The sequence below is a fragment of the Telmatherina bonti genome, assembly GCF_933228915.1.
Source record: "Telmatherina bonti genome assembly, chromosome: 6".
Classification (NCBI taxonomy): domain Eukaryota; kingdom Metazoa; phylum Chordata; class Actinopteri; order Atheriniformes; family Telmatherinidae; genus Telmatherina; species Telmatherina bonti.
Window position 1 is genome coordinate 39,199,016 of NC_136624.1, and position 60,948 is coordinate 39,259,963.

Genomic DNA, 60,948 nt, shown 5'->3' on the forward strand with positions numbered 1-60,948 from the left:
GAGGCGTGTTCCTTCTGCTGTCTCCTCACGCAACAGGCCTTTAAAAGGAGCAAAGAGGGGGAGGAAGTCGAAATCGAGGCATCATTCTCATTAATTAGGGCCATGATTTGCCGCGGCGTCTCTGAAATAAACCAATCTGAATGTGGAATTAGGATTCAGGGGGAGAACAGTTGGGCTGCGCAGCTTCCAGATCTGTGACATTATGCATGAAATGATGGTTCAGAAAGACTCCTTCTCTCAGTCGTGATGCTCGTCATGTGTTTGCTCGGATGTCGGGCCTCCAGCAGGCCACTGAACAGTCCAACATCAGCCGTGTGTTCAACTCTCACACAGCTCATCACACCTGCACCAGGTATTCACAGGATCAGCAAAAGCAGCATAACGTGCTGACATGACACCTGCAGTAGACCGGAGGAGTAACTCAGACTGGAGGAGGCGTGACGGGATGCTGGTCGGGATGGAGCAACCTCACCAGAAACGTCTGGTCGAGCTGTCAATCAGACGTTTCCTCTCAACGAGCATCTTCAGGCTTTCTTTCAGCTCTCAGAAGGGAAGTAAAACGTGTTTCTGCAGCCAAACAAGGGTTAGAAGATGCTGTTGGTTTTACTGCAGAAACAAAAGAGTTTTTGCAGACATAAAAAGCACATTTCCACATCTCTGCATGAGACAGAAATGATGATGCATTTCTGTTTTTCGGTGATAGATGGCAATGTTGCTCTTCCACTGGCAACATTTCCTGCTCTGGCTCTTTTTTTCTCACATATCTGCTTGTTGCAATCATTTTTACTCAGTAATTGTTCAATTTAAGCCAATCAGAAGGCATTTTTTAGCAAATATGCTGTTACTTGAAAGCACAAATGAGGGGAAGACTTGAAGTTATGAAGGCAGGAAATGAGAATTATGAGGAAGTAGGACTTTCAGATCAGGGGAAAAAAGGATCCAATAACTCCCAGTTGCAACCACTGAATGAATGAAACTGTTTGAAGCATAATTACATCACTGAGTTTGTCTTTTTAAAACATTTTTAAAGGTTTTTCTTCTCACACTGTAAGATATTCTGTCATGTCCAATTTAAGTGAAACATGAAGCATTAAAGCTGAAATATTTGCACAGCAGCTGCAGCGACTGGTTGTGGAAACGCTCAGATTCAGCTAAACTGGGCAGAGCGGCTGGAAAATTCCCAGAAAATCGAAGAATGACTTATTGTAAATGGTGAATGTTCCTCTGAAAGGTGAATTAAGAACAAGAGAAGATGCAGATACCTCCTCGAACGGACGCAGAAGATGAAGCAGTGGCTGCAGAAGGAGATTAGCTGCATGGGGGAGTAATTACTCTCCCCCTGATACAAATGAAGGCACGGGGGTTATCTCCCACCTCATGCTTGGCTTTGTTTATAATGGAGAGGCTTCTCATAGCCACGAGCAGCTACATTAATTGCCTAGCAAAGCCAACAGCTTCCTCCTTCATTTAAAGCACGAGGGACAAAAAAGAGAAGATGATAAAGAGGAATCGCTGCCTTTTTAAAAAAAAAATTCTCTCTTCTTTTTTCTCTTTTTTTGGCCTCCTACCTGTGGAGAGCATAAAAGCAAAGGAGGTGGAACAGAATTAAAATGAAGCTGGAAAAGTTGGGGTAAAGGATGTAAGCAGAGGCGGTGGGACACGAGGGCTTAGGGAAACACAATCAGCTCCGAAGTGAAACAAAAGAACCAGAGAGAAGACGATAAGCATGGAACAAGATGATGGAAAACCCTGGGAAGTGCAGAAAAACAGTCATTGTCTCCAGAGGTTGTTTAGATCCTTCTGCTTCTGCTTAGAGCCTCTTCTGGTTGGAGCAGCTAATCACAGAGAAACGACGCTGCTGAAGCCGTCAGGAGCGGAGATTTAACACCAAACATTTCACTGCTGATGATGCATCACACGGTGCAGCTTGCAAAGCGCTAACCGGCCCAGAGGTAATCAGCTCTTACTGGCTGCGCTCAGACCTGCAACTCCTTGGTCTGAGCTTCATGTTGGCACCTCAGGTCAGTAACTTTGACCCGCTAACCTCCCTCATTAGTATTCCAGAAAGCTCCATGGCAGACATCCAGAGTGTGTGTGTGTGTGTGTGTGTGTGTGTGAGTGTCTGTTTTGTAGGGGGTGTTGGCTGCCGGTGCAGTTGTACTAAAGGATCCTGATCCTTCCAAAGTGCTGAGCTATGACTGCTTCTGAGCTGAAGATGGAGGCCAAAAGGCTGTTTTCAGACCTGCAGAACTTCACTTCAGCCCCGTTTCCACTGGGGGGTCTGGACCGGACTGGTTCGGACCGGATTAGTTCGGACCAGACTGGTTTTAGACCAGACTGCTTCTGTTGTTCCACTGGGGGGTCTGGACCGGACTCGTTTGGACCGGACTGGTTCGGACCGGATTAGTTCGGACCAGACTGGTTTTAGACCAGACTGCTTCTGTTGTTCCACTGGGGGGTCTGGACCGGACTCGTTTGGACCGGACTGGTTCGGACCGGATTAGTTCGGACCAGACTGGTTTTAGACCAGACTGCTTCTGTTGTTCCACTGGGGGGTCTGGACCGGACTCGTTTGGACCGGACTGGTTCGGACCGGATTAGTTCGGACCAGACTGGTTTTAGACCAGACTGCTTCTGTTGTTCCACTGGGGGGTCTGGACCGGACTTGTTTGGACCGGACTGGTTCGGACCGGATTAGTTCAGACCAGACTGGTTTTAGACCAGACTGCTTCTGTTGTTCCACTGGGGGGTCTGGACCGGACTTGTTTGGACCGGACTGGTTCGGACCGGATTAGTTCGGACCAGACTGGTTTTAGACCAGACTGCTTCTGTTGTTCCACTGGGGGGTCTGGACCGGACTCGTTTGGACCGGACTGGTTCGGACCGGATTAGTTCGGACCAGACTGGTTTTAGACCAGACTGCTTCTGATGTTTTGTGTGGGACCGCCACTGGGCCGCCACTGGGCATGCAGACCAAATGCCCAACATGGTGTCACAGCAGTCCAAAGATCCATTTTGAGCATCAGTCCAGCAAAATAAAACTCCTTCAGAGCTGCACGTCATCGTAAATTCATCATAAATATCTCCAAGAGTAAATGTGCTGTTTAATATATATATGTTTAATATGTTTCTCCCAGACATGCGGAGCATAGAAGCTGAATGCATCATCTCCAGGTCTCCTTCTGATTCTGGAACTGATGAAAGACCAGATCCAGACCAGACCCAGATGACCTGGAGGGTCTGCGAGGCTCGTACAGAGTCATCTGTCTGAGACCAGAGCAGAAGGAGAGATGCTGTCGGTAATGTTACGACTGCTTATATGAGAACCGTGTGGTGTAGATCGGGCGCCGTTTTAATGCTAACGCCAGTGGTGAAGTCCAGGGTATACGCAGGTATACGGAGTATACCCACTTCTTTTTCAGTCAGCATAGATTATACCCACTTATTTATAAAGAAAACCATCATTACTGATCGAACGGGACTTTCCACAGTCTGACTATCACTTCTAAAACTCCCGAGAGCAGGAAGGCCGCCATTTGGAAGGCGTCGGAAAGTTAAAAAAATAACAACGTGACTTAACGTTAATGCTAGCGACTCTTTTTTATTTTCAATATTTATTCCCAATATAACCAGTTATACATAAATTCCAATAAATAAACGACATTAGAGGGCTGCATTGGTAGGTCAAGCTCCGCTTTGTGGTGTTTAAGCGTCGTGGGAAAGGTGCTGAGGTGTGGACCCAAACGCATTTTATCTGATCAGGAACTTAACACAATGAACCAGCAAACAAAACTGAAACAACAACCTACAAATACTGTGAAACCAAACAAGAAACAGGTGAAGTGGATGAAACTAATGAGACCAGGTGAAAACTATGAACAGAATCAAAAGGCTACACAGAAAACTACAAAATAAAACAGGAACCTGGAGCACAGAAAATCCCACATCAGAACATTAAGCACATTTACAATGTACTGACAAGTTGCCAGGATCATAAAATCAATGTATCTTCACATTCAAAGGAGCTTTATAGGTTTAGTTTGCCAAATAAAATAATACCTGTTTATAGATTAGAGCCCACAAGCGTCTTGCAGTAAAGTGTGACATCATCGACAGGCGCAGCTGGTTTACCTGCACAGGACCTGCAGATGCTAATTAGCTCTTAGCTAACTCCAGAGCAATCATCTGATTGTTTACACACAGTCATATAAACAATAAACAAAAGTAAAGTAAGGAAACGTTTGCTTTTATTGTGGGCGGTGACGCTTTTCTGCCCACCAATCAGTGGACTTTATCATGTGAGTAGCTCCGCCCTAATCGTAAAACTGGGCTGGAGGTATTACAGAGACCGATACTGATATTTACTTTAAACTTTACAATGATTTAATGACTTTTAATTATTGATCATGATTATGATTGTAATGAAACAGCACAAAAAAAAAAATTCAAAACATTTTTATTATCAAAGTTTTTTGTTTATAAACAATATAAAATAACATCAACAATAAAATAAAAAAAAAAACAACTCTTTTTCCTTTCGTTGTTAAAGAAAAATAAAGTCAATAATGTAAATCAGCTAAACAGAAGACAAACCCGTGACTGTTTGGCACTCGTTCTGCAAGGAAAATATCCATCGAATGATGGCGATACCGGCCTTGGTATCGATACTATCGATATTTGGATCTATCATAGCTGAAACGTGCTAACATCAGTCGGTGCAGATTAGAACAGAATACTGCACCTACTGTTAAGTTTTATGTGAACAATAATAGTTATTTTAGATGCCAATAATCACTATATTTGTGGATTACTGGTATTTATTAACGTATCGTCTTAAGAAGTGACATTGTGCTCATTCAAGTTGACAATTTAAGTAAATTAATGCTTATTTATGCATGTCTGATTGTGCCACAGAGAATCTTACTTTATGGGATTTATAATCAATTTCGATGAATATAGATTCATAAAACTTAAGCTGCGACGCCTCGGCAAAGTCAAAGTAGTTTTTTTTTTTGTTTTTTTTAACTTACTTGGTATAAAATCAGCGAGTTAATGGCTGCTGATTAGTCACAACTTTATTTCTGCTGCAAATTTGCAGGAAAAAGACGTTTACCTGCAACAGGAGTCGCCATGCACCTTAAGGTGTTTGCTCTCCTGGTGTCAGCAGTTTTTACACAATTAAACCACAGAGAGGGCGTGTTGATCAAAAGAAGCTTGAATCTGAATGCAAATGAGTTTTTCACAGGAGCACGGTACATCCACAACGCCGTGTTTTTCTGTTCCAGCTTATTGTGATGAATAGTTTTATCTTCTGCACGTTGCTGGGATATGAAACGTGTGTTGAGTTCAGGTGCATGGGAGTGCGAGGAGCGTGAAACTCTTCATGTTTGCAGCTTGTGTTGATGCCCCTGGTGTCGGCCTGAAGCTGCATCTTTACAGGAGTAAAGTATGTCTTAAAATTATCCTTATTTGGCTGAAAAAATTCACATATTTACTTAATTTTATTGGCATAAATCTATAAATTTTTCATCTTTATGTGCTACCTTTTGTTATAAATTACATCTAATGGTTTGAAAAAGAACATTTTTAGTCCTGGAACAAAGGACCTTAATGTAGTAGTAAAGAAACACTTTGCTATGAAAAACAGAAGACGTTTTCAGAGCGCAGCGGAGGAATCAAAAAGAAATGAACAAGGATGAAAGATGAATATTTGCTGAACATCGCAGACAGTATTATGCATTTCTGTTCAGGTCAACAGGATCAGCTTCTGTTCCCAGAACTAAACCTGGCATTTTATCTGCTTCATTTGAGTTATTTTCTCCTTTATTAAATTTTTTTTATCTACATATAAAAATGTGCTTTTTATTCTTCCTGTGATGCTTTTAATATTTATTTTAAAGCACTTTGAACGTCTTCTATAAAAAGTTCTGGACAAACAAACTTGCTTTTGTCTAACTGGAAAATATCCGAAACATTTATGTTTTTAGCTTTTACTGAAATCTTTATAATTTTATTGCATCTTCTGAATTATTGATCAACCTATTTTTTAAGTACTTTTTAAAAAAGTACTTTCCAGAAGTAATTTCATTTATTACTAATCCCCCAAACTAAAAGAGCAAAGTTGCCTTAATAAATTTCTCTTGTCTTTAAACGACACCGACAGCATCACATTTACATGTACTTATCTTATTTATATTAGTATTATTCTATTTATTAGATAATAATATTATCATTATTAATAATTATTCTATGTATTAGATAATAAAAATTTATTATTCAACCTTTTATACTCCAAAGCACAGATGTTTTATTTAAGATGAGTATTAATAGCAACACGTTCAAACAAAGCCACATTCATCTAAATATGTGCTATAAAACTGATGCTTTATTTTACTGTGTGGAATCCATGCAGAAGGATTTTATAAAGACTGTTTAATAAAGATGTTTGGTATTTGTGACTTTTAGAGACTGAAAAGCTTCATGCTTCCTTACTAAGACAGTTTCTTTCAATAGATCCTTTTGGAAAATGCTGCAAATAATTTGTTTTGCTTTGTTAAAGTCAGATTATATGCAAGAGACAGTTTAATTCAAAGCCTTGGCTTCGCTCATCCCTCTCCTATATGCACCTCTATCCCATAAAATAGATGTGCAAAGTCTCTTTTTGATTTATTGGCACATTAAAAATACAGCAATGTGCTTGCAAATAGATGCATTCTTTGCTTTCATTTAGCTCGTAACAGTCGGGAGTAGAAACAGATGTTGAACGACTTGTTTCCTGCAACTAAACAGCAGACGGACCGTAACTGCAATTCATCTTTAATATGAAAATATATGTAGCCCTTTTAAAAGTGTCCAGCGAGAGCCGGCTAACATCTCTGAGCTTATTTATCAAACAAATAGCTTTGGGATAAATGTCCCAGTCGAGCAACCTTCCCGCTGCAGCTCAAGCAGAACTGCTACGCCTTGCTAACTAATTTGGTGACTTGGCCTGGGGTCATGGGATTAAGAGAGATAAGCTCTGGTGAATATTCCACTACTTTTGACAGAGCGCTTCCATTTATCAGCCAGTGAAACCAGTGAATAATACATGAGCTTGTCCAGTCCACACACAGTAAAGCAAGGACACTTGTGGGATGTAAAAAATTAGGGAAAACAGAGGAAAGAGTGTTGCCCTTGTGGAACCGGTTAGGCCTCCCCGAGGCTGACTCCGACAGGTCTATTTGGAACAGTCTTGTTTGACCTCTCCCTGTGTCTTCCCTCGGAGCCATGCATTCAGCCGATCAATCACCTGATAATACACACACCTCCCCCTTCATTCTCGATACATGCACATCAACCTTCTTCCCTCTCTACCTGGCCTTCCTCCGGCCAACACAGCCGGGCTGTGTTCCACCCACTGGCCATCAAATATGAACCCCGTCGCTTTGTCTGGTTTGCATGTAAGTGAATATCAATAAAGACCCTCAACGTTCTGCCTTGGCATGCGTGGTCCTCCTCAGCGGTGCAGCATTGATCACACTAGAATGAGTCTGATTGCAAAGCACTCCTCGGTGAGGAGATGGGATTCATGAATCCAAATGCTCCAGCAGGCGTCGGCGTGTATCATTGCTTCCAGCCGCGGCCTTTTTTTCCGCTTGGCTTGGATTGACATATAAGCACAGGCCTGACTGGCTGTTGTTCAGATGGGAAGGGGAAGAAATGGCAGAGCGAAAGCGCCAAACGGTGGGGGACATGCAAAGAAAAAAAACACCCGGCCACCATCAGGGATCTGGTTTCACATTGTGTGGAAAAGCTCATGGACTGGTGCAGCAGGTACGGCTGAGATGATTAAGTGCTAAAGTTGCATTTTCTCCACTGTGCAGGCAGCCCTGAGGCCAAAAAGGCTGCATGATTGCCTCTGTGTGCTACATCACATTGACATGATGGAGAATACTCTCCTGGGGTCTGAAATAATGTAAAAGGAAAGTGGGCGAGAGGTGGAAAAAAGCCCATCCCAGCCTTTTTCTGCTGGAAATTTTCTCCATGTAGTCGGATTTGCTGATAGATCTCCCCACGCCGCTGCTTCAACACTGATGACAGACAGAGCAGTTGCGCATGGGTGCACAGCAGCACACACCAGGGGAGCATCCTAATCCGATTCTGCTATCAGAGCTCCAAACCTTCCTGCTGGGTGCCCAGAACCTCCAGGCCACTCAGGAAGTGCACGGCGAAGAAGACCACAGGGGGACGGTTCAGGGAAAAAGGAGGCTGGTCAGGCTGGACTAAATGTGAGGAGTGCATGTTTTTCCCTTAACTAATTAGCAGGAGGCTATAAAAAGCCAAATTTTATAAAACCAAATCCATCAGCCGGACAAGTGGAACAAATGAGTCGCCCTCACGGCGGGAGGCGCCACAGCCTTATTTGTTTGCTTTTACAACTTGAAGGGCAGAGAATGAACACAGGAGCAGGATAGTGGGACTGTCCCCAAAGCCGGACCCAAAATATTCCTCTGCAGCACACGGGGCGCCTTTCCAGTTTATTTAGCCGCCACATCGGGGCATATGAGCTTCGATCCAACAATAGCAGATCAGTTGTAGGGATCAGCGATACCAGCGTTTTTACTTTCAGTACAGGACCAGTTTACAAAAACACCGATATCAATACTTCTGGGCTCTTAATGTAAAATCATGATTGTAAAGTTTGCATTACCAGGTTCAGAACAAAAACAATGGAACGAACTGTTACCGTGAAAGGAATAACTTTATAGAATGAGCTTCAAGAAGAATTAGGAACAATCAATGTGTTTAAGAAAAGCATAAAATGAACAATATTAAAGACTTATGAAGAGTTAGAGGCATAATGTGAATTACCTTGAGTAATAATAATGGTGTTACATTTTGAATATCTGTAAATGCTTTCAAAACTATTAAAAGAAAGGAATATAATGGGTAATTAATGCAAATTTGGAACAACTGGATGTTGTATGTGAATATTGTCAAATGAATGATTATGAAATGAATCATAAGATTAAGGGGCAGATATCATAAGAATGCACTTCTTTCTGCTCCTTTTCAGTCAAGCCATATTTAATTGGCAGTCTTATTTTGTATTTATTTTTATGTTGTTTTGAATTAAATAATAAAAATGAAATGAAAAAAATGAAATGAATGAAATATCTTTACTGAAAGGACAATATAGAATATAAATATAACTCAATTACATCAATAAGGTGAAGGAAATGCTTTTGAAAGAACTTTATTGATGAGTAAATGAAACCAAATAATCTGAAATAAATCATTTCAAAGTAATAAAAATATTAGTTTTCTTTTGTTTGAACAAACAGTAGAAGATAAGAAAAGAAAATATATGTAAAAACACACACATATATACATAAGGAAAAAAAAAAAAGATTCATGATATTATTATTAATAATAATAACAATTATGATAATAATGCCTAGTCAATTAATCATTTAAAGAAATTTAAAAAACAAAAAGGAGTTTCAATAAGGAGTGGGAAGAAGTATACACTTATATTAGACTACAGATTAGTATCAAATTATTCACATAGTTTCAATAAAAATCATATTTAACTGTGATATGATAATCATACATTATGCACATGAACCTGCATTAAACCAGTAAAATATCCAAACGTCACCATCATTACCAGTAGCAGCATCATCATGACATCTGATTGGCTGCCATGATCATGTGACAAAGCAGGAAATACTGTCTCTGGGCTTCAGATGCAGTTTTATATCCTAAAAGTCTCACAAATGAATCAGCACAATGGAATCTCGATAAAATAAAAAATATTGAATCCCATATTTTCATCTTGTGATGTTGAAGTATCAACTCCAGAGTATCGATTTCCCCGTCCAACTTTAAGGAAAACATGTTTCTTTTTGGGTGTCATGTCGCCTAAATGACAGGTTTGCTTTTTGACTTAAAGTAATGAAAACATAAACAATTCATATTGCTAAAGACGGACTGGAACACACAACCTTATCTGCTTCCACAACGAAAGAAGCAGCTTTTTTTCCACATAGACTTCTTCAGTTTTTCCCTGAAATCTTTCTCTGGAGATGGAAGAAAAGATCTAGTTTCTATGTGTAAACTATGTGTAAATAATGTTGCTGGACCTCAACTTTACCAACTAAAGCTGTCTGAGACATACTGCAGCACCTCCCATTACAGGTTTCCACATGATGGCCTACCTGCTCACTGGTTGGCCTGGTTTATCCGGTGCTGGTGTTACTGGGATGTGGTCATCACTCCACAACAGGATAAATATGGATTTATAAGACTGGATGACCTTTTCTGTTGCTCCACAGTCTTATGCTTCTTTATGAATGGAAACATTTTCTCCCTACAAAATTATGTTCCCCACTATCCGTCAGGGTTTTAATCATGCACTGGAAACTTTTTCACCCAGTCTGAAGCCTGTTACACACTCTGTTCTTGTTCTTAAGACCGGGATGCCATGCACTGATCACCAAAATCTGGATTTGGCTCAGTAAATTTATGCTACGCGTGAACCTTCCTGGGATTTTTGTGTTTTTACGTGCAATGAACAATAAATGTTTCATAATTCTTACATTGGAAAATATCCGGTTACCTATGCCTGCTCGTGACTGTGTCTGTGTAAATCTCCAGAGAAAGTCGTCTTTTGCTGGAAAATTAAAACAATGCCAGAGACTTGTTGCATATTTAACTGATCCAGTCGAAGACAAATCCTGTGAACGGGGAATAAGTTTTCACCGCTTTCCGAAGAACCACCAGCGAGCCGCCTGAAGTTGTGCGGTTGGAACTGGAATCCGAAGCCATGGCACCAGTTGTGCAGCTCATGTGGTCTATGGTTGGCCGTCTGGACACTCTAAAGACGTCAGAAATTGCCTGTATGTGGACATGAGGCGAAAGAGAGACAGCAGGTAGTACTCCTAGTAGGAGTCTGCAGGAGGCTCGGCATCCATCTTTTGTTCTCCATGTACAGTAAACTTTGTCATGCCACTAATAAACGGTCTTGTGTTGACTCTTGTTTCCTCTCTACCTCTTTCTTTATCTTAATCTTTTCCTCTCCTCCTCCTATAATCTCTTCTTGCATTTCTTTGCTTAATTAGCCACAGTGCACATTCAGTACGGCCGGCGTATCCTTATCAGCGAGCTAGCAGGTGAAGCAAAGCCGCAGAAATGTACGTCATAAATGTAGCTGAACTGTCGAACGAGTGAGAATCGCAGAGTTTTAATGTCAGAGATTACATCATGCATCGTTAAAGCTACGTGTTGGCTAATTCATTCATTCATTTGTGGTACTTCCCTTTGCACTACGCTAAACTCAGTTAAGCTAAGCTAGGCTAATAACTGATGGGGCAGCTTTAACTGTTATCACAAATAAAAATGAATAAACAGGTATGAAGTGGAACCTTTAAAGCCAAACACTTCAACTAGAGTCCTGAAAAACTTCTAAAGCCAGAGCTTTGTTTCTAAACTAGGTCCATTAACAAACAAGCCTGTCAGCGGTTTGAACTGCTGCAGAGGGATTGTTTGGAAATTAAGGCGTTTTTGAGGAACCTCACACCATCTGCTTGACAGCTCCTTAGGTGGGGTTACTGGAAGGGGAAGTCGCAGAAAAAGGGATTTTTTTCTTTTAGTAAACAGAGACAGAGCCACCAGGTTCTGCACCTCCTGCTGCCTGCCACAGCGGTGGTGGTGTGTGGGTGAGGTTGGGGGGAGGGAGTCCATTTCTCACAACATCTGCAGGCATTCTTCCACCTGCCCCAAAAGGCATGTAATAATCCATTACCCCCATCTTTGACAAAAACACACATCTAAACTACAATTATACCCCTGACTTCCATCCAGCCTTATCTTTCTCTTCGCTTATGTAGTCTTGTGGTTGTGAAACTGTCAACAATAAGGAAGACTGTGTTTACTCACATATTACAGAGATCACATGCACAAGCAGACATGTTATTTCACAGATCACATGCACAAACAAGTGTGTTATTAAACAGATCACATGCACAAACAAGTGTGTTATTACACAGATCACATGCACAAACAAGTGTGTTATTAAACAGATCACATGCACAAACAAGTGTGTTATTAAACAGATCACATGCACAAACAAGTGTGTTATTAAACAGATCACATGCACAAACAAGTGTGTTATTAAACAGATCACATGCACAAACAAGTGTGTTATTAAACAGATCACATGCACAAACAAGTGTGTTATTAAACAGATCACATGCACAAACAAGTGTGTTATTACACAGATCACATGCACAAACAAGTGTGTTATTAAACAGATCACATGCACAAACAAGTGTGTTATTACACAGATCACATGCACAAACAAGTGTTATTAAACAGATCACATGCACAAACAAACGTCCTATTACACAGATCACATGCACAAACAAATGTGTTATTACACAGATCACATGCACAGACAAGTGTGTTATTACACAGACCATATGCATAAACAAAGGTGTTATTACACAGATCACATGCACAAACAAATGTGTTATTACACAGATCACATGCACAAACAAATGTGTTATTACACAGATCACATGCACAAACAAATGTGTTATTACACAGACCATATGCATAAACAAAGGTGTTATTACACAGATCACATGCACAAACAAATGTGTTATTACACAGATCACATGCACAAACAAATGTGTTATTACACAGACCATATGCACAAACAGACATCAAAAAATCTTTCAAGATAACATACATAGTGCAGTATGATGTACTGGCGACATGTCCAGGTGTATCTGCCTCTCAGTCAGTCATTCATAGAAATGAATGAATGAATGAATGAATGAATGAATGAATGAATACTACACTCTGAGAAACTATTAATGACCATTAAACAATATTTAGTCAGCATCTATGTAATCTATTTCTATAGTTTGACAGGATGTTAAGCAGATAGAGGGAAATCTGTTTATTGATTTTCAATCTGCAGAACGAAATATTGTGAATACAAACATAAATCTCTCATTTTGGCAAAAGTGGCGATATGAGTTGATCATTTTCATTGTTTCAAAAAGGGGGCATTGAGATGGTGGGGGTTAATCAGAAAGCAGAGCTATCATCGCATAACAGCAACCCCAGGAAGGATTTTTCTCTGATTCAACAGCAGCTAGGCCCAATTTCACAGGCAGTACTGTGGCTGAAAGGAAAGAAATTGGAAAAAAATGTGAAATCGATTGCTGAGATTGCAGTTGTACTTTTATTTGTCTTTTCTTCTGTCATTTTACAGCGTTACACAGCATTAGAGTGCATTTCAAGCCTGCACAGCACTGTTGATGGCACTGCAGTGAAGATGCTGCCTTCAGGTTTGTGCTGAATGTGAAAGCCGTTGCTAGAAATAATCCAGAGAAGAATGCAGAAGTGTTGGTTTTTACTGCGTTATGATGTCAACCGAATAACAAATATATTCTCTTTTAGTTCTGAAGTTTCATGTTTCAGAGGACTTGTGTTGGGTGAACGTTCTGGATATTCGACCAATGCAGGCGGTGTTGTGTTTAAACAATAAGCTCATCAGACAAGCTTGTGCAGTTTTCCAACTAAACCATTAATGAATGAATTCTAATTACAAGAAAAGCGATTAAATGACACTGGGTTGGAACATGGGGATTACATTGTAATCAAAGTGTTCAATAAACAGCAATTAGTTCATTTCTCTTGACAGCGCGAGGCTGCAGGTGCTGCCGGATGAATGTCAAACGACCCACTGCACCAAAGGCCCGAATCCGATTGAAAAGTGACATTGCAGCGATCCATCGGCAAGGGCATGTTTTTGTGACTGTAACATGCAATAAAAAGTGCTTTTAACTTAAAAATGCAGAATTTATATGTAATATTCTACTCTAGCTTTGTTTGAAAGGGGAAATTACTTGTTTTTCTTTTAATTTATCATTTTTTACACATTTAATTTTCCTCTAGTGAAACAGAACTGATGGTACTTCCCTGTTTATTTTGAAACAAAATCATCATTATGAATCCTTTAGTTAGTTTTTGATGAGTTGAGCACAAGTCAGGAATTTAATGACTTAAAATTGAATTACATTAAAAGCAAATGAGGATTCAAATCTTGCTGTGATGTCTAACGTTGCTCAGCTTTATTCTATTTACTGCTGCAATCAAGTCTCATTTGTCCATTTTAACTGTGTGACAAGTGGAAAACACAGTTCAACATTAGTATGATAAGTATTACATATATGCAGGAATATTTGTTTGAGACAATTTCAGTGAAAAATAGCATTTCCATCTTTAATTTGTGTGTTAACAAAGGCCTTGAATGTCCTTTCCTTTCCTTTGGGATAAAAAATAAAGAAAACAACATTTCTGCAGGCAGTTGTTTTCTTATAAAGATTTAGGCTGGATGTACATAAACAAACAATTTATTGCTTTTTTTATTGATCAGACATTGTAGTCTACTCAGCTGTTATAACAAATGCTGTAAAACTTATATAAGTGATCATGTGTGTGTGTGAAATCTTAATGACGCAACGACTGCAGCTAAAAGTTTCCAGTAATTGTTAATCCATCACATGCATGACATCACACGCACAGGGGAGCGAACATTTCTGGGATGTTGGTAAGTTTTGATCACTTGGGTTCACCGTTCGTGTTTTGGTTTTGCTGTGTGACCCAATTCCTAATTAACTGATAAGTAACTTTTATGACTATTGGAAGTAAAAGGATTAAAACCTCACAAACTGTCCAGAACCAGTGTGTGCACACGATTCGGTGCAGTGTGGATGCAGAAACCAGTTGAGCTTAATTCCGTAGTGCTGTTATCTGGAGATCTTGGTAATTATCTTCTTAACTCGACATAGCGCTGTGTGTTTTGCTGTGGTAACAGTTTAATGAAGACGGCTTTTTTGGTTACCAGACTGATCAAAGGTGGAAATGCCAGACAGCTAACTGGGACGACCGGTTACGGTTTGCAGTTCAGCTGTTGCCTGAAACTGACAGATGCCATTTGGCTCCTCAGCAGGGATGCACGTGAAAGCTCCTACATGTTTGCAGAATGGTAGTTAAATGATATTAGCATGTATTTTGTATGTGGATCCCTGCTTATAAGCTACATAAAGCTTCTGGGGAGTTCCGTTTCATAAACAATACTAATGAAATGTAAAAGATATTATTTCTTCTATATGTCGTAGACCGTATATGAAAGGTGGACCGAGCCTCCGGTGGTTAAAAGTAACCTATGTGGAAGTGTATAAAACTGCAGTTCCCCCTTCATCCACTAGGGGCTGCAAAACAGCGCAAAGACTCCCATGTTAAAAAAGACCAACTTCACAGCAGAAATAAACATGTTTACAGCAGAAATGAACATGTTCACAGCAGAAATAAACATGTTTACAGCAGAAATGAACATGTTTACAGCCTGGTTCAAAAAAACATTTTAGGTTTAATAGGTCAGGTTTACCTTCATTACAACTGTGGAGGGAGTGAATTTTTTTCTAACTCGCCCGTTTAAAAGTAATTTAATCACGAAATTCGGCATATTTAGGGGCGTGTCCTTTTGACTGACAGGTACCGGATCTCCCACTTCAAGTAAGAACGTAGAACAACCGCGTTTTTTACCCGGTTAACAATATGACTTAGCTTTAACTCGCTTACTTCCGTGAGCTGGTTAGCTCCGGGTTAGCTCTTAGCTACAGGCAGCTCGGAGTTCGCTCGATGTCAATCATCCACCATGGCACTCACAGCCCCCCTCTCAGCTCCAACTCTTTGCCCATATTTATATTTTCCGTGTGAGACGACACGCATGCCCCTGCCAAGATGGTGATGGTAGGAAACGCCCACCGAGCTTCAATTCAGCTCTTCAGAAACCTATGAGTGACATCATGGAGGCTCCGCCCATCTTTTTACATACAATCTACGACACATCCACTGCATCACCTGGCAGGATCATGTCCCCCATAGTGACATTCTCCAGTGGACTGGCACCATTAGCCTTGAGGTAACTCTGGCACAGAGACAACTCCGGTGGATCGGTCATGTCATCCGGATGCCGACTGCCACACCAGGTGCTGCAGCTCCTGTCAGCTAACAGAAAGCCAGGCGGCTGCGTCATGAAGACCAACTAAAAGGGACTCTGAAGAGATGCGATATCAACCAAAACGGCTTGGAGTCAACTGCAACCACTGTGGCGCTCTCTGCACCATAGCGGGGTTGCACAACTGGAGGAGAAAAGCCATCAACAGCAAACAGTGGGGTGGCCGCAGAGACATCATTTTGCTGTTCTAGCACCACCTCAGCCTCTTGCACCAGGTCTCACATGTTCTACCTGTGGCAGAATAAGTCATGTACAGCAACAACATCGCCAGCGAGATAACTACTGACCGTTCTATGGTCATCTTCAACAACGATGGACCATTGTGCATGAATGAATGAGCACAGTGCAGCAACTTTTGATGGAAACTTCCAGCAGGATGAAGCACCGTGTCACAAAGCTCACATCATCTCCGTCAACAGTCACCAGATCTACATCCAGTAATCATAGATGTGCTGCAAGGTGTGATGCTTTCATATCAATACGTCTCTGAGTCTGAGAAATGCTCTGAAAGCAAAAGTTGTGCAACTCAGTTCTCGCAAGATGTGCCTAATGATAACCTCTAATCGCACAGACCACAACCCGCCTTGTCTGCAACACAGCCGAGATGAATACTCCAAATCTTTTTACAGAAACGTCCCAGATTCAGAAGGAATTTTCAAAAGATTGCTTCAGATTTGCTTTAGTAATTGGTTCTGTCGTTCTTTTGACAAACTTCTACATACTACATCATGCTTAGATAATCCAAAGATTGGTTTATAAAATATCAATGGAGAGTAAATCTATTCTTGCCTGTTTTGCTGACTAGTAGGTTAACAAACGGATTTCTATTTAAAGCTAGTTTTATGCACGGCTATGACAGCTTCAAGGATCACTTTTCTCTCCTCTGTATCAAACATTTTACTTAAAATTCTGACCAAAGGTTTCCTTTACGAAAGCAAAACCCAAAACAAACAAAAACAACAACAAAACACAGAAATTATGCAAGAGACAATCAGAAGGGAAGATGAGGGAGCCCATCAAGTTTTTTGAGCATTAACTTAATTTCTTATAAATGAAATAAATTAATTAAATCCCTTTTTTCTTTTTTTTAACAAAAAAAATAAAAGTTTTTTTGTTTTTTTTTATAAACAAACTGATCACGAAAGCCACTTCTGTGCTTGGAGTAACTCTGGAGCTGATTGTCCAAAGAAGAATGCTGTACAAGCTGATGAAGATGATGGAGGATTCTTCACACCCTCTCCACAACACAGTGATGAAACAACAAAGTGTGTTCAATGAGAGGCTTCTTCAGGTCTGACGTAACACTAAAAGATACAGAAGATCATTCCTGCCAGCAGCCATCAGCCTCCGGAACAAGACCTCCTCTAGTTAATTATTAGGAGTCGGAAAATCGAATCGAAAAATCAGAAATCTGGATTTTTTTTTTCTTCACAATTTTAAAATCAATTTTTTTTTGTTAAAAAATTGTTTTTTCTCCAAATAAATAAAAGGAATGCACTCTAAATTTTTTGTCATTTGGACTGTTTTTATTGAACTTTTTACTTGTCTTCTTGGGCATTATAGCAGCAGAATGATGATCTGATTATTGTGTTGTTTTTTTCCTCGTTGAAATGAAGAAAAACGATGGGCAAAAAAAAATAAATATATATATACTTTTTTTTTTGTTTTTAATCTACAAAAACAAGCAATATTGGAGAATTGTGAGAATTGCAATTTAAATCAAATCGGCACCCAAAAAATGTGAATTGAATCGGGACAAAAGCATATCGTCACAGCCCTATTAATCCTTTTCTACTACAATATTGAATTTCCCCTTGAGGAAAAGTATTTTTCATTTAATTTTTTCCTTTGCAAGATCAGATTGGGTTGTTCTTGGAAGCCACCTGTTTTTCCACTGCTGCAAGTCTGAGGACCCATAAAGCTTTCATGAATGGAAAGAAATTAAATGAAAAATACTTTTCCTCAAGGGGAAATTCAATATTGTAGTAGAAAATGATTAATAGGGCTGTGACGATATGCTGTGACGATTAATCCCGAAAGGGAAATTCAATATTGTAGTATATAATTAACTTGAGGAGGTCTTGTTCTGGAAGCTGATGGCTGCTGGCAGGAATGATCTTCTGTATCTTTTAGTCTTACGTCGGACCTGAAGAAGCCTCTCACTGAACACACTTTGTTGTTTCTGCACTGTGTTGTGGAGAGGGTATGAGGAATCCTCCATCATCTTTATCTGTTTCCTCAAAACTTGGCCAGTCTGAATCCACCTGTGAAACTGCTCCTCCTCTAACTTCTTCAGCAGAGCCTCAACTTCTTCTTACATTTAACTGTTTTTTTTTTTTTTTTTACAAGTAAAGTCTGTTTTACAAGTCTATTTGGTTTTATGTTTATAAATGTTATATTATGTTTATGTTATGTTTACTATATTTATGTTTACAAGTCTGTTTTACATTTAACTTATATAAAATACTTATTGTTATTTAACTTACAATCAACTTCTTGTGTTACTGTGAAGAATTTACTACTCGTATAGCATCAACCCCCCCCCCCCCCATTGGTGTACACAAATACAATCTGATTGGCTAAGAGATTCGTGACTCGCTTGTGATTGGCTGTTCCCTGAAGTGCACTGTGACGTCTCTCGGTCTGCCCCGAGACAGACTGGAGAGAATGGCTGCCAGTGGAGGTTAGCAAAGTCTTCATTGTTTTGTGTACAAAACACACAGAAGTAGCGCCTTTTAAAGTTGTATTTTGTGTGTTTATTGGTAGAGCAAGTGTAGCCTCGGTGAATCGTGACATGTTGCTTTGTCGTTAAAAGAAGTCACGTTCTGAACGACTCTAAATAGTTGCTAGCAGCTAGCCTGCTAACGCTAGCTGTCAGGCTAACTTTCGGCTAGCATGCTACTTACAGCTGATTGTGTAAACACTTGTTTGTGACAGACGTTAAAGAAGTACAACCAACCCTTACGCTCGTCGTTTAATGCAGCTAATAACAAAATAAATACTGTTAAATATCCATAACAGTACTTATATACCCACTAAAGACGTATTTTCTGTTCTTTTATGTCGCAATCTTATGTGAAAGAAGGCTCGCTAACATTAGCATGGTGCTAGCTGTCTGCTAAAAGTTAAGCTTGTCCGTCTCCCAGCAAACCCAACAGCGAATATTTTCCACTTTTCTGATAAACATTCATCAGATAACCTCAGTATAAAGTATCTATTAGTGTCGTTGGTGTTTGTTCACTGCTGAAACAGTTAGAGCAGATGATTGGAGATGTTAAAAAGCTAGCCACCACCTGGCCAGACAGTAGTTTCTATTCATCCACTGCGACTCTTTGTCCTGTCAAGGAGTTGGCTTTGCTCAACACAAGATGTTAGTTGGAAAAGTAATTACCTATGGTGGCAGATGAGGGAGGAAAGCCACAGTGAGATAGTAGAGAAGTTAGAAAGTTGTCATTCCACTCGCCTTTACACGTGTGATAATGACATGTTTACTCTATAGATGGGTTTTTAAATCAGTGCTTTTCAACCTTTTTTGAGCCAAGACACTTTTTTTTTCACTGAAAACTCACAAGGCACACCACAAACCAAATGAAAAAAACCAAACGAAAAAACCCCATATTATTAATATAAAGTCAAAGTGGCCTTGAATAGAAATAAGATAAACACAAGAAAAAGGAATTGTATTATCTTTCACCTGGGCCCTTGATGAACACAAAGCTGCTTTTTAGACCAGTCAGGTGACATTGGATCATTTCTCAGGGCACACCTGATGGTCTCTCGGCACAGTGGTTGAAAAACACTGATTTAGAGCTGTGTTTTTCAACCACTGTGCCGTGGCACACTAGTGTGCCATGAGAGATTATCAGGTGTGCCCTGAGAAATTACCCAATTTTCACCTAATTGGTCTTAAAAGCAGCTCTGGGTTCATCCAAACAGGCCCCTGTGAAAAATAATAAAATTTCTTCTTCTTGTGGTTATCTGAATTCTATTCAAGAGACTTAGACTAGATGGACTTTATATGAATAATATGGACTTTTTTTATTTAAAAAAAAAAAAAAAAAAAGTTTGGTTCGTGGTGTACCTTGTGATTTTTCCATGAAAAAGGTGTGCCTTGGCTCAAAAAAGGTTGAAAAACAGTGTTCTAGAGGAATGTCATTTAATCCATCAAGTGGCCACATGTCCCGATTCAATCAGATGATTCTCGATTTAAAAAGACAAGTAGAAAAGTTGCATTTAACTGTTAAAATATACTAGTTAACTCTTAGCTCACACTTACAGAAAAAAATAATTAAAATGAGCTTTAAAGTTGTGGAGTTCATTTTGATACCAAAGGTTTAATAATTCACATTAATTATGTCTTTTGTTGCTTTTAATGAAAATAAAACTACTTGGGAAAATAAACTGAACCTCCTTTCTGTAAATTTCAAACATAAAAAATAATTCTTGCTTTATCAGATGAAGAGTCTCAGAAATTTTATTTAGAGTTAGTTTTAAGTAATTAATGTTATTTTTTTTACTTGCATTCCACACAATCTTTCCTAGACACAGATTTTATTTGAGTGGGTCTCTTATGGAAATTAAATGCCATTCAAATATATCTGAGCACGCTGTGACGTTGAGTTACTCTTCGTGTCTTACTCTAATGACATGTTTACTCTGGTGATGCTGATTTAAAGGAATGTTCTTTAATCTATCAAGTAGCCACATGTCCCGATTCATTCAGATGATTCTCGATTTAAAAAAGACAAGTAGAAAAGTTGCATTTATTTGTTAAAATATACCAGTTAACTCTTAGCTCACACTTACAGAACAAATCATTAAAATGAGCTTTAAAGTTGTGGAATCCATTTTGATACCAGAGGTCTAATAATTCACATTAATTATAATTTTTTTTGTTGCTTTTAATGAAAATAAAACTACTTGGGGCAAAAATTAACCTCTTTTCTGTAAAATTCAAATGTAAAAAATAATTCTTGCTTTAATAGATGAAGAGTCCCTGGAGTTTATTAAGAGTTAGTTTTAACTAATTAGTGTTAGTATTTACTTGTATTCCACACAATCTTTCCCAGACACAGATTTTACTTGAGCGGTCCTCTTATGGAAATTAATTGCTATTCAAATATATCTGAGCATGCTGTGACGTTGAGTTACTCTTTGTGTCTTACTCTCCTGATTCAGAAGTATTTCAGCGCAGAGCTGCATGCGGTGTAATTGTTCCATGTTTTTCCCTGGCACATATGCAGTGACCCACCCGTCTGAGAGCCCCGGCTCTCCACACACAAACACTGAGAATCAAAACATGTCACCAGCAATGCGATGGATTGTTGCTGGCTTTTCTGGGTGAAAACATTGATGCCAACTTGGCAGCTTCTCAGATCCCTTCAGTGGCTTCACAAATGGCAACCTAGCAACAAATCTGGTGACTTTTCATGTAGGACATGGTAATTTTGGTGTTGTCCTGTAAGGAGTGAGCCTCCCTTTTTCACAGCAGTCACAGGGAAGCAATCACCACAAAGGTCAGAACATGGATCAGAGCAGCTGCTATTATCACGCCGATTGCACCGTGCATGGAAAAGATGTGAATAATTAAACCAAAAACAGATATTTTACTGCTTTAATCTTTTTTTAATTTAATTTAAATTTTATCCAAATTTGAACTCATTTTATCGTCAGATATCCCTCCGGTGGTGTCGGAAACTCTGCTTACACTCTTCACGTCTGATTATTTTGATTTATTTTTTATTTAATGTCTTAATTTTTAGATTGACCTGTTTTAATAATTACACTTAATATAACCAGTAGTTATGTATACTGTTATATTCACAGTGTAGTATTTTGTGTTGTTTTCTGGACTACTTTAAACAGTAAAACATCCCTTTTCTCTCCTTTTGTTGTCTTACACAGAGGTAGGGAAGCTGTTACAAGTTCAGAATGGGACGCCTCCAACCACCAGCTACAACGGGGTAGATGCTGTGCATGCCTGTAACATTCTTCAGCAGCTCAAAGCCTTGTACGATGAAGCTCAGCTCACAGACATCGTTGTAGAAGTGGACCATGGCAAGACTTTCTCATGCCACCGAAATGTTCTTGCAGCAATCAGCCCATATTTTAGGTATGTTTGTGTGTAAATATGCATATAAAGGAAAAGAGAGTGGGTTAATTCCTCTGTAACGTTCATGTCTCCCCACCTGCACCACTAGGTCGATGTTCACCAGTGGCCTTACAGAGAGCAGTCAGCGTGAGGTCCGAATTGTCGGAGTTGAGTCTGAATCCATGCACCTGGTCTTAGACTATGCCTACACCTCCAGAGTCACTCTGTCGGAGTCCAACGTCCAGGCCCTGTTCACTGCAGCCAGCATTTTCCAGATCCCTGCTCTGCAGGATCAGTGTGCCCAGTTCATGATCAGCCGGCTCGACCCTCAGAACTGCATCGGCGTCTTTATGTTTGCTGATGCGTACGGTCATCAGGAACTGAGAGAACGCTCACAGGATTACATTCGCAAAAAGGTCGGTTGAGTGTGAGCTCTGGACTAGTTACTACCAGTTGTTTACACTGTAATTGTTTTCAGTTCAGCTTTATTTGTATAACGCCACCTCACAACAACGTTGTCACAGGACACTTTACATACACATTAGTGCTGCTCGATTATGAGAAAAACTATAATCACGATTATTTTGACTGAAATTGAGATCTTGATTATTTAACACAATTATCAAGTATTTATAAACAACGCTGCGCATCGTGGTGTTCTAGACTCCGTGTCGTGCATTATAACCGTCTAATGAACGGTTCCGATTTGTTTAATCCGCTTTTACCGCTTATATAGGAACTATTTTACGTTGGCCTGGATGTACGTTTTATGCCAAACAACCGCTGTCAGGCTGCAGCGCGTTTCTCTCATTCACCTGTTAAAAGACGGCTGATCTGATTAACGCGTTGCTATGGTAACGCCCTATGTATGGGAAAATAATGCAGCCAGTTGTCACTGACAATGGTATAAACTATGTTGTAGTAAACTTCCACAACCTACTGCAGTTATTCTACATTGACCTGCAGCCGGAGCCGACTGAGACTGGCCGCCTGGGAGTGCTTTAGGACGGGAGAGGCTCCACCAGAAAACACCAGAAAAGTCTCTAATAACTCCAGTAAAAGCTGCTAGATTTGTCGCTTTTAACAAAAAAAGTCTCCAGATTTAGTGAGAAAGTCTCCAAGTTGGCAACAGTGTCTGAATGAAAGCAAAGCGGCTGTGGGAGGAGTTTACAGCACAGCGCTGCAACGCCAGAGACGCTCGATTAGCAGCTGAAGACAGCAGGAGAGGAAACTGCAGAGAGAAAAATAATCACACACTTTTATTTTTATGATCGTTGAAAACCCAGATGGTACTGAGATTATAATCCGATTAATTGCCCTGCCCTACCATTTGCCTCGACTGGTTGGGGTGGAGAGGACAGGAAAGACAGATCAACATGTACAACTGCACTTATTCAGGAAGACCTGCAGAAAAAAGGAGAAATAAGTTAGAGACGGCAATATTGGCATGTATTTATACATTAATATATTAGAGAAATAGAGCGAGGCACTTCTCAGTACATCAGGTAACATCCCCATTGCTACATAAGTAAAGGATGGCTAGACTACCCATAACTATAAGAGCAACGAGCAGAACCTGGATAGTTGGGTCCCGTACATGCAGACTCCAACTCAGGAGATCCTAAATATAAGAGTCATGAAAAAGGTTTTCAGCGAGTTAAATCATGTCCTGCCGTTTGATCCTTTGTGATGAATATGTTTGCACAAAAAAAAGACTGAAACATGTGTTTTTGTTTTTGCGGTAGTTCTTGTGTGTATCATGGGAGCAAGAGTTCCTTCAGATGACCAAGGATCAGCTGGTCAGCATTTTGAACAGCGATGACCTCAACGTGGAGAAGGAAGAGCACGTCTACGAGAGCATCGTCCGCTGGCTGGAGCATGATCGACCTGGCCGTGAAGCCCACCTAGCGGAGGTGTTTTCCCAGTGCATCCGTCTGCCACTGCTGGATGAGGCCTTTCTCAGTCTGATACCGGCCCCTTTTGCCTGCGCCCTGTCCCTGTCTGAAGACCCTGCTGAGGCCAAAGCTCGCCTCACTGGCACCAATGGCTGCCCACAGCGCCTGGGGATGACCGCCTCCGAGATGGTCATCTGCTTTGATGCTGCTCATAAACACTCAGGTAAGAAGCAGACTGTGCCTTGCCTGGACACAGCCACGGGAAAAGTGTTCAAGCTCTGCAAACCACCCAACGATCTCCGAGAGGTCGGCATCTTGGTGTCGTCAGAGAACGACATTTACATTGCTGGGGGGTACCGACCGAGCAACAGCGAGGTGTCCATCGATCATCGAGCGGAAAGTGACTTTTGGCAGTACGAGCATGCGGGGAATCGATGGCTTCCACGTGCACCCCTGCTGAGAGCGAGAATCGGATGCAGACTTGTACACTGCTGTGGGAAACTTTATGCGCTGGGAGGCCGAGTTTACGAAGGCGATGGGCGAAACGCGTTGAAATCCGTAGAGTGCTACGACGCCAGGGACAACTGCTGGACAGCGGTGAGTCCTATGCCGGTTGCCATGGAGTTTCACAGTGCCGTGGAGTATAAAGACCGCATCTACGTCCTCCAAGGTGAGCCCATGATGTCGTGGCGTAATTCTCAAACTTCTTATAACAACGTTAACCTTATTTTTTATCTGCAGGTGAATATTTCTTCTGCTACGATCCCCGTAAGGACTACTGGAGTCACCTGGCCCCGATGAGTGTCCCTCGGAGTCAGGGTCTGGCTGCCTTGTATAAGAACTGCATCTACTACATCGCTGGCATCTGCAGGAACCACCAGCGCACCTTCACCGTGGAGGTCTACGATATCGAGAGGAACACGTGGAGCCGCAAGCGAGATCTGCCCTTCGACCAAGCCACGAGCCCGTACATCAAAGCTATGCTGCTGCAAGGCACGCTGCACCTGTTTGTCCGAGCAACGCAGGTCATGGTGGAGGAGCACGTGTTCCGCACCAGTCGGAAGAACTCCCTTTACCAGTATGACGACGAGGCAGACGTATGGACCAAAGTCTACGAGACGCCCGACCGCCTGTGGGATCTAGGTCGCCATTTTGAATGTGTGGTGGCCAAACTTTACCCTCAGTGTCTACAGAAAGTGCTTTGAGATAGGTGTGCTGTTGTTTTTTCTTTTACCAGTTAAGCCCAGTTTATTGGGTGGAGCGAGTGGTCTGCCTTGTGCCTGGTGTTGCCCTGCGTCTGCACCACACTGACCATTTTACGTTAAGTCTTAAGTTGTTTAAACTTTGGTTTAACACGATCAAAATGGGGGTGCTTTTAAAGGTTGCAGTATTTTTCCTTTTCTCCCCGAGACGCCACCAACTACTCACACCGAGGCTTGTTTAGCAAAACCGTACAACAGATCAGAAGTGCAATTATCCTGTTTTTCGCTTGTCGTTGAGCCATGTTTGTCCTGTTTCTGTTTGAGTTACACGATTAGGTATTGATTTTTACAAATGTTAGGCATGCAACGAGGGTGTCGGCAAGGCAAATGTGCCCTCTGGAGGTATGGATGCTATGTGTCAGCATAAAGTGAAAACCTATATATAAATAACTATGTAAACTATATATTCATACGGGTAAGATGAGTACCATAGCTCATGAGTAGGTTGCTAGTTTGGAGGTTTAGCATATGTTTATTTTTTAATTTGTGTCCATGCCTCTATTCAGCTTCTTTTATAGACAAGTTTTAATATGAAGTGTGGTTGTGATTTACCTTATTTCTTGTGTTTTAAGAGGTTGAAGCCTGTATGATCATTTTTCGGCGCCTCCTCTTCCCTCATGAGTGTCGGTGCGGCTTCGGAGCTTATATTCATTTTTGTTTGCAGAGATTCCAGTTGAATGGGGCTCACACCTCCCACTCTTAAGCTGAGCATCCATTTCGTGTCGTATGCGAGGCAAATTTCAAGTGAAATCTTAGACTATTCACTCTCCACATTGGAGAAACGAGGACGGAGTCAAAATCTGTGCTAACACTAAGTGGCAAGTTCAGACCAACTAACAGGTTTACCTCAGAAACTTCAGATGTGTTTGACAAGGAGAAAAGGGACGTTTCCGGCGGCGGAAAGCTCCGACGGTGGCTTTCAATATCAAGACTCTGTGGACAATTAAAGGTTAATAAAATGCCAAGAAAAAAAAAAGGTCTTGAGGTCTTGTTATAGTTGTTGTGGACATTGAAACTAATTTTGTGGTAGCAATAAATCAAGGAACTGTGATTAGGCTATATGATGTAGTATTACCTTAGTAAAAGTGCATTAATGTGTTCGTGCTCGTTTGTGTCGGCGGAAATGACGGTAGAACCAGGAATGATTGTCTGGGGTGCAGGCTGGAAGGGACGGTTAGTTTAAGTGCAGATCACGTGCGATGCCAATGTGCCTGCGGCCAGAAAAAAAAAAAAAAAAAAAAAAAAGTGTGTGGAGGGGGGGCGCATCAGAATCAAGGAAAAACTGCACGTCCTGATGAAGAATACGTGAGGAGTCTTACCCGGTGTTGCACTGAATCACCATCCTCTTGAGCGCTCCATAACCTCACCCTCACAAACGGGACTATTTAAACGCATGAGGTGTCCCACTATGAGTCCCCCCCCCCCCCCCCCCCCCTTTGACAATCTTGTGTAGACCCCCCCTGTGCTGTCAGTTTCCACGTGCAGGTTCCTGTGTCATCTTTGCACTACACATTTCTAATGTATCTCTGGACCCATTACAACCCCCCCCCCTCCCTGTTTCAGCAAGCAGATCGCGATCATCAGAGGTTTTACATGGAGCCAGACACGTTCAGGAAGCACTTGAGGATGTTTTACTTCTCAATGAGAAGACAAGCAAAGACTGACAGCAGATTTTTTAATCCGCTTGTCTGGAACTAAAATCCCTTCCATGAAAAAACAAAAACAACCAACTCCAGGGTGAGAGAGGGTCTGAGCGTCGCCACCGCGACTACAGACATCAAACCAGGAACGCAGAACTCAGGATTTCTACTGATACACAGTACTGTATTTAAGTTTTTTTGTTATGTGTATTATACTGTACTATAGGTTTGCTGTACTTGCACAGTTTTCTAAACTTATATTCAGTTTCTTTTATAACTTGAAAAAAAACAATAGATGTGATTTCCTTTTATCCCCAGTGGCTGTTTTCTCTTTTTTCCTTTCTTTTATGTAATTATATATTTAGTTATGGTAGATTAATCCTGCTCTGATGAGGAAAAATGATTATCTGCACGAGTGATAATTCAGTTTTTTTTTTTAAATTTCCTTTTCCCTTTAGTATGTTAGTTTCTTTATAACATTGTTTCATTCACCAAAATGAAGCATAACATAAAGTAACGCGGTCACGCCGTGTTTTCAAACACCAGTCTTGTCACACAACAAGCTAAAACAATCTGCTCTGTGTCGGTGGTCACTTGCTGTCGGGTTTCAGCTCCTTCTGGCCATCTTCACGCATACGCTTATGGGTGCTATTTCATCGTCTCTTCTCACCTTTTTATGGTTTATTTTGGGTTTCAGGTTCTAGTGGTTGTTGAGCTCAACTGTGAAATTCACATTGCACATAATTTGAAAATAAAACTATTAAGAGTTGAATTTGTTGATTTGTTTGTTTATCAGATCAAACCTCTTGGTGCTCGAGATCGGTTTGTCGATACTACGCAGTCGATACAACGATATTGGCCAGTAAAAGTATTGGATTTCGTAAGACACAACTCGGCTCATGAAAAATGCGACTTGTTTTCACTTTTGTGAGTTTAAAACAGGGTGTCCAAAGTCTGTCTGATGGCTTTTTGATATATTCCTGCTCCAACACGCCTGGTTTCTGTTAAAATGGATCCATTTCTGCACAATGACTGATTCATGTGAGTCAGGTGTGTTGGAGCAGGGATAGATGGAAAACTTGCAGGATTGTGACCGGAGCTGGACACCCCTGGTTTATAGCAATATAATGTATACTCCTTGTGTCACGTGATCATGGCAGCCAATCAGATGCCACGATGTTGTAGCGCTGCTACTATTAGCCATAAGGATGTTTTTAACTTTTAAAATGCAGGTTATTCAGCATCATGCTTTAGTATATACAGGGCCGGATTAAAAGTGCACAGGCCCTGGGCCTAGACTGTTCCAAGGGGGCCCCTTCCCCACCATAACATTGTGAAAATTGTGAATTATACACTGTGAAACGAAATTTCTTTTTTTTTTTTTTTTTTTTTTGTCTTGTCCAGCATTTAGGCAAGCAGAATGATGGTCTGGATGCTGTGTTCTGCTGAGCAAATTTTCTCTGCCAAGGGAAGCTTTATAGATATAATGATCCCCTTGACTTTCTGATTTTTTATTTTATTTCTATGTTTATTTTGTATTGTTGTTTGAATTGTAGAGTTTGTACTGCTGGACCAGAGAGGACAGACAAAAGACAGAAAGAGAAAGGAGAAGAAACACCTCATAAGAAAAGGGAAAGAGATAAAGGGAGAGAAAAGGGAGAGAAAAAAACAACTAAAAAATAACCCAAAAACAAAAAGAAAGAAAACAACCTACAGATGTATACATACACGCATACAGGCACACACATACATATACACACACATACACACGCATACATACACATACATATACACACATAATATATATATATATACACAAATATATACATATGTACACATATACATATACACATACATACATTTACACACACACCTCTATGCACACACATACACACACATACATACGTACAAACATATACGCACTTGCCAGTATTAACACATATACATACACATACAAGCCAACTTTAGATCATAGTAACTAAACTATGAATCTAAAAAGTGAAATATAAATGAGAAACAAACAGAAATGAGAAAACTAGCTGCTGTTAGTGAATAAAACTGCGTGACGACTCGGTGACTGTGTCACATGCAGAACATGCAGAGTGGAACGTGTTCCGGAAAAGGTGATCATGCCAGTGTGACCCCTCCCACACAAAGGCAAGAGGCACGCCAGGAGTACCCCCGAGACCAGGGCCATCGGCAGCCATCCCCAGGCGCAGACCCCAACCGCCCCACCCCGGAGCCAGCCATGCACCGACCCAGGAGGAGGCAGAGGGGGGGTCCCAGCCAGAGTCCCCCGCAGTCAGGGGGAACAGGCCCCAGCAGGCCCGGACCAGCGAGGACCGGCCCCGCCGGGCACCGGCCACCCAGGGCAGACAGAGCGCGGGCCCCACGGCCCCAAGAGCCCAGAAGCAACCCCCCACCCCCGCAGGCAGAGGGCCCAGCCCACACCGACGGAGGGCCGGGATCCCCAGACCGCCACCGAGCGGCAGCCAGGCCGCACCCCAGCGCACCAGCAGCGCTCCCCGAGCACCAAGACCCTCCACGCACCCACGCACACAAACACACACACACATACGCACACACGCACACACATGTGCACACACACACACACACACATGCACCCACCCACACGCATCCACACTTCCTCCTTAAACACACCCTATACACCCATTCTCTTACACACGCTCAAACTCACACTCTCCTACCCCCGTTCTTTATACACACACACCCCCTCACACACACATCCCTGCTCCCTCTATAATCACCCATTCTTCCATACACGCATACCCCACTCTACACACACACATACCTCCCTACACCCCTCTATCCACATTCACAGTCCTCATTGTACACCCACCCCATCACTTCCCTGTACCACCAACATAACCCCACATACGCACCCCCACCCATCTGCATACACCCCCCCTTCCTCCTATCCCAGCGGCCATCCACTTTCCTAAATTCTTTCACCCTGATCCCCCCACCCCCCCTCTACCCTAACATTCATTCACCACTTCATCCATTGGCTCATGCACGCCCTCACCTTTCTTTCCCAACGTGTCCCCTGTGAGATACCCCCGGGGGAGCAGGGGATAGGAGGACCCCGATCAGGGCCCCGCAACTACCCCCCACCCCTGTCAATGCCCCCCCACCACTCCACACATGCAGCCGATCCAGCACCACCCAGGGCCAGCAGCAGTCCCACCCCCGCCAGGCCAGCCCAGACCCAGGCCCCCTGAACAGCACCACTCCCCCGCCCAAACTCCTCCGGCACAGCCCCAGAAATAGGGGCGTGGCAGGACCCCATTGTCACCCCAGCTTATGAATGATTGTGAAGTGTGTGTTGTTTGCAATTAAAATTGTGAAGAAGTAACCACATCATGTTGGGAGCGGGACCACCAAAGCAGCCCCGCCCACCGCACACTGCATGGCCCGCCCCCCAAAATATGTCCATGTGTTGTCAGTGTGTGTTTTTTGTGTTATGTTGACTAAGTGTAATTAAAACTGGGAGGTGAACCGATGCTGGGTGCAGCGATCGAAACCACCTTGATGGCCTCTCTCACCATCCAGATCAACGTGTCCACCTCCCAACGCCCTGCCTGTATGTGGTGGAAGAAGGGAAGGAGGGGGGTCCGGGGATTTAGGTCCCGAGGGAAGCGCGCCTCCCTCAAGAAGATGAGCTACCTGCGGCACGAGGCACGTCCCCCATTCCCGGGGCCCCCGAAGGCCAGGACAGGCCAAGGGCAGCTGCCCCAACAACCAGGGCCCTCAGCAACCCCAATAAAGGAGCCGCCACCGGCCCCAGAAGGCACCAACGAACCACATGCAAAAGTGGGGGGGGGGGGGGGCAAAGAAGAGGAGGGGCGGGAGAAGGAGAGACAGACCAAGGGCCCACCGCCCCCACACCCCTAGGAGACACCCCCACCCAGAGACACGTTGCATTCCCTTCTCCTTTACACACCAACACATTCACACCCCCTCACCATCAGCCTGGTATACACACACATCTACACACACACACACACACCTACAGACCCACACATACATCTATACACATACACACCCATTCTAACAGATACACGGCCAAAAGATTAGTCCACCTCCAAAACCCTACATCCCACTCCCCTCCCTGCCCATCACAAAACACCCCTTCTCATTCTACCTACCCTAGAACAAACCACCACAACTCCCCACTTCTCTCACTGAAGTCCTACCCCCTTCATAGTCATGACCCTTCACCCCCCTATACACCTACATACACATGCACCCCCCCACTCCCCCCTACACACGGGCCACTACCCCCCATACACATGCATCTCAATACTCCTCTATATACACACCCCTATCTCCCATGCATTTAACACCAGATTATCCACACACAAGCCCTTACCCCTTCCCATACACACACACACACACACACACACACACACACACACACACACACACACTCCCTCATTCACAACCCCAACCCCCCACACAATCATGTACTATCACACGCCCCAAAACCTCCACCCCCACACCTACATGCCCTAACACACTCCCCCTTACACACAACCCTACCCCCCACAAACTCATGCTCCACTACACTCCCCATAAACCCCCCACATATAAACCACCACACACTTCCTACACCCCACACACTCATGTACTATCACAGTCCCCTAAACGTCCACCCCAACACCCCTCACACACTCCCGCATACACACACCCCTCACCCCCTATACCTTCATGTACCGCTACAATCCTCTATACACACCCCGCATATACACCACCGCACTCCCTCATACATACACCCCCACACATACATGCCTCAACACACTCCCACATACATGCACCCCTACCCCCCATACATTCATGTACCACTACACTCCTCCATACACACCCCATATATACACAGGCACCCCCCCATCCTCAACTATCTTGGGCCCGGGTCCCTCTGCCGGGCACTAGGGCACGGACCCGCCCCCGCTGCAGCGGCAGGTCCAGGTCACCCCAACCCCCCCACGGCAGGGCCGACCCCCCATCCCCGAGAAGCAGGGGACAGCCCCGGGCACCGGAGCCCAGGACCCGCACCCCGCCCACCCCACAGCGGCACGGCCACCCGTCACGGAGCCAATACCCGCCGATCCAGCCCCCGCCAGCGACCTCGCCCCACCGCCGCAAGGCAACTCCAACCATTGATCAACCCAAGGCCTCCCGCCAGGTCTGGAAACCTAGCCCCCCCAGTAATGAAGCAGCCAAGATCCCCGTCCAGGGGTCCACCCCAGACCCATAGCCACCTGAGCCACCCAGCCACTCCCTAGCCCCGAGCGGGATGAGGTCACACTCTCCCCCCTACACTAAGTGATGGAGTTGATCACAGGAGACCAGAGAGAGTGAAATTCAACTGACTGATCCTTTGAGGAGGCAGACATCATTTCCATGCTGATGTAATCTAATAACAGATTTCTAAACTGCTGGATACACAGATTCTGTTTGCTTTTCCAGTTGACAAGGATAGTTTTCTTTGCAATGCACAGGCTACTGAGGATTGGTTTTGCTAAATTAAACCCTATGTTATTTTCACCTAAGTGACTCAATAGGCACAATTTGGGGTTTGCAGGGATATTACATTTAAACCAGTCTGACAGATCTTTACATACCTGGAGCCAGAATCTCTGGACAGGTGGACAAGACCATAAGGCATGGTAGTAGCTGTCAATCATGTTGTCAGTACAGTGTGAACAGATATGTGAGTGTAACAGACCCATCTTGAACATCCTGTGTCCCGTATAATGAGTTCTGTGTAGAATTTTGAATTGTATTAATTGCATGCTTGAATTCTTAGTCATTTTGAATGTGTTTGAGCAGATTTGTGACCATTCATTTTGATTGAAGTTGCTGGATAAGTCTGCTTCCCATTTAGAAGTTGGGAGAGAGATGGAATCTTCTAGCTTCAATAGTAATCTGTATATTTTGGATAGTAGCTTCGGGGCCTTAAGATTTAGGAATTCTGCAACCCTTATAGGTAACTGTAAGTTTAGTTGATCAGTGGTGTATTTCTTACTTATGATAGATTTAAGTTGGTGGTATTCTAAGAATTTGGTGCTGCTGAATTCATACCGTGAAGAAATTGCATCAAATGGCAGAAAGTTTCCATTTTCTACTATATGTTCTAACTGCTTTACTCCTTTATTCTTCCACCGAGGGAAGTTTATCATCTTTTTGTTTTGCAGGAAGTCAGGATTGTTCCAGATGGGTGTGAGCTTACATGGAATAAGCGCAGACTTGGTTACTTTCAGGAATTCCCACCAAGCCGTTAAACTGGAGCTGATGTTAATGCTTTTAAAACACTTATATGACTTGACAGTTGAGCTGATGAATGGTAAATCAGAGATGACTAAATCCTCACACAATGCTTACTCAACATCCAGCCATGACTCATCCAAAGAACTTGGATTAAGCCACTTGGAGATGCATTGCAGCCTATTACATAACAAATATTGATTAAAATTTGGCAGGTCCAACCCACCTCTGTCTTTGGTCTGTTGTAAAGTTTTTAGACTAATGCGGGATGGCTTGTTTTTCCAGAGAAATCTGGATATGTGGGATAAGTGATATGGGCAAGCGGTTCCACCTTGAGAGGTCATCCTCTACTGTTTTTATTAGCTGATCATGATTTAACTTTATTAGTTCGGTTAGTCTGGGAGAGATTATTATACCTAAATAACTAATATTTCCTGACTGTATAGTGGTGTTAGATATGTTTTTAAAGTCACAGTTAATGGGCATTGCTGTAGTCTTTAACCAGTTAATAGAATAGTCTGATATTGAAGAGAATGTATTAATTAGTGTGATTGTTTGAGAAAGTGTTGTTTGTGAGTTGTTAAGGAAAAGTAAAATGTCATCTGCGTAAAGACTAATTTTATGTTCAATATTTTTAGCTTGAATTCCTTTGATTTCTGGGTTTTGTCTTATGGCAGCTGCCAGGGGTTCAATAAAAATGGCAAAGAGTGATGGAGAAAGTGGGCAGCCCTTTCTGGTGCCTCTCTGTAAGCAGAAGTTTGGAGAAGTTTTGTCATTAGTCTTCACACATGCATTTGGGTTGTTGTATAATATTTTTATCCAGTCAATAAATGATGACCCAAACCCAAATTCTTTTAAAGTTGCAAATAAAAGTTTCCAGTTTACACGGTCAAATGCTTTTTCTGCATCTAAAGATATAACTGTGGACTTCAGATTGTGTAGAGTTGAATAATCTATTATGTTAATTAATCTGCGCATGTTAGTGTAGGAATGTCTACCTTTTATAAAGCCTGTTTGATCAGGGTGAATAATGGAAGGGGTTATTTTCTCTATCCTTCTGGCTAGAGCTTTGCTGATTATTTTGAGATCTACGTTTATTAATGAAATTGGACGGTAACTGGATGGGAGTGTAGGGTCCTTTCCTGGTTTTAATAGGACTGAAATATTCGCCAAGTTCATATTGGAGGGTATTTTTTGCTTTTCCTTTATTTCTAATACCATGCTGTAAAAGGTTGGAGCCAGTGTGGTCCAGAATTCTTTGTAGAATTCAGCTGGATAACCATCTGGAACCGGTGCTTTATTATTTGGCATAAGGTGGAGAGCTTCATGGAACTCATGAACTGAAATAGGTGAATCTAGAGCCATTTTATTTTCCTGATTTATTTTAGGAAGATTGATGCTGCTAAGAAATTGGTTAATATTCTCATCTGTTGGATTTATTTGTGATGAATATAATGCTTTGTAAAATTCTTTGAAAGTATTGTTTATCATGTCAGGATCATGGCTGATAGTTTCCTTCTTTTTCTTATGGGAAGAGAAGGATATTATTTTCCCTCTCATTACTGCTTTTCCTGCTTCCCACAGAACACACGCTGAAGTTTCTGGTCTGTTACTGTTTTCTAGATATGAGGACCATTCTCTTTTAAAGTAACTGATAAACTCAGAATCTGTAAGTAATGATGTATTAAATCTCCAGTTTCTAGTGGCTGGCTTACAGTTTTTACTTCTAAGGGTTAATGATACAGGTGCATGATCACTGATGATTATGGGATGGATCTTTATCTCTGATATGTCACTCATGAGTGAACTGCTGATTAGGAAGTAATCTAGTCTAGAATAGGTATGGTGAACTGAAGAGAAGAAAGTGTATTCTCTCAGTGTCGGGTGATGAGAACGCCATGCATCGCAAAGACCAAAATCCTTCATGTACTGTTTAACCGTTTCAGCTGATTTCCAACCTCGATACTTCCCTGATGAACTGTATTTGTCAAGAATAACATTTAAGTCCCCTGCTACAATGATTGTGTTATCTAAGTAATCATAGAGCGAAGTAAAGAGGGAGTGAAAAAAGGAGGAGTCATCAACATTTGGGCCATAAACATTTGCAATAGTTAACTTAACATTTTGAATAGATAATGTAACTATTAAAAATCTGCCTTCTGGATCTGTGATTGTTTGATCAATGTCAAATTTTAAACTTTTATTAATAAGAGTGGCTACTCCTCTTTGTCTGGAATTATAGCAAGCTGAGTAAACATGTGGAAACTGGTCCGTTGAAAGATTTATTGTTGAATTAGATAAATGAGTCTCCTGCAGGAGAACGATGTCTGCCTTCATTCCACGCATCTGATTAAGAATTTTTAACCTCTTCTCTCTTGTACCAGCTCCACGCACATTCCAAGAGACAAACCTCAGTGCATCCATAAACCAACAAAAACGAAGACTATCTGCATATTACAAACCTCAGTGTATCCATAAACCAGCAGAGATGGAGGTTATGTGCATATTACCACAGCGTGTGTCTGTGTGTAACCCGCTGCTTGTGCGCCTGTCAGCTGTGTGCGGTACCTGGATCTGCGCGTTAAGTGTCTCTATGTGTGCTTTCCTCATACTGAACTGTGAGTGTATGTGTGAATCATGCATAATGTTGTGTCCGATGTTTAATCTTGTGCGTGCGCCATGAAACATATAAATAGAGAAGTAGGTGACATTACTGATAAAAGTGAAAGGGTTCAAACAAAGAAAAGTGAAAAGAGAAAAAAGTGACCGTGCCAAAGGAAGAAAATAATGTAAAAGAAACATCCGTGACGAGAACGGTGTAGCAGAGACGGGTGGAGAAAATACTGATAATTATTTTGAAACCACAGTATTACAAATATGGCATAACTTATTTAAGATTTAAGATTATTAAGGAACATACCAACAAGTCAGTAGAGCCACGTAGTGATGTTTGGGTCGCGGTACAACTGTCCATTGATAAATAATTTATCCACGGCGATGACAGCGCGAGCTCCTTCGGCGATGGATTTTCTCCTGATAGGGAACAAAACTCTCCGCCGATCCAGGATCTCTCTTGGAAACTGGTCATTAACTGCATAATGAAGGCCCCGAAGTTCACGGCCCTGACTCTTCACCTGCTCCTTTTGTTTGTAGTTAAGAAACTTGGCTACGATGGGCCGTGGCCGGCCGGCTCCGGGTTTCCTTCCGCCCAGACGGTGAACTCGGTGAAAGGCGATGTTCCCCACCGTTTCTTCCGGGAGCTTTAGATGAGTCTGGATGAAGTTTTTGACTGTGGTCTCGGGGTCCTCATCTGCTTGTTCTGGAATCCCTGCAAACACCAAGTTGTCCCTCATGCTTCTGGCTTGCAGATCCAGCACCGCTTCCTTCATCTTCTTGTTCTCCTCGGAGACTCTGGTCAATCCCTCGGTGAGGGATTTAACCGACTCTCTGAGGACCGCGTTTTCTGTGGCCAGTGTTTCCACTTGCTTCTGGCTGAATTCCAGTGATTCCCGCAAGGCCTGAAACTCTTTGTGGAGAATCTCCACCAGGCTCAAGCGCGTATCGAAACTACTGAGCTTTTTATCGATAGAAATAAGAACATCGGTCGTGTCGTTCCCCGGCGACGAAATGGCTCCGGATGAATCCTCGTTCCGCTGTCTTTTAGCCTGAGATGATGCGGCTGGGGTCGATGTTTGCTTTGGCTTCCCCATGACAACTCTGTCGAAACACTGATCTATGAAGTCCGTCAGGCTGGCCAAATCCTCCTCGTTGTGCTCCAGAATGCACCTTAAAGGGACACTATTTACCTACTTAGGAGAATGTTCAAATTAATTTCAGATTAATTTGGCAAAACGCACACATTAATAAATGAATGAATGAATAGTTTACGTTTGCCTAGTGGGACTCCGCCGTCTCAACCTCACTACTTGCCTACAGCATTACGTCACTTACCTGCGTCCTCCCCCGTCACTTACCTGTGAAACGAAATTTCTAACATCTCTCAGTCAATGGTACCTATAGCAATACATTAGACACTGTGGTGTAAATATCTTGCTTTTTTTTATACATTTAGTTTCATGTCCTGCTGGTGTTTGCCTTCTGTGGGCCACATCGGCCCCAAGTGGACGTGGACCCCCGGGCTTGAGCCCATAATGCCCATTGGAAAATCCGGCCTTGAGTATATAGGTCTTTACATATAGTTTTCATTTGTGTGTACAATCATATCAATCTGTAGTTATTTGATCATTTTAAAAATATGTAGTTTGTTAAATTTATTTGTCTTTACATTTATTATTGATGTCCTTACTCTCCGTCAAGGGACAAGAAGTATTGATCTGTAAATTTATCCGTTAGTACATTTATTGTTTTTCAAGCATTTCTTTCTAGTATCGATGTCCACACTTTTATTTAATGCAGTGTTTTTCAACCACTGTGCCGTGGCACACTAGTGTGCCTGAGAAATTATCCAATGTCACCTGATTGGTCTCAAAAGCAGCTCTGTGTTCATCCAGGGCACAGCTGAAAGATAAAATTCATTTTTCTTGTTTATCTTATTTCTATTAAAGGGCACTTTGACAAGATGGACTTTATATTAATAATATGGCCTTTTTTGTTAAAAAAAAAACCCCAAACATTTTGATTTGTGGTGTGCCTTGTGAGTTTTCAGGGAAAAATGTGCCTTGGCTCATAAAAGGTTGAAAAACACTGATTTAAGAGGCTAGAAGTGTCGACATTTGTATGGAAGAAGAAGTACCGTAAACACGTGGTTTGGTATCGACAGGAGAAGTTCTGGTATCGATGAGTTTTCACTGAAGTGTGACGTTCAGGGTTAGAAGCAGAAGTCGGACAGATCAGCTCTTCGTGCTGCTGATGGAGGCTCCTGCGGGTCGGTGGGTCACGTGACCAGGCGTCCTGGGAAGAAACCAGCAGCCTGAACTTCTGGAAGTAAAACTTTGAGCTGCCAGACAGCTGCAGATACAGAAGCTCGCGCTGAGAGGTGAGTTTTCATTCACGTCACGAGACGTGAAGGCGGCAGGGTTTCACAGCTTGGAGCACGCGCGATCGCTGACCCGTCTCCGCGTGCTGCAACAGGTTTATTATTCTCTGTGTTGCTGTAGGTCGTTTTAAAACTTGGTTTAAATGACAAACTGATGGGTTTCACGAAGCGCACGCGCCTTGTCGATATAGTGGCAGTTTAATGAATGAAGGAGACGCAACAGCTGGTGCGTTTTACCCGGTTTGCGCCTCACATCAGCCTGAAAGCTGCAAACTTGTCTCATGGTGGGTAAAATGCGTGTTTTTGGGGGTAAATTTCCACGCTTGAGTCAGGCGAGGTGTCACATGCTGCCTGCAGCGTCTTTATTAAACTCACTTTCAGGCTTATTTATTGTATTTCTAGACAAACCTCAGTTTGTTTTCTTCTAAAAACAATCAGCTGCAGTTTGTTGGAAAAACTTGACTAAATATTGTCTCATTTTATATCTAAGCTCATGATCTGAGCAGACAGACCTGTGAAAGCATCAGTAAACAGTAAAAACTGGTTAAAATGTTGACATTTTGTTTTAAAATCTAGAATCAATCAGAAAAATTCATTTATTTTTTCCACGCGTTGCAGGTTTTTTTTTTTTTTTATGTTGTTGTGAAGCACTTTGTGACCTTGTGTCTATGAAAAGCACTATATAAATAAAGTTTATCTTATCTTATTGTCTACTTTTATCGACAAGACGCCAAATCCAGTTAAATAACCAGTTGTGAGAGGGTGACAGCAATATCGTTTGAGCTTTATTTTTATTTTTATCTTTTTATTTTTAGCTGTTTTAATGGCTTTTACCTTCGTCATGTGATTTTATTCTGCTTCGCAGCACTTTGGTGAACCGCACAAAGCTTTATTAGCATCTTATGTTTCATACAGGAACATGTCTCCTGCTCCAGTTGATGTCTCCAAACCTCTGGACGGGGGTTGGGGCTGGATGGTGGTGTTTGGGGCGCATATCTCCATCGGATTTGCTTACTCAACACCCAAAGCCCTTTCCATTTTCTTCAAGGAGATCCAGGATGACCTGGGGGCCAACTACAGCGAAATCGCATGGATTTCCTCCATCATGCTGGCTGTCATGTATGCTGGCGGTGAGTTGATCCAAAGAGAAGGTTCATTGCTGTGAGCGTGAAACATTCGCAGATGATTACGTGTTTTTGATGTACTCTTGGATCGTTACCTGCACCTAATGCAGTTTGAAAGATCACAATGCAGAGTTTATTCTTATTCTGAATGCATGCAGCGAGCAGACAGCAGCACGATCAGTTTAAAACCCTCAGAAACTGTGCAGATTTCTGCAGAGAAGAGCTGGTAGAAAAAATAAAAGGTTATGATAATGTAGCAGCAATGTTTAGTGTTGCTATTCTGCTTCTTACTCATCAGCTGATAGTCACTTTTAGGTCAATAAAAACCTGACAGCCTGCATTAACAAACAACCAAAGATGAATGCAATGATTTTAAATGAGGACCTGGGCGATGCACAACAGCTTGTTAGATCTTTTTTCTGTTCTCTGCATTAATTAGACCTCCATTGTGATCCTTACAGTCTTTCCTACACATGATCTGAGTTCTGTGTTGTTCTTCTGTGTGGAGTTGATTAAAAAAACGCTGCAAGGAAGACCGAATGAACCAGACTGCAGATGTTTATTTGTGTGATCTTCAGACAACATTGTGGCAAAAGTTGTTTTCTTTTAAGGAAAAAGCTTTTTCTTTATGTAAATGTCTGAATTTACAACAAAGAAAACAACGTGTTTTGCTTTCGTCTCATTTCAACGAGACAAAAAGTGACAAATTGACTTCACATGAGCGGCTGCGGCTGACAGGCTGACTAATAGGAGGAATGTTGGCAGCATGTCGTCACCTGACTTTAATTCAAACAGCCTCTCTGACTTAGTCTCATCAGCACGATGGCTTTTTATTCAGACTCATTCAGGCTGAGAAAACCGTAACACTTGACCTCTACCAGACGAGAATACGGCGCTGCGTCTGTGTTTGATGCTTGTCCAGGCCGTGTATATGTTCATACACCAGTCCTGTGATGAAAATATGATGTAATTTCAGCTGTTGCTCAGAAATAATTAAGTAGAAATGAGTTAAGGCTCATTTCTGCTCCATTATGTGCGTAAATGTGGACATCCGTTCAAAACATTGTTAGACATTACGACCCTCATGCGTCTTGTCACGGTTGTTACGTCAGTTCGTCCACTAGGGGGCAGCGTGGAGTGAAGAGTTCACTTCCGCGTTTCGCCAACGGTTAGTAGCGATATATAACCGTTTACAATCTGAAAACACAAGAAGAATAAAACCACCCCTTTCTTTTGTCTTCTTCAGGGGTTTTTTATCTGGTGGTTTCTGCATCTCTTCCTTTTCTTCTCTGAGCAGCTAAACCTCTTGAAAAGGAACCAAATTATGCTCATAACCGACGCAAGACGGCAGACTGTCATGGTGCTTCTCTACCAGCTTACTGTCGTATGTATCGACCAATCTAAAATTCTTCAGTTATGAGGATGTGTGAGATGATTAGAGGCTGTCATGACACACCAGCGATAACGCTGGTGCAGAAATGCAGACTTTACTTTTGTCCAGTAAACAGCAGAAAATGTTACACATTGGCCACGTTTACATGGGAGTTTTAAATTCCGCTTTGAACTGCGGAAAAATGACCATATCAACAGCTAATTCCTAATCCAAAAGTCAATGCGAAGTTAAACTTATTCCGATGTAAGTGTCTGGTTTATTCGCATTTTAAATCCGAACTGATTAATTCCTCTGTCATATGAACCTTCCTTCTGCTCCAAGTTCATTCCAATCATTCTGCACATGCTCGCTACCTCGTCTCATCCCGATGACGCACATATTTCCTGCGTTGTCTCCTGTCTTCTGTAGTCTATCTTCCTTCTTCTCAACTGCTGAAAAATGTGAAGTTTTATGCTCGTGTCAAGCTGCTGCTTCAGAATCAAAATAATCCCGAAACTGGTTTTTATTATGTGGTTTTCCATATTATGACCGAAAAGACGACAAGCAGGAAGCAAACTTTATTTCCTGTAGACGTAAGTACATCATATCTCTGTCCAATCAGAACTCTTCCCATCTAAAGTGGAATTAAGTAGGGGCGTGTTTCATGTAAACCTCTATTTGGAATTATTAACTCGCAGGAGAACACTGTTAATTCCGAATTATTTAATTCCAAATTAAAAACATCATGTAACCGTACCCAGTGTCCCTTTTAAGGTAACATCAGTGTCACATTGAAAGCAGATTGGTCTTCTTTTGTGACATGAATGGGTCAGAAAGAGAGAAAAAGGTTTAACTCTGCAATTTGTCACAAGAACTGGAGAACTTGGTCCAGTTTTTTTTGCAACAAATATTGTGGGATTTATTGTTTTTATTTGTATTTTAACAAAGGGAATGTTGAAAGGAGGGAAAGGAACGACAACAACAAAAAACATGTCAACACCTACGTCCAACTGGACTCGCAGCAGTCAGACGAGTCCTCTACTGTTTGGTTTCTTACTTGTGTTGTTCTCACTCTCATATGTAAGTCACTATGGAGAGAAGCGTCTGCTAAATGACTGTAGAATAGAATAGAATAGACAGTCTCCTGATCTCACCTCAAATGTACTTCAAAATACAACAAATACTTAATAGTTTGTTTTTTGTTGTCATGAGCTGTACGATGTGACAGATAAAGTCGTCACAACAGAGTAAAAAATAACCTGGAAAAGCTAAAATGACTTTCCCACTGATGTGTTTCGGATTTCACACCATAAATGTACAAAACGGGGCAAAAAAAAGTTTTCACATGAGCTGACCAGCAGCTTCTTTCAAGGTTACAGGACAGAGTTGTCACAGAGTTGTGACTCGCCTGCATTCAGCTCAGGGAGACGTACCTAGTGAAATATACCTCCTCCATGTGGCTTAGGCACAGGACTTTATCATATTGTCCTTGGCTGGGCTTCAGCAATGTCACCCAGTGGAGGAGAGACAGCAGGAATATATCAGAAGAAGGTTCAGCACACCGGGGTCGGACACCGCCTCCCCATGGGACGGACATGACAGCCTTCTCAGAAAACCTCTGACTCAAGGAGTCCGAATGATAAACTTATAATGGGAATGGAAATGGTGGTAGACTGAGAGCTGCTCTACTGTGACTCATCTGCAGCTAAAAAGATGATCTATCTTTGACCCCCGCCTGCATCTGGTAAACTGTATAAACAGCAGGGTGGGTATTTTTAAACAGAATATCGTTGTTCAGAATAATTTTTTACAGCTCAGCCTGAAGGCTGAAAAGAAGGATTTATTTAGTCTGTGCACCTGCTTGTAAATGCGCACAAATGAGGCATTTTTTAGTCCCTTAATAGGAAATACTGGACTTTTAAACTGTATTGATAAGATATTGCCATGTGTCAGTGCTTTTTTATTCACATAGTTAAGTTTATTTTTCTGTCAAACGCTGCAGTTGTACATGGACTGAAACAAAACCGTGATTTTTTTTAAATTAGCTGATAGAAAATCTGAATATTTTATTGTCATTATACTTTAGTGCATGACAAAAACGCAGCAGCTGCCACTTTTATTTTTATAAAATAAAAACATGAGAACTATACAAAGTAAAATAAAAGGTAACAAAATGAGAAATGGGCGATTCCAAACTTTTCTTGTTGATACGATACCATGAGTTTCTGGTGCTTTGTCTTCAATTTTGATATAGATGTTGTGTTTCTTGTATCTTAAAGGGAAATCATGATTGCACCATGTGCATTAATATTCTTATTGTACGGGCAATATGGAAAATAGATAAAACATAAGATGATAAATTCTAGGAAAGAAATGCTTTTAAAACTAAATAAAGTAAACTAAAACTAAAACAAAAATAAATAAACTAATGAATGAAATAAAACTAATAAAAACAAAATAAACTAATAAATTAAACTGAGTAAATTTAACAATAATAGGATAAAATAAATCTTTTTAAATGATAAACTACAGAATTTTTACACTTAATGAAAAGAAAATAAAAATATGTAATGTATAAAACGTAATGCACAGTAACTGGAATTAAACCAGTGAAATATCACAACAAAACCTCATTATCGCTAACGGTAGCAATATCATCGTTAAATCTGATAGGCTGCCATGATCATGTGACACAGAAGGAAAACACTGTTGCCTGGTTTCAAATGCAGTTTTATTGCCTAAGACTCAGAACTGAAAACAAATGCTTGTATCAGCAGAGTGATATGGCGATACTTGAGTATCGCCATATCACATATTGAATCTGATTATTAGAGTTAAAGATATCAAAGTATCGACTCCAGAGTATCAATACACCCATCCCTAGTAAAAACTGGATATTGTAAAATACAGCAATAAATAAGAAAGAGACCCCTCCCGTCCTAACATCAGCTTTTTTCCAATATGGAAACAGGACATCCATCCATCCATCCATCCATCCATCCATCCATCCATGTCTACACTGAGCCATATTAAAGCTAGCTGCTGTTTACCAAAAAGTTGCAATACCTTTTACTTTCTTTCATATCTTGATAGTTGGACTTCATGTCCAGAAAGAAATGAAAGAATAATAAATGCACCATTCTGTGGATCCACTGCGAGTCTGTCAGTGACTTATTCTAAGAGATTACAAAGGAAGGGATTATTTTAGTGATTGGATACCAACAGAAAAACAGTTTCATTTTGGTTTCTTTACACGCTGCACCTTTAAAGTATTTGTTTTCTTGCTTGTATGAATGAAAGGTTATCTGTAAATAAGCTCCTGCAGGGCTCCACCACAGCCTTTACATCAGGTTGATCTCTGCGCTGTGATTGGACCGTTACTACACCTTTATTCTTTTCTCTTTTAAGCCATTCTGCTGCAGATTAGCTTTCTTTCTGCAGCGCCCAGTTCCAGACAGGTTTAAGTTGTCAGACATACCGACTCCAGAATACTTTGCTATACAAATAGGTTTATGGTTGAATCAATGACTGCAGGGTATCCAGGTCCTGTGGCTACAAAACAAGCCCCAATCACCACCCTTTCACCACCGTGCTTAACAGCTGCTGCAACGTCTTTGTGTTGTATGAGTTTGGTGTTGACCAAACACAATGCTGTGCGTTTTGGCCAAACACCTTTAGTTTGGTGTCACCTTTTTTTTTTTTTTTTTTTTTTTTTTTTTTTTTTTTTCTTCGTCTTGTCCAGCATTTAGGCAGCAGAATGATGGTCTGGATGCTGTGTTCTGCTGAGCAAATTTTCTCTGCCAAGGGAAGCTTTATAGATATAATGATCCCCTTGACTTTCTGAATTTTTATTTTATTTCTATGTTTATTTTGTATTGTTGTTTGAATTGTAGAGTTTGTACTGCTGGACCAGAGAGGACAGAAAAAAGACAGAAAGAGAAAGGAGAAAAAACACCTCATAAGAAAAGGGAAAGAGATAAAGGGAGAGAAAAGGGAGAGAAAAAAACAACAACTAAAAAATAACCCAAAAACAAAAAGAAAGAAAACAACCTACAGATGTATACATACACACATACAGGCACACACATACATATACACACACATACACACGCATACATACACATACATATACACACACGTATACACACATAATATATATATATACACATATATATACATATGTATACATATACACATACATACATATACACACACACCTCTATGCACACACATACATACGTACAAACATATACGCACTCGCCAGTATTAACACATATACATACACATACAAGCCAACTTTAGATCATAGTAACTAAACTATTAATCTAAAAAGTTAAATATAAATGAGAAACAAACAGAAATGAGAAAACTAGCTGCTGTTAGTGAATAAACCTGCAGACGACTCGGTGACTGTGTCACATGCAGAACATGCAGAGTGGAACGTGTTCAGAGAAGATCATGCCAGTGTGACCCCTCCCACACAAAGGCAAGAGGCACGCCAGGAGTACCCCCGAGACCAGGGCCATCGGCAGCCATCCCCAGGCGCAGACCCCAACCGCCCCACCCCGGAGCCAGCCATGCACCGACCCAGGAGGAGGCAGAGGGGGGTCCCAGCCAGAGTCCCCCGCAGTCAGGGGGAACAGGCCCCAGCAGGCCCGGACCAGCGAGGACCGGCCCCCCAGGGCAGACAAAGCGCGGGCCCCACGGCCCCAAGAGCCCAGAAGCAACCCCCCACCCCCGCAGGCAGAGGGCCCAGCCCACACCGACGGAGGGCCGGGATCCCCAGACCGCCACCGAGCGGCAGCCAGGCCGCACCCCAGCGCACCAGCAGCGCTCCCCGAGCACCAAGACCCTCCACGCACCCATGCACACACACACACACACACACACATGCACCCACCCACCTACCCCCACCCACACGCATCCACACTTCCTCCTTAAACACACCCTATCCATCCATTCTCTTACACACGCTCAAACTCACACTCTCCTACCCCCGTTCTTTATACACACACACCCCCTCACACACACATCCCTGCTCCCTCTATAATCACCCATTCTTCCATACACGCATACCCCACTCTACACACACACATACCTCCCTACACCCCTCTATCCACATTCACAGTCCTCATTGTACACCCACCCCATCACTTCCCTGTACCACCAACATAACCCCACATACGCACCCCCACCCATCTGCATACACCCCCCCTTCCTCCTATCCCAGCGGCCATCCACTTTCCTAAATTCTTTCACCCTGATCCCCCCACCCCCCCTCTACCCTAACATTCATTCACCACTTCATCCATTGGCTCATGCACGCCCTCACCTTTCTTTCCCAACGTGTCCCCTGTGAGATACCCCCAGGGGAGCAGGGGATAGGAGGACCCCGATCAGGGCCCCGCAACTACCCCCCACCCCCGTCAACGCCCCCCCACCACTCCACACATGCAGCCGATCCAGCACCACCCAGGGCCAGCAGCAGTCCCACCCCCGCCAGGCCAGCCCAGACCCAGGCCCCCTGAACAGCACCACTCCCCCGCCCAAACTCCTCCGGCACAGCCCCAGAAATAGGGGCGTGGCAGGACCCCATTGTCACCCCAGCTTATGAATGATTGTGAAGTGTGTGTTGTTTGCAATTAAAATTGGGAAGAAGTAACCACATCATGTTGGGAGCGGGACCACCAAAGCAGCCCCGCCCACCGCACACTGCATGGCCCGCCCCCCAAAATATGTCCATGTGTTGTCAGTGTGTGTTTTTTGTGTTATGTTGACTAAGTGTAATTAAAACTGGGAGGTGAACCGATGCTGGGTGCAGCGATGGAGACCACCTTGATGGCCTCTCTCACCATCCAGATCAACGTGTCCACCTCCCAACGCCCTGCCTGTGTGTGGTGGAAGAAGGGAAGGAGGGGGGTCCAGGGATTTAGGTCCCGAGGGAAGCGCGCCTCCCTCAAGAAGATGAGCCACCTGCGGCACGAGGCACGTCCCCCATTCCCGGGGCCCCCGAAGGCCAGGACAGGCCAAGGGCAGCTGCCCCAACAACCAGGGCCCTCAGCAACCCCAATAAGGGAGCCGCCACCGGCCCCAGAAGGCACCAACGAACCACATGCAAGAGTGGGGGGGGGCAAAGAAGAGGAGGGGCGGGAGAAGGAGAGACAGACCAAGGGCCCACCGCCCCCACACCCCTAGGAGACGCCCCCACCCAGAGACACGTTGCATTCCCTTCTCCTTTACACACCAACACATTCACACCCCCTCACCATCAGCCTGGTATACACACACATCTACACACACACACACACCTACAGACCCACACATACATCTATACACATACACACATCCATTTTAACAGATACACGGCCAAAAGATTAGTCCACCTCCAAAACCCTACATCCCACTCCCCTCCCTGCCCATCACAAAACACCCCTTCTCATTCTACCTACCCTAGAACAAACCACCACAACTCCCCACTTCTCTCACTGAAGTCCTACCCCCTTCATAGTCATGACCCTTCACCCCCCTATACACCTACATACACATGCACCCCCCCACTCCCCCCTACACACGGGCCACTACCCCCCATACACATGCATCTCAATACTCCTCTATATACACACCCCTATCTCCCATGCATTTAACACCAGATTATCCACACACAAGCCCTTACCCCTTCCCATACACACACACACACACACACACACACACACACACACCACCCACTCCCTCATTCACAACCCCAACCCCCCACACAATCATGTACTATCACACGCCCCAAAACCTCCACCCCCACACCTACATGCCCTAACACACTCCCCCTTACACACAACCCTACCCCCCACAAACTCATGCTCCACTACACTCCCCATAAACCCCCCACATATAAACCACCACACACTTCCTACACCCCACACACTCATGTACTATCACAGTCCCCTAAACCTCCACCCCAACACCCCTCACACACTCCCGCATACACACACCCCTCACCCCCTATACCTTCATGTACCGCTACAATCCTCTATACACACCCCGCATATACACCACCGCACTCCCTCATACATACACCCCCACACATACATGCCTCAACACACTCCCACATACACGCACCCCTACCCCCCATACATTCATGTACCACTACACTCCTCCATACACACCCCATATATACACAGGCACCCCCCCATCCTCAACTATCTTGGGCCCGGGTCCCTCTGCCGGGCACTAGGGCACGGACCCGCCCCCACTGCAGCGGCAGGTCCAGGTCAGCCCAACCCCCCCACGGCAGGGCCGACCCCCCATCCCCGAGAAGCAGGGGACAGCCCCGGGCACCGGAGCCCAGGACCCGCACCCCGCCCACCCCACAGCGGCACGGCCACCCGTCACGGAGCCAATACCCGCCGATCCAGCCCCCGCCAGCGACCTCGCCCCACCGCCAAAAGGCAACTCCAACCATTGATCAACCCAAGGCCTCCCGCCAGGTCTGGAAACCTAGCCCCCCCCAGTAATGAAGCAGCCAAGATCCCCGTCCAGGGGTCCACCCCAGACCCATAGCCACCTGAGCCACCCAGCCACTCCCTAGCCCCGAGCGGGATGAGGTCACACTCTCCCCCCTACACTAAGTGATGGAGTTGATCACAGGAGACCAGAGAGAGTGAAATTCAACTGACTGATCCTTTGAGGAGGCAGACATCATTTCCATGCTGATGTAATCTAATAACAGATTTCTAAACTGCTGGATGCACAGATTCTGTTTGCTTTTCCAGTTGACAAGGATAGTTTTCTTTGCAATGCACAGGCTGCTGAGGATTGGTTTTGCTAAATTAAACCCTGTTATTTTCACCTAAGTGACTCAATAGGCACAATTTGGGGTTTGCAGGGATATTACATTTAAACCAGTCTGACAGATCTTTACATACCTGGAGCCAGAATCTCTGGACAGGTGGACAAGACCATAAGGCATGGTAGTAGCTGTCAATCATGTTGTCAGTACAGTGTGAACAGATATGTGAGTGTAACAGACCCATCTTGAACATCCTGTGTCCCGTATAATGAGTTCTGTGTAGAATTTTGAATTGTATTAATTGCATGCTTGAATTCTTAGTCATTTTGAATGTGTTTGAGCAGATTTGTGACCATTCATTTTGATTGAAGTTGCTGGATAAGTCTGCTTCCCATTTAGAAGTTGGGAGAGAGATGGAATCTTCTAGCTTCAATAGTAATCTGTATATTTTGGATAGTAGCTTCGGGGCCTTAAGACTTAGGAATTCTGCAACCCTTATAGGTAACTGTAAGTTTAGTTGATCAGTGGTGTATTTCTTACTTATGATAGATTTAAGTTGGTGGTATTCTAAGAATTTGGTGCTGCTGAATTCATACCGTGAAGAAATTGCATCAAATGGCAGAAAGTTTCCATTTTCTACTATATGTTCTAACTGCTTTACTCCTTTATTCTTCCACCGAGGGAAGTTTATCATCTTTTTGTTTTGCAGGAAGTCAGGATTGTTCCAGATGGGTGTGAGCTTACATGGAATAAGCGCAGACTTGGTTACTTTCAGGAATTCCCACCAAGCCGTTAAACTGGAGCTGATGTTAATGCTTTTAAAACACTTATATGACTTGACAGTTGAGCTGATGAATGGTAAATCAGAGATGACTAAATCCTCACACAATGCTTACTCAACATCCAGCCATGACTCATCCAAAGAACTTGGATTAAGCCACTTGGAGATGCATTGCAGCCTATTACATAACAAATATTGATTAAAATTTGGCAGGTCCAACCCACCTCTGTCTTTGGTCTGTTGTAAAGTTTTTAGACTAATGCGGGATGGCTTGTTTTTCCAGAGAAATCTGGATATGTGGGATAAGTGATATGGGCAAGCGGTTCCACCTTGAGAGGTCATCCTCTACTGTTTTTATTAGCTGATCATGATTTAACTTTATTAGTTTGGTTAGTCTGGGAGAGATTATTATACCTAAATAACTAATATTTCCTGACTGTATAGTGGTGTTAGATATGTTTTTAAAGTCACAGTTAATGGGCATTGCTGTAGTCTTTAACCAGTTAATAGAATAGTCTGATATTGAAGAGAATGTATTAATTAGTGTGATTGTTTGAGAAAGTGTTGTTTGTGAGTTGTTAAGGAAAAGTAAAATGTCATCTGCGTAAAGACTAATTTTATGTTCAATATTTTTAGCTTGAATTCCTATAAGGAATGTAAGGAAAGGTGTCACCTTTCTAAAGGTCATCTTCCAGAAGTCTGTTGTTCAGAAGCAACCTTGCACACGATAATGGTCCTGCCATGTTGATTAATTGATTGATTGATTGATTGAGAGAGTTTATTTTAACATGACGGCAGAAATATAAAAACAGAAGGTAAATAAAGCCAAAAAAGAATTTAATGTTATTCTTTAGAAAGAAGTCTGGAAACAAAGTTTTCCTGATTTTACTCTGAAGAATTTTAACTTTTAGCATGCTAACAGAGGCCTGTAGCCTCCGTTAGCATGCTAAGTGCACTGAATTTGTTGGGATGAAAACCTGTTTTCAGGGTGGCACTGGCCTGCCCTGGACTACCGTAGATCCTCTAGAACCGCTCTGGAATATAATGAAGGAAACTCAACTGTTATCTTTTTTTTTTCTTACCCAGTCCTGTCCAGCGTCGTAGCATCGTAGCAGTCTGTGTGCCATATTTAGCCAGATCATCACATCAAGCCTTGTTCAGAGCTCCTCCTTCACATTTCCAGCTGTGAGAGTCTGTCCCGACACAACTTGGACCAACTGAACCAGAATCTTCTGAACATCTGCAGAGTTTGAAAATTGCTGATTAGTTTCACACTGAAACCTGAAATACCAACCCGATATAGTACCTGACAGACTTCAACACACTCATAGTCCGGGGAAACCAGTTTGGGTGCAGTTTTTACTGGTTGTTCAGGCTTTCACCTAAAACGTTAAAGCCTGTTTTCATGTTGTTTCATAATTTCTCTGTTAATAGAAAACAAAAAAAATGAAATTAGGAGCTTCTTAAAGTTTGACTGGGACATTAATGCACATTTGACCAAAATAGAAGATGCAGCTTTGTTAACTCGGCTTCACTTAAACGTTTATCTCTGTCATGTTTATTTGCCATTCTCACTGAGAAATGAGCCATGAAGCCATGGTAAGCATACTTTTTGAAGATCAGGTGTTTGCTGGTTTCTGGGCTGTTTTCGTTCATCACCGTTCAGAAGCTCGAGCCAGCATTTCCATAAATCCAGCTGTACGTTTCAGGATTCACAAACCTCTGGCTGGCTGGAGAAATGACTTTGAAAAAATCTCGCCTGCTATCCGGCACGATTTGAGAAAAATACATCTACATTCAAACAACTGGCACTCTTAGCAGCGAGAGTATGATCGTTTTGATCATGGCATGCTGCGGAATGACTGGTGCTGCAATGTCACTCTTTCAGGCAAGGTTATAAATGAAGGAAAGGTTGACAGCATATAAAAGACTGTTCAGTTGCTGATTGATCACTGAGTGTAGTGTTTTACATTATCAGGGGAAAGTAAAATGAGATGGTAGGCTGCTTTTCAGTGGATACAGAGGTGTGGAGGTTTTCCATCACCTGCTGTGAAGTTCTTTTGCCCTTGGTTCAGGTCTATCAACTTGCGTAAGCTGTTTTCACACATGAGCACCGTAGATTTTTTTGGGGAGACTGCATAGAAGATCCTGTTCTGACTTTCTCAGCACTTCCTGTTCACACATGCAGTTCGCAGCGGGGGGTTTTCAGCGATGTGCTCGTACCGACGAAATGGCGTCAAAGCACAGGGCAGATAACAGGGTGTGTTGCGAAGACGGAAAAAGGAAAAAAGTGTCAGTAAAACATTTTGGGGAATTTGTCTCTGTGTTTCACATTGCAACTGAGGACACAAATAAATTATTTGAAAGTACAAAATTATTAAAGGTGCATTTTATAGCTTTGGTCTTTACGTATTATTGCCACAAGGGGGCAGAGTTTCACCAGATTGGATGATTGTTACTATTTCCAGATAAATTTATTTTTTTTACAGTATAAAAACTAAATAAATGCAATTGTACCCTTAAAAGGAGTCCGGAACAAATTTTTAAGGTCAAAGTGACAAAATGCTGTTTAAATTCAGCGCTGCCTGAGGGCCTTATAAGTCTGACAGTTTTTTGTCCTTATCAGCATTAGTAATAGTTTTTCTTTAAAATGCCATTTAATGACATCTTGCACTGTAAATAATACAAATCCACAGTATCTAATGTTTTTATTGAGAACAATTAAACTGTTGAGGAATTTGCACAATCAAACTTTGAGTGTTAAAGCACCTAAACCATTTCCCCCAGGGTTCCCACTTTTCCTGCAGTGTTTCAGCTTTTTGGAAGCTTGGAGGTAGGAAGTGGTTAACCCCACACCACAATTCAAGCTGGTTCCTGGGTTTGATCCCTGTCTGGGGCCTTTCTGTGTGAAGTTTGCATTTTGTCCTTGTGCATTCGGGGTTCTTCAGGTACTCTGGCTTCCTCCCTGCTTCTCCTCCAAAACCAACACTTAAACATGGAGTATCTCAAGGCTCCGTCCTAGGTCCCATCCTCTTTTCACTGTATTTACTTCCTCTGGGGTTTATTTTGATGAATATGACGTGTCATTTCATTGTTACGCTGATGACATTCAGATTTATTTTCCTTTCAAGCCTGTTGGAGCCTGTGGTGTAGAAAATCTGCAGAACTGTTTGAAGGACATTAAAACATGGAGCTAAACTTCCTCTGCAGAAATAAGGATAAAACTGAAGTAATGACTTTTTGGAAAACTGACCTGCTGGCAGGATGCAGCAGTGCTGTAGGATCTCTGGACTCTTTTAACCCTTTTATTAACAATCTTGGGGTCTTCTTTGATTTTTATTTTAACTCTGACAGGCATGTCAGTGCAGTGGTCCAGTCTAGTTTTTATCACTTGAGGCTTATCAGTAAAGTGAAGCCTCATCTTCCTCATGCCGTCCTGGAAAGGGTCATTCCTGCTTTTATCTTCTCCATACTGGAAAATTGCAATTCTCTTTATACTGGGAACAACCAGTCTCTTGTCCGTTGTTTACAGCTGGTCCAGAACTCAGCTGCCTGCCTGTTAACGGGGAAAAGACATAGCGAGCACATGACCCCTGTGCTGCATTGTCTTCACTGGCTGCCAGGCTCTTCTAGAATAGTTTTTAAAGTTTTACTTTTGGTTTTTAAATGTTTAAATGCTCTGGCACCTCTGTACCTTTCTGAGCTTCTGCAGCATCATTGTACCATTAGAGCTCTTAAATGGGAAGACCAGATGCTTGTAGTGGTCCCGAGGACTCAACTTGTGGAGACAAAGCCTTTTCTGCAGCAGCCCTCAGATTCTGGAATGATCTCCCTCTTTCTTAAATCTAGGACTTTAAGTGGTTTTAAGTCTCTTTTAAACACTTATCTTTTTACGTTGTCTTTTAACTCCAGAGAGCTGGACCACTCGGTCTTTTCTTTCTTATTTTGTCTTTCGAACAGTCTTTCAACTGTTTTTTATTTTTGTGCTATTAATGTTGATTTATTTTATTTTACGTTTACAGCACTTTGGGTTACCTTGTGGTATGTGAAAGTGCTCTACTGATAAAGTTTTGATTGATTGATAGATTGATTCTTTGTTTTGCAGGACCTGTGAGCAGTGTGTTGGTAAATCGCTTTGGAAGCAGACCAATAGTCATGATCGGTGGACTTATGTGTGGAGTTGCCATGGTAACTGCCTCATTTGGGAACTCCATCGTTTCTCTCTACTTTTGCATCGGAATCATTGGAGGTAGAGTTCTTTTTTCTCTTTTGTTCTTCCTAGCTTTCTTTTTTTTTTCCTTTTCTTTCTCATTTTCTTTCCATCTTGCCCTCTTTCTTTTTTCTTTCTTCTTTCTTTCTCTTTCTCTCTTTCCTTTCTCTCGTTTTTTCTTCTTTTTTATTTTTTACTTTCTTTTGTTTTCTTACTTTCTTTCCTTTTTTTATTTTCTTCTTTCTGTCGTTCTCTTTTTCTTTTTTTCCTTCTGTCTGTCAGTTACTTTTTGTTTTTTTCTTTCTTTCTTTCTCATTTTCCCTTTCTTGTTTTCATTCTTTTTTTTTTTATCTCTTTCTAGCTTTCTTTCTTTCCTTGTTTTTTTCTATCTTTCTTTTTCGATGTGAGTTTTTGACTTGTTGCATTCTGTACCCTGTTAATGGAAAAGCTGCTCTGAGGTTTGGAGGTTTGCAGTTTTCTCTCAGATGCTCCTGGTTCAGATCGGCCTCCATGCTGATCGTCCTCGGCCCTGGAAAACTGCCCCAGCTCCTGGGGTGCAGTTAAAGCAGCGAGAGGGCCAGCATGAGGACAGTAATTAAGACAGAGCTATCTCTGATCCCAGGGAGCGTGGTCTTCCACGGCCCTCTGTGCTTACCCGTGGTCTCCAATCACAGACGTCGCATGGGGGCTCTCTGCCACCCTACGAGGCTCATTACCCTGCCAAAGGCTCCTGTGAAGGATTAATAGGCCCAGCAAGTGGCTGGGGTGTGTGTGGTGGCCAGGGGCATGTGCTGGCCCTGCTATGCTCCCCTGCGTCCTGGCACACTGACACATAGGCATCGGTCAGTTTTACCTAGCAGGCAGGCTGACGTACACGCTAACACCTGCACATGCAAGGAGATAATCGGTTAGTAGGAAAGCACCCCAGAAAGCTCCACAATTCTCCTTCCTTTTTAGTTTTCTCTGAGCTCAAGCGAACACAATAACTGGTGTGTGCTGGTGAGATTACGTGGGATGCTGTTCAGTTATTCTCGTTGGTTGAGGACCCTTTTTTAAGTCACATTAACAAACACAAAGAAAGGGATTGAACATGGATCAGATGATGCAAAAATAATACAACAAAAATTTCTTTAAAGCTTTATACAATCAGGGGTCATTTGGCCTTTCTGGATCCAGAGAACGGGAATAAAGCTCTTCATCATATTAAGGTGTTTTTATAAACAAATATGTTCTGGGTAGGAAGACTGGATGTTTTTCCCAGTTATCTTCATTACCTTCTGATTGAAGGGGAAATAATTACAGCTTTCTTTAATGAGATTTTAGCAGGAAAAAGTGAAATGAGACAAAACCTAAATGAGCTCCCAGTAAAACTGGGATTAATTTAATTTAAAAAGTCCCCTTTGTAGTTTAGGTTCGATACTGTTTTCATGACTGTTTTTCATTTTTCTACTGACAGGTTGTGGACTCTCCTTCAACCTGAACGCATCTCTCACCATCATCAGTAAATATTTCCTGGCCAGGCGACCATTGGCCAATGGGCTCGCCATGGCCGGGAGTCCGGTGTTCCTCTGCTTTCTGGCCCCTGTTAACCAGTTTCTGCTGGGCCACTTTGGCTGGAGAGGAAGTCTGCTCATCCTCGGGGGTATGATGCTCAACTGTTGCGTTGCAGGAGCCTTGATGAGACCTGTTTCTCCACCTCCTAAGCCATCCTCTTGTGAGGCGCAGAAGAAGGTGGAACAACCAGATGAGTGGTACACTCGGATAAAAGAAAGTTGCATGACGAACACTAAGAGGTTTTTGGATTTGTCCTTCTTCAAGGATCGAGGCTTTGTCATTTACCTCGTGGGAAATATATTGTACATCTTTGGTGCTTATGCACCTATTGTATTCCTGTCTGCCTTTGCTATTAGCCAAGGCGTGGAAGAGTACTCTGCGGCCTATCTGCTTTCCATCATGGGCTTTGTTGACATGTTTGTTCGCCCTGGAACCGGCTTGATAGCCAGCAGCAAGTGGATCAGGCCGAGAATCCAATACTTCTTCAGCTTTGCAATGGTTTTCAACGGCGTGTGCCATTTAGTGTGCCCTCTGATGAAGAGCTACACCCTCCTGGTGGCCTACGCGGTGTTTTTCGGAGTGGGGTTCGGCATGGTTTTCGCCTTAATATTTGAATGCCTTATGGACCTGATGGGAAATCATCGCTTCCCCAGTGCTGTTGGACTGGTCACCATTATAGAGTGCTTCCCTATGTTACTGGGACCACCTGCCGCAGGTAAAACACAACAATCCACTCGCAGACATGACAGACTTGGGGTGATCCACTCACATGCTTACATGAAATGTTCCAATACCGTTGTTATTTCTGTCCGATACCTAAGTGTTAGGTATCTGCCCTTACCGAGTACTGATATGAGGCCTGTGCTGTTTTATTAAGAGGTCTATTACATTTCTAATTCAAATAAATTATATTATAGACTTTTATATATGTTGTTGTTACCTTTAAAACTCCAACTATGACTGCCACAGTCTTATAATTGAGTAAATAAATTCAAATCAAAGAATTTCCATTTAAAAAGTCTTGAAATTGGACTTATAGAGAATGTTTTCCACAACGGACAGCGGCTGGTCATCCACAACAATAGATTCTAAAACTTTGTTACTGTGATGGCTTTCTGGCTTTCTTTTGCAAATTCATCACGTTTTTTAAAAGCATTTTGTCAGTGTTTGATGTTGCGGCGGTTTGTTGCGTATTTCTTTAACGCAACAATTTGGTAGTGACAAATATGGTGACTACAAGGTCTGAAATGCTGAATTACGCCTGCCCTGATAGATACCAGGAGATTACACTGTAATGACTTTAATAACATGGTAATAAATAGTAAATATTCTCTTTAGATAGAGTGGCAAATAACAACCTCATATTAAAACCTTTCTTACTATTTTTTCATGGGTCAGGTTTTAACTTGTTGAAAACGTGGAAAAGCAGCCAGCTACAGAATAAACCAACAAACCAACCAAATCTTTTCGCTGCAGAGCTTGTGTTTCCGCCTGGTTTCGCATCGGCAGAGTCTGTGTTTCATGTCCAAATTAAAAACTAAAACAAGGCTGATGATGGACTGTAGCGTCGCCATACATTACATAAGCAGCCGTCCTGCTGACAAACTTTTTCTTTCCCCGCGATCTGACTTTTAATGAGGTGAAAAGTTAAAGCCTCCCCATTTATCTGGAGTAACCCTGTTCTGAGGGGCTCATTTAATGGGGGTAAATAAGTGCCTCCCTGCACGTCTGACGTTCTCCTCCAGAGGGCACAATCGTTATGTCTGCCATATCTGCTTGTTACTGCTCCTGCAAACCTTCGGGTCAAGCCAATTAGGAGGAAGTAAGGTAAGTGGGTGTAATTAGCCTTTTGCTTTGGGTGTTTAATGACGCTCAGTTCAAACTGCCGTCATTAAAGTCCTGTACCTGGGCCATAATTAAGCTGCGGATGCATTAAAAAAAAGAGGTGACTATGCCAGATGGACATAATTACTGCTCAACCAATCAAGGGCTGTCTTAATGAGGGTGATGGTCATTTGAGTACAGACACCAGATGAGTGCTATCATCAGATAATAGAGACTGTTGAAATAATAATCCAAATCCAAAGTGACCTCTCGTGGCGGTTGCACATGCTTCTTGTGAAGGTAGTAAGTTTTGTGCTTAAAAGTAGCATCAAAGAGGCTTCTGAAGGTCTTTCAATGTAAAAATCTTTTTTAAAGGTTTTGATCAGGTGTGTTTAAACATCCTTCTCATTAAGTCTGAAGTTCTTTGGTGAAACTTTCCAGAAAAAGTCTGAAAACAGCTGTAGATGCTGATAAATGAGTTGGAATGACAGCAGTGATGTGCAGGTGACAACACCATCCAGTTTTTTAACAAATAGACTGCAATACAGGGAGATGGACGGTCATGCACATCCATCGGTGTCGGGGGCGGGGGGCACGTTTAAGACTCTGAAAACCTGCAGGCTTAAATCTGATCTAAAGCATATTTGTCACTTTTCTGCAGACTTGTGCTCCTGTTTATGGCTCTGCTCTCTTCTGATTCGTTTCGGTAGCAGCCATCCAAATTGCCTTCGCATGAAAGCCACAAAGGGTGTAATGACCCTCAATTCCAAGGTGGCTCCTCACAAACTGGCCTGTGCTCACGTCCACACACATACAGGAGGCACCAAGTCCAAAATGCTCATCTGCAGGGATAAAAAGCTGCTAAACCTGACTGTTTCTCTGTATTCTTCTGCTGTAGGCCTACTGGTGGACATCTTTGGTGACTACAAGTACCTTTTCTTCATGTGCGGCGCCGTGATCGTGACTGGTGGGCTCTTTCTCTTCCTAATGAACATTTACAACTACCACATGCTGGACAGAGAGAAGGCAGCAGCAAAAGGCAGAGAGCTGAACCAAAGAAGCATGGAGAACCAGGATCAGGTGATTCAGATGCAACTGACTGAGTCTGAGGCAACGGTGATGAACGCAACCCAGCGAGAGCCAGGAACAGAGAACGTAGAAAGATCCAGTTAATGACTGATGGTAAAACCGCTGCAACACTTTCACATTCACCTCAAGCTCCTGTTAAAAAAGCAAGAAAATGGACACCCTCACGTTCAGCATTCATCAGCTGCTGGAGCTGGGAAGTATTTATTCATTTTTATTAACATTTAGAGCACGAGGCAGACGCTGAGGGTTGCGGTTAATTCTCTAAATATTGAACTCATTTGTCATCTGTGATAATCAGTAACATATGACATGGCTGTGGAGTCATAACAGAAGCGTACATGCTCACAGACGTACCGCCATGTTTGCCAAATTTTTCACAAACGTGATGCACGTCTTACAAACACAAGCTACTTTTAACCAGATGGTATTTTATAGGACTGGGTTTAAAAAAACACCAGAAATAAATTTTAAAGTTAGGAAAGGAGCTTTTTCCAGGAGCATTTTTATAACTTGCACAAAAAAATGACAAATAAAATCACCGTTGGAACAGACAGGACATTAAAAAACGTCCATGCAATCGTTTTAACCGACTGTTCTAAGTGATTGGTTGATGATATGTCTGTCAAACTCAACTGCCTTTAGTCCCTCCCCCCTGAAACCGCTGCATGTTTTATATTGAAATACTCGCTGCCGTGAAGAGCAGCTGGACTATTTTACCTGCTCCGGTTACACTGACTGTAACTCCAACATGTCAGTCACGAGAACGTTGTGGCCGTCACAGGAATGTCATGTCCATCATGGGAACGTTTTGGCCGTCATAGTAACGCCACATCCATAATCGGAACCAAACAAGCTGAATCTTGCACCACTGTTGGAATTTGAGTCTTTTGCTCCCAGACTGCTGATTTTGATTTTCAACAGGTTCAGTGTTTTATAAAAAAAAAAAAATGTTATCAGAAGGTCTTTAATATTCAAGAAAAAAGTTTGATTACACAATTGACTAAATGAATTGATATCAAATCAAATTTAACAGAAATCAAATGGAAACAGGCTGTTGTGGATCAGTTTGAATTGATTCAGGACATTGACGAAATGCAGCCTCAGTATTTTATAATATTTAACTTCCCATAAAAACAAACCCAAATGACACGACCTCTGTTTTTATAAGGACTCATGTTGCCGTGGAAATACGTGTTTCAGTTTAACAATCAGCAATATCAATAAGTTCCATTACTATAAATAATCAGGATCCTGACCCTCATGCTGCTCCCAAGATAATCTCAGGGGGGTTGCCAGTTTGGCAGCCACTGAGGAGCTTCTGGGGGATTTGTACAAAATGTTGGTAGATCACCACTGTCTCCATCCATCCATCCATCCATCCATCCATCCATCCATCCATCCCTTTGTTCACCCATTCATTCATTCATCCATCCATCCATCCATCCATCCATCCATCTGTTTATCCATTCATGTGTTTGTTCATCCATCTATCCATCCATCCCTTTGTTCACCCATTCATTCATCCATCTATCCATCCATCCATCCATCCCTTTGTTCACCCATTCATTCATTCATCCATCCATCCATCCATCCATCTGTTTATCCATTCATGTTTGTTCATCCATCTATCCATCCATCCCTTTGTTCACCCATTCATTCATCCATCCATCCATCCATCCCTTTGTTCACCCATTCATTCATCCATCCATCCATCCATCCATCCATCCATCTGTTTATCCATTCATGTGTTTGTTCATCCATCTATCCATCCATCCCTTTGTTCACCCATTCATTCATCCATCCATCCATCCATCTGTTTATCCATTCATGTGTTTGTTCATCCATCTATCCATCCATCCATCTGTTCATCCATCTGTTCATCCATGCATCCATCCATCCATCCATCCATCCCTTTGTTCACCCATCCATCCATCCATCCATCCATTCATCTATCTATCCATTCATTCATCCATCCATCCATCCATCCATCCATCTGTTTATCCATTCATGTGTTTGTTCATCCATCTATCCATCCATCCATCTGTTCACCCATTCATCCATCCATCCATCTATCCATCCATCCATCTGTTCATCCATGCATCCATCCATCCATCCATCCCTTTGTTCACCCATCCATCCATCCATCCATTCATCCATCTATCCATGCATCCATCCATCCATCCATCCCTTTGTTTATCCATCCATCCATCCCTTTGTTTATCCATCCATCCATCCATCCCTTTGTTCATCCATCCATCCATCCATCCATCCATCGAGGTCTAAGCCAAAGCAAACTGAGCCAAATGTTCGGGGTGCTCTAATGTAAAATATGTGATTTTAAATTGTACATGTTTACCAAAAGATGAGAGAGAAATGACCATTATGTCTCTAAAAATCACGTGAAAATGAAAGAATCTATTTAAATTAAATTCCAAGCTGTTCTGACCTGCAGTGAAATGAGTAATTTTCCCGCTCTCTTACACACTCTATCACACTGTTTCAGTCAGGTTGAGGTCTGGAATTTCAACCTTTGCTGCCGTTCGCTTTTCTTCCATATCCAGCTGTTCAGTAGATTTGGGATCATATTTCTGTATTTTTAGTTTAATTCATTTGTGGGGTGAATTATCTTATCAGCCAAAAAGTCTGCTTTTATAGAGACGTTTACAATGTGAAGGCAGAAAAGATGTACTTAGTTACTCTCTGAGAACACAAACTAAGATTTTATTTTATTTATTTATTTGGGGGGGGGGGGGGGGGTTGTGAATGTGTTTAATCAAACTCAAGCATGTGTTATTATAGCATTGTGAATAACCTGATGGTGTGGGTAGGGGATATTTTGTTCTAGTAGTGTTTCCAATAGTAAGACAGGTGACATGATTCTGTTTTCCCCCCCTCAAAAAATACTGTATAATCTATGTAACAAGTTGCATGTAAATGTTTTAACCTTTTGTTTTGAAACTG

The 60,948-nt window shown here is 42.3% G+C and overlaps 2 protein-coding genes across 2 annotated transcripts; both read left to right on the forward strand.

Moving 5' to 3' along the window:
* Positions 1-18,745: 18,745 nt before the first annotated feature.
* On the forward strand, positions 18,746-26,689 carry kbtbd8 (kelch repeat and BTB (POZ) domain containing 8; the record flags this gene model as incomplete). The annotated part of the gene is made up of 5 exons (XM_079242809.1): positions 18,746-18,761; positions 21,983-22,190; positions 22,279-22,585; positions 23,915-24,734; positions 24,806-26,689. The coding sequence occupies 5 exons, from the start codon at positions 18,746-18,748 to the stop codon at positions 25,267-25,269; spliced, it is 1,815 nt and encodes a 604-aa protein (XP_079098935.1). The 3' UTR covers positions 25,270-26,689.
* Positions 26,690-39,169: 12,480 nt separating this feature from the next.
* On the forward strand, positions 39,170-58,071 carry LOC306757198 (monocarboxylate transporter 2-like; the record flags this gene model as incomplete). Its single annotated transcript, XM_079242162.1, has 4 exons — positions 39,170-39,380; positions 53,416-53,559; positions 54,977-55,789; positions 57,797-58,071. 4 exons carry the CDS (start codon positions 39,170-39,172, stop codon positions 58,069-58,071), a joined length of 1,443 nt encoding a protein of 480 aa, XP_079098288.1.
* Positions 58,072-60,948: the final 2,877 nt, after the last annotated feature.